A 72,089-nucleotide genomic window follows, 5' to 3' on the forward strand; every position below is an offset into this window, starting at 1 on the left:
TTAAGAATTTTGTTTTTAATCTTCCCCCCAATTATCCTGTCATTAATTCATGCAAAAAGACCAATAAGATTCAACAGCATTAAAACAGAAAGAATCTAGAATGAAAATGAACCTGAATACTCTCAAAGAATAATACAAAATTGCATTGAACAGTACTATAGAATGAAACACACTGACATCAGTCACAAAGCCACTTAAATATTCAGAAAACCCAAAGAGTGTTCAGATTTCTGAGGATGGAAGTAGAAAGATAGCACTGTGCTCCTGACACAAAAAATTCAATGGGAAGATGTGAAATGTGAAGAAGCAAAGGAGCGCCTAGCAAATCAATTTTAGTGTTACACCGAAGGTAGAGTGTGTCTGCATGCATGGATACAGTGGCTAAGCACCGAGCAACGCTATATAATGAAAAAGGGCGTGAGGAAATTTGACGAGCTGAAAAACGTACCCCCACCTGGCCAGGAGAACACAGACCTCTCAGACAACTGTTTGGAGCATCAAAACCTGCACTGTAGCAGAAGCAGAAAATAGATAATGCTTTATTTACTTTATTGAAATTTTATTCTGCTACCCTGAGTTTACCTGATAGCCTTTCCTCCAATTGTAATTTATTAAGCAGCTAAAGTACATGTTTTCTTTCAACATCAGTTCAGACATTGATATGACAACAGCATAATGATGTTATACTGATGATATAAGAATCAATATTGTTATAGATGAATTACCAGTCAATTAGTAACAAAAAAAATTTGGTGAAATTAAATATGAGGTTGACTGGCACATTTTTCAATTTGAGTGGCTAGACTGAGCAGATATTTTGATAAAGTTTTGGTCTCTTTGTGTTAGTGACAGCCCTCCCCTTCACCTGCCTCCCCCCTCCTCAGAAAAAAAGCACAAGCAGGTGATCAGTTTGAGCTGAAATAATAGCATAGGCATGACAAACAGGAGAGGCTTAGAGGTCCGGTTTTTGTTTTACATTTGAAGAGACTGTTCAAAGAGGATAAGTGACTGCTGACGACCCGGACCCTAATATGACTGGATTATTCTGGTAGTTGAGAAAAAGACCTAATTTGTTGAAAGACAAATACATGGCAGCTTGGTAGCGTCATAGACAGAGGGTATACACTACAGAGATATATAGATTCTAAAAGCTTTGAGAGTTAAGGACATGTTTAATAGCATTTTATTATAGGAAAACTTGTTTTTGAATATTTTGGCTTATTTTAGAGGAACAGAAAATAAGTGCTGTTTTTAAGAAAGATGGTTTTTCAGGCTAGGCATTCAATGCATGAGGGTTTTTATCTATCAGAGGACACTGTGCCTCTACATGTATTATTTCTTTTCTGTTTCTGTTCCTAATTTATGAACTATTATCTCTGGTTTCAGGCAGATTGTCTTTATTTTTTATTTAATTCAGAATATTCTAATTAATAAGAGGATAGATTGACCCAGTAATCCACACCCAATAAAACCAACAACAAAATTATCCAAATTAGAACAATGAAGAAGGGTTTTATATAAGTGGTCCTTTTTTATTTCTTTTCTTTTTCTTTTTCCAAGCCAGTTTGTCACTGAGTTTAGTCCACAGTCAAACTTGTGCATTTCAAAGAACAATTTGGAAAAAGGATGGCAAAATAAATTGCCATTAAAATGTAGAAGCTGAAAAATTTCTACAATAGAAATTAGAAGTGAAGGGACAAAGCAGACTCACTCTTTGAAGAATACGATATTGCATCTTTATGAGATCTATTCCCCACATATTTACTTAAGCAAGGTAGTTGATAACTATATTTCTCTGTGTTTGTCAAATCACTTTTATTCAGACAGATTACTGACATTCTGATGCTGAATATACTATAGAAGAAAAATATTATAAGCAATTTCCAAGCTGTAAAAAGTCACATTTCATTTTTTTTTCTTAGTAGTCCATTAGATAAAAACAATATTTTTATTCTATTAGTTACCAGGGAATTATGAAAGTGAAAGTGAAGTTGCTCAGTCATGTCCAACTCTTTGCGACCCCATGGATTGTAGCCTACCAGGCTCCTTTGCCCATGAGATTTTCCAAGCAAGAGTACTGGCGTTGGTTGCCATTTCCTTCTCCAGGGGATCTTCCCGACCCAAAGATGGAACCCGGGTCTCCTGCATTGCATGTAGATGCTTTACCATCTGAGTCACCAGGGAAACTCAAGGAATACAATTGATTTGAATTAGATTGGTTCAAACTTCAGTGCAACCTTAATAATTAGAAGACTTTACTTTTAATATGTTTTGAGTGAGGGGGAACAGCCTAGAATTACCTCCCTCATATGCTTTTCTCATTTCTTCCTCCTTTTTCATTATTTATCCCTCTATCTTTTAATCCTTTTTTAATCCCTTTCTGTTTCATTCTCCTCTGACATTTTAGAAAGTTATTTGCTTAACTTTGTCCCCACTTCAATTTTAAATCCTGGATGAGTTTCATGAGGTCAATGAAAACCATTTGGAAGGCAACATAATTCATTTTGGTGATTTTTAAAGGATGTACTTCTTAATTGATATATATATATATATATATATATATATATATGGGTTCCCCCCCCTTTTCAGTCTACCATGTGAATAGAACTATTCAGGTACACTCTTACAGTTTTAAACTATACATTGTAGTAATCCCTGATCGGAGATAAAAATGCTGAGAATATATGGATCAGTAGTGTGTTCCCTCCACTGAGACGGCTGGCTTTACTGCCTAGGCAGTAAGTTGGGTCTTCTTCCTGTGTGGCCAGTCAGGGTGTGGGTGCAGTTTATTAGATAAACCCAGAATAGGTTTTTGCTTTCCTTTTGGAAATTTGCATGTTTTTTTCTCTGCCCATTAAGCTTTTAACAAGTGTTTCACTTGATGGAGTGATTTATAGCTGCTTGTAAAGGTAAAATAGCACTTCACCCTGCCAGTGGAGTGACTTTTCACGAGTAAATCATGCAGAAGTTTGTGTACGAAGAGCAACAGGCAGTTGGATTTAGCTCTGACTTGGGTGAGCTTAAAAGGAGAATTTGCCTTTTCTTTCTTTAAAGGACTCTTTCTTAGTGGAAAAATTAGTTTTCTGAAGCAAATGATTCAAGCCATCTTATTGAAAGTTCTTTCAGTCTGGCAGATAACTAAAATGGTAGGGGAAACATAATGATGGAATGTCACTGGCTTTATTTTACTTTTAAAAGGAGCTACTTTATTTTCATAGGACTTTGACTTATTTATGTGGTTTCTTTTTCTTTTGAAGTATGAGTAGTTTAAAAAAAACTCTTTGTCAGTAGCCATCTGATACATCATTTCAATCGCTTTGTTTACTGCAAAGTCTTGACAAAAGTAAATAAGAATATTGAACTAGTGCAAATGCCTTGAGCAGTCAGCACAGTGAATCATGTATCAACTGTCATCATGAGCTGAAACACGTCTACATACTGAGTAGCATGTTTGGTGTGCCTAATCAGAACAGTATGTAATCTGTGAGTACATATGAGGACCTGCCAAGTCAGAATTATTTACAAGTTGCAGTTTGTGTTCTGGAAAGTTTCATAAATTAAGAAAACAATATCTTAAAAAAATAAGAAAAAAACATGTTAGCTTCAGATATACAACTTAATGAATAAAAATTTTTGAGCTTTTTATTCACTAGATGCTATCAAACAGCTGCAGTTTTATAGTTCAATTCCATTGAAACAGTTTTCATTAAAATTTCTTTTTGTATTATCTTTTATGCTGATCCTCTACTCCTGGTTCCTTGTGAATCTGACCATGGAAACTCTGCTTGGTTAGTTTTCTGTTTTCCAATTCTCAACTCAAAATGCCAAAGCTGGATTGGTTGACAGCTTAAGTCATGTAAAAGAGTATGTCTGTGGTTGTATTTTCCATATAAGTGAAGGTAAACCTTACTTGTTGCAGGTAAAATGACGTGCAATATTAAGACGGGCATAGATTAATTCTTGAAAGAGAAGGAAAGAGACAGTAAAGTTTAAGAAGAGCTTGGAATTACCAAAATTTATTCTGAAGGACCTCAGAGTCCTCTTCTATATCCTTCTTTCTGCCTCAAACCCGTAGTATTTTTATGCTTTCTTTACATAATTTTTTCTTGACCTCACTCGCTCTTTTCATCCTGCTTTTAAATCATTTTAATGACCATTAAATTGTTAAATAAAATGGGACAAAAATGTGTCTTTGATATTTTAGAAAAATTTTACCTGCTTCATGTCCCTAAATTCATATTACAAGTTATTTACCCATATATTAGTTTGCGTGAGCTCATTTTGCATATGTATGTGCGTGCGTGCTCGGTTGCTTCAGTCAAGTCTGACTCTGTGCGACCCTGTGGACACCGGGCTCCTCTGTCCATGGGGTTCTCCAGGCAAGAATACTGAGGTCGGTTGCCATGCCCTACTCCAGGGACTCTTCCCAACCCAGGGCTCAAACCCGCATCTCCCATGTCTCCTGCATTGCAGGCAGATTCTTTACCCACTGAGCCACCTGGAAAGCCCTCTTGCATACATATGTGTATTTTCACATACAGTATTAAAAGCTAGATCTCTATTTGAGTAGTTTAATTCTATGTTTATTAAATAATAAACAATTATGATAAGTTGTATGGTATTTTGGGGGCTTGGGGGGTTTTTGTTGTTTTTATAAGTAGTATGGTATTTTTAAAATACGACTTTGAAAGAAGTAGCTAATAACTGATAAAAGATAATAATTTCATAGAATTTAAGTCACTTGTTCTTCTATTACATCTGAAGGTAGCTGGCATATTAAAGATCAAAATATATTTTGATACAAATTATGTTTATTTTGAGTGTCTCTTAGAAAAGATTTTAACTTATGATAGATTTTCATTGTCTTATTTTCACCTTATTTTATCTTATCTTTCACCTCTTGTGATAAATTGTTTCACACATGAGACACAGCTAGCTAGAAGAGATAGGGATAAAGAAGGCATTTTGTGGTAAATAGGTTATCAGTAATTATATGTACATGAGGTTTTCTTTTCAGTTTAACAACAGCATGTCTAAAACTCTCTTTTTTGAAAAAGGTTTGCAATTTTATTTCTCACACTGCTTATTAGTTATCACCTAAAAATGTCAGTAAATAGGTCTATGTAACTTTAAACTTTGTCTTTCAGGTTTAACCCTTTCTTCTTTCTGTTAACCCTTTCTTACCTTCTGACATTTCAGTTTGTTAAAATCTCTTTTCTTAAATTCATGCTGCCAGATCACTGTGAGAATCATCATTAGAACTTAGCTTGAAAACATGTCATTGGTCAAACTTGATTAGAAAAGTTAGTGCTTTTTTTGCCCAGGAAAATATAAGATTCTGAAAATTGTATGTAACTTTGAAATAAAGCTTTAAAATCTGTACTTGTAGAGAAAAAAACAGAGACCAATCTCTTTCTTGTCTAGTAAGAACTTCACTTTTAGGAGTGCGGGGAACAATATTGGATAGTGACACTCTTTGTGGAATACTTACTAAGTGATTGCTGTGTCTGTATGATATTTGAAGATACTGGTAAAACAAATTGTTCTAGGTAATTAGAAATTTCAAGATGCTAATCATTGTGCCGGGAATAATGTGGATTTGGGAAAGTTTTTTATTTGTTTTTGCTTTGTCTAAATGCTTTTGTGCATTTTGTCATTGTTGCTGTCTTGTTTTGTTTTTTTTTTTTCTTGTCTTCAGACAGATACATCTTAAGTGACTAGTTTCATGTGTGCTTGCTCAGTCAGGTCCAACTCTTTGAAACAGATGGACGGTAGCCTGCCAGGCTCCTCTGTCCATGGAATTTTCAGGCAAGAATACTGGAGTGGGTTGCCATTTCCTACTCTAGGGGATCTTCCTGACCCAGGGAGCAAACCTGCATCTCTGTGTCTCCTGGATTGGCAGGCAGCCCCAGTCTTTTATAGTGAAAATGGGCAAATGTTCCCCAAAATCTTCTTATTTTTTGCCATTAAAAGTGGCAGAAAATGAAAATTTTATAATAAATGTGATGATTTAGTCACTAAGATGTGCCTGACTCTTGTGACTCCATGGACTGCAGCCTGCCAGGCTCCTCTCTCCATGGGATTTCCCCAGCAAAAATACTGGTGTGGTTGCCATTTCCTTCTCCAGAGGATCTTCCCAAACCAGGGATTGAACCTGGGTCTCCTGAATTGCAGGAGGTCTCCTGCCATTGCAGGTGGATTCTTTGCCAACTGAGCCACCAGGGAAGTCCTATAATAAATAGGGTCAATATTTAAAGGAATAAATGAAGAGTTATCGATACAAAGTTTTATATTAATATCTCACACGTTCACTCAATAGAAAGTTACTCCATCAGTCCTTGTTTTCAAGTATTCTTAATAATCCACAGCTTTGTTTAAAATAGGTTCTGATACTAGAAAACATAGAAGAAATTTTATTTTTTATTGAAAATAAATGTCCATTTTTCAAAAAATATATGAGAATACTTACGAAGTCAGAAATTGTATTACTTATTTAAAGATATAAAGAACTTAAAAGCATAAATTTGCTAATAAATTATTAAATACATACTCTCCATTGAAATAAATAAGAATAAATTAAAAATGAGTATTGTAAGATTAGTTATCCCATTTGGAGATGAGCATGTTTCTTGTAGAGGTCTGTTCCAGAAACATTTTTTTAGTGCCCACTAAGATTGTGAATCAGACCTAATTAGTGCTTTTTCTTTTTTTCTTCTTTTTCCAAACTCTAAACTTGCTTTATACTGGGGTATAGCCGATTCCTAATTAGTGCTTAATCATGTTAAAATTCTGAGGCTTTTCAAGTACTTACTCATGCTCAGTACTAAGATAGTAAAAGAATTATTTTGAATGTTATTTAAGAAAAATATTCCTTATGTAGAAAAAAAAGCAGTTACTATACTAGGATAAACAATGTGCTGTCTGTGTTTTAATGTGCCTTTAAGTGTGGAAGTGTGACAACATTCCGATGCCCTGTGTGGGGTAAGCAGAAAGCCATGCCAAGGGCCCCCTGACCTGATGCTGCCAAAGACGGAGGACTGGAGGAGAAGGGGTTGGATGGCATTACTGACTCAATGGACATGAGTTTGAGCAAACTCTGGGAGATAGTGAAGGACAAGGGAAGCCTGACATGCTGCCGTCCATGGGATCACAAACAGCCTGACACAACCGAGTTACTGAACAACGACTACAGCACTGCTCATTGGTAATGACATAATCACTAATAATTCTAATGGCTGGCAAAATAAATACAGAAAGCAAGTCAGCAGGTATAATTTTCTTCAAGAGTACATCTTGCATGAATTTTCACTTTTGAGCCCGATATTTTGGTGGTGCATAAGCACAGCCTACATGTACTTTATTAGCTATGAGCTTAACTTAGTTTATCATATATGCAAGATTTAGCCCAGATGCTTTTTATCTGCAATAAAACACAATTTCACTTGAAATATAATTCAGGTTTTTTTTTTTTAAGATTTTTCAGATAAACAATGATTTTCAAAATAATCCTGATCACGTGTATCTATAATGAGTTCCATTGTAGATATATAGAAATGAGGACTCAGAGAGATGAGATGGCTTTTCCAAGACCAGATTACTATGAAAGAAATAGAACTAGGTTTCGACACTGAGATATCTTGAACCTGTGATCTTTTCTGTTAAAAATATTGCCTCTTACATCAGAAGGTATATTTGAATTGCCTACCATAGACTTCATTTAGATATACATATATTTAAAATTAAGTCATTAAAAATAATTGAACTCTGTACTTTTAGGGAAAGAGGGAATATGAAATGTATTGGCTCTTAGCAGGTGGTAGTCCCAACTAAAAGAGCCAGGGGGCACTCTATCAGAAACTCCAAAAAGTATTTGTAAAATTGTCACAAGAAAAATCATCACTGGATTCAGATACTAATCTTCACTTCTAGTCCAAAAATTCATTCATTAAAAAACAAAATTTATATTTCTCATAGTAAAGAGAAATATAAAAGGTATCTGTTTAAAATGCTACCGGAGAGGCTGTGTTGCTCTGAAGAAATACACAGTTTATTTCTTCAGAGGGATGTTCAAAGTTTGTAAAACACATTAGTTAATAATGCAACCACGTAGACAGTTGCCTTAATGCCTATTTAGGAATATTCATTAAAGCACTTAAAATTTCTAAATTGACTTGATGAAAATCCCAAAGTATTCCTCAGAACTTTAAAAGAATGATAAAAACTAAGGAATGATAAAACTTAGGACTACAGAAACATACCTAATGATGATTGGTCTTCAACATTGTTTTTAGAGATCCCTAGTTTCTATATTACTATTTGCCTTGTCTAAAAAGATATGGTGAGGTTTGGTTTCCATGGTGACACAACTCTTTTCATACATATTTATCTTTGAAATGCCAGAAATCCACCCCCTTCTATCAAAGAATGCTACTTTGGCGCTTGATAATTGAAGTTAAAGCTGACTTATTTTTTATGTCAGAGTGTTTTAAACAGATCCCTCTATCACTGAACACTGAGGAGCATTACAGGCATTTTCTCATAAGCAGTTTATTTCATACATGACTTCTGAAAAATACTTCTGGTTTTTAAAAACTGGAGAAGACTTTGCTTCCTTTTTTCCTTCAGTCAGCACCACAGGGATTCCCAGCTAAGCTTTCAAAATGTTGCAGAACATACGTTGCATAAAGCATACAACCTTCAATTTTATTAATACAGTTTTCAAAAGGAGAACATGCACATCTTGCCTTTGTCAATGATCAGAGAGCAATGAAGTCATTACTTAGTATGAAATTAATATTTTGGAAAGCAAAATGCTTAGCTTTTACTCCTCTTACTGTCTTTTTAAAGTTGTCTAATTTACTTGAGGTCTGATGAGAGATTTCAGTTTTCCTTACACCAAGGTTCTTTTAAGAATAAACCCATAATTGTGTATATACTTACATCATCTTTACAGTTTCCCGCATTGTTTCTGTGCCATATGTGACTTCTCATTGACAGTGTTCTCATTTTGAGGTCTACGTTTCAAGGTCAGTTTATTAGTTTGCATGTTAAAACCACTCAAAAAAGATAAAAAATATAATTAAAGCAGTAAATTGTTATTAACCTGTCTTTGTTGAAACACAACGATAGTAATATATTTAAGAAATGAATGAAAATATGGTGAGTTTTAAAAAAAACGCTCATCCACTAATAAGACCTGTTTAAAAACCCTTTAGAATATATGAAAGCAATGCAAAGGTAAAAGTCTAAGGTGTCACTTAAAAAAATTAAATTAGATCTAGACAGTTAAAATACTTCTATCCCCTATTAGGGTACAGTGTTCAGTTGCACTTATTTATTCCTAGGAGAAGTGAGGGAACCTGAGTGTTGTATAACTAAATGGTTTTTTGACTTTTCTGAGCATGATTTTAGGCATTTACCTCTGAGAATGCCAGCTTAGCTCTATGATTTTTGTTTTTTTGTCTTAATTTTTTATGCTTTGATTTTTGTTTTCCAGAAATAAATCTTTATAATTAAAAATTCAAGAATAAGAAGGAAAATTATTTTGTTCATGTGTAAGGGGACTTATTCCAATTTAGTTTGTTCTCCCATTTTCACATTTTTTCTTAACAAGATGAAGCAATTTTCTTTGAGGAAAGTAAATTCTTTGGGATGATTACAAATGATGGAATTTTTGTGGTGTTCTGTGTACATTCTACTATGTCCAGAGACATTGCCGCTTTCACCAATATTCCTAAAGTTAAGTGAGTAGAATGGGCTATTCAGAGAAAACTTGAGACACTGAAAAAGAATCTACCTATTTAGAATCTGGATTTCAAAGCTCACACACTTATTATAAAATAACATATTCTTTTATAGAAATGAGAAAACATTAAAATATGAAGAAATGTGAATAAGTCTTTGAGTTGATACAAATCATAAGTAACAATGTTTGACATTGTGCTATATTTTAGTTGAGATTATCTTATTCACAAGTACAAACTAGGATGTCTTCCAAATACTGTGGTAATTTCTCACTTATTAATAAATTATATTTATACACACACACACAAAATCACGAGTAAAGGTAAATAGATAATTAAAAATGATAGTATAAATGTTTATTCTTCTTTTAAATGAATTGAAAATTATGCAAAAATAATATATATAATTTTATTAATGAGTGTAAAATACATGGAAGTGCAATGCATTTGACAATAATAGTACAAAAAAGCTTGGTGGGAACAAAGCTATATTGAAATAAGAAAGTGATACCAATTGTAACTAAATTCATAGAAACACATGAAGAGAACCAGAAAGCTAGTATGTAAAATTCTGCACGTATATGCTTGCTTTTCTTTCCTCTCTCAATTTTTAATAAACAAAAGTTTATATAGAGTAATAAATACCATGTTTGTTGTGTTTACGATATACGTAAAGATAAAATGTATATCAGGAATAACAGAAAAAGGGGAAGAGGGAATAGAGTTATAGAGGAGTAAGATTTCTATATCCACTGGAATTAATTTGGTATAAATATAAAGAGATGCTATTAAGTGTATGTTAAAATGCTACATGAGCTACTAAAAAATAAATGAAAACATACAGTTAAAAATTGCTAGAGGACCATATGTAAAGTAGATAGCCAACAGGAGTTTGCTGTATGGCTCAAGAAGCTCAAACAGAGGCTCTGCATCATCCTAGTGGGGTGGGATGGGGAGGGAGATGGGAGGGAGGTTCAAAAGGGAGGGGATATATGTATACCCATGGCTGATTCATGTTGCGATTTGACAGAAAACAACAAAATTCTGTAAAGCAATTATCCTTCAATAAAAAGTAAATTAAAAAAAATACTAGAGGAATTAAAATATTACACAAGAAAATATTCAATTAATGCAAGAGAAGATTGAAAAGGATAAAAAGAGGGACAGAATGCATGAAGCATAAAAGAAACAAATAGTAAAATGCCAGAAATAAATCCAACCATGTCAATAATAACATTAAGTGAATTGAACAATCCAGTCAAGAGGCAGAGATTGTTATACTGAATTAAAGAAAAAAAGAAGATTCAGCTACATGCTGTCTATAGGAGACATACTTTAGATTCAACCATACAAGCAAGTAGAGTAAATATAAAAGTATGGAAATATATATATATGTCATCAAGCAACAACCATAAAAGAGCTGGAGTGGCTACACCATCAGATAAATTGACTTTAAAACAAAAAAAAAATATTACTAGAGATAAAGAAAGGCATTTTATAATGAAAAAGTCTCAATCTACCAGTAAGCTCTAAAAATTATACACATATATACACCTTAAAAAACAGTTCTAAAATTCATGAAGCATAAAGAAACAGATTTGAGAGGAAAAATAAGCAATTCCATGATAGTTGTTGGAGAATTCAATATCCCACTTTTAATTACAGATTAGAGCAAAATAAGTAGATCATCAAGAATATAGAGGATATGAAGAACATTATCAACCAAAGAGACCTAATAGACTTCTATTGGACATTCTACTCAAGCACAGTAAAATATACATACACTCTTTAACCAAACACAAGACATTCTCCAGGATGGACTATATTCTAGGTCATACAGAAGTCTTAATACATCTAAAAGGATTAAAATAATAAAAATCATGTTCTCAGAACATAATGGGATTAAATTAGAAATCAATAACACATGGAAAATTTGGAATTTTACAAATATGTGGAAATTAATCACATATTCCTAAGTCATTGGTTGATCAAAGAACAAATTAAAAGGAAAATTAGAAAACACTTTGAGATTAATGAAACTAAAACACATACAAGAACTTACGGGTTACAGCTAAAGTTATGATTAGAAGGAAATTTAAAACTGGAAAAACCTATATTTATAATTTATTGTGAGTTTGTGTATTACTTATAGAGCCAACTTGTAGATGACAGTTCTACTGTTGCATTTGTAAGTTTGTAATTTTTGCTCTTGTACTTTTTTTAACTCAATTTTTTTTTTCTAACTTTGGTTTTATTTTATCTAATCCCTTGGAAAATGTTCAGTTTACTTATTTTACTTTCTTAGTAATTAATTAAAGCTTTGAAATTGATGGATTAATCTCTATACATATTTTTGGCCATATGTGTTTTAGTTTTGCAATGTTTTTGCTTCTCTTTTTGAGTATTACATAATAGCATTTTCACTTTCTCTCTTTGCACAAGGAGTTATTTAAAAGTTCCCCTCCCCCCTTTCATGTCAGTACTTAGTTTTTATTTATGGTAATGTGGTCTAATAAAGGGTGATTTGGGAACATAAAATTGAACCAAGCTTTATATATAAATATATTTTCCACTTAACTCTGTGGACACATTAACATCAAATTAAACCATGATTTTACATTATTTTCTTTACTTTTAAGTAAAGTTTTGTACAACTTTAATTTCTATTTTGTAATCTTGGTTTTTATGCTCACTACTCCATCCTTTTATTTTATACCTATCATAGTCTTCATTTTTTAACTTACTTTAGATCCTCTTGGTTGAGTGCCATAAATTATTAAATAATTGCTTTCAGGACACAGAAGAGGTCTTTGAGTGGCATACTTCTGAGTTTTTACATATCACAAGCTCCTTTTATTGATTTTACACAATTTGATTAGGTTTATAGTTCTGAGTTCATAAAAATGTTTCCATCAAAACTTTGTACACATTATTTTTTCATGTGTTGTTACTGAATATTATAGAGAAAAATAATTTTCTCTTCTTATATACACCAGGACTTATTTCTTTTCGGGTTTTTGGAAGATGGTTTTTGTTTGAGTTGGAGGTTCACAGGATATTTATTCATCTTTAAATTCAAAGATGTCATCAGGAAATTTTACCTGAGACTCTGGAGGAGACCTTGTGTTCTATTTGCTCAGGTCTTCAGTTTTCTGAACTACATTTTCCTTTTTTGTTTGCGCCCTCTTATCCCATTGGTAGCTATTACTGGCTCCCTTGAGTTATGATTTGTCTTTATATAATACTTAATATCCATATATTTAATATCTCCTGACGTCCCTGCCTACTGCATTGTTTTATTGTCTTCATATCTTGTTTTTTCTCTATTTTCAGGAGGATTTCTTAAGTTTGTGTGCTACATCTATTCACTTCTCTACAATGTCTGTTCTGATCTTTACTGCATTTAATACAAACTGAAACCTTTAAAATTTCATGTTTAGACTGGCGATCCTAATGTTCTCTCCAGGTCTTTTTTTCAGCTTGTTCTTATGTCTCCTGGTTTCTCATCTTAGCCTCTGTGGTCAAACATTTTGCCAGTTTAGGCTTCTGTCACAGAAAACAGAATTCATTTTACTTAGCTTTAGTCAAAATGGATGTATTATAGGGTGTCTGTCTTACAGACTTGCCTGAATATCTGAAGTAAATTGCAGGTTGAGATTTCAGGAGTGACTCTGTAACCACATCGCGAAGCTTGGTCACCACAGGAGACGACACTTCCTGTTTGATCTTCCGGTGTGGAACATGGCTGCCGCCCTCCAGAACTGTGCTGCCACTAAAACACCAGAAACCACTGTGATCAGTCATTAAGGCACTGCTATAAGGAAACTGTCTCACTACCAGCGCCAAACCAATGCTTTCCATGTTACAATCTGTACGGCAAAACAGATGCCATACATCGGCCTTGACATCCGTAAATCTAGCGCCAAGGCACTGGGACCTCTGCCGATGGCACAGCAGAGAATAAAGCACACGCTCTGAACATACTTGCCTGTGGAAACAGAAAAATAAAACACTTCTACCTTCCAGTTCTTGTTAGAGAATATCTAAGTAGTGGAATCATTCACATCCAGCAACTTAGCTGTTGTGGTTCAGTGGGGGAAAAAATTAAGGTTTTTAGTTTTCTAGTATCAGAAACAACCTTGAGAGGCATTTATTTGGATGTTGAATACTGAGCCACCTTATCTACCTCAGTTCACTGCTTTGAATACTCAACTTTGATCAAATCCTTCTGCTCAATCCTAACCTTTTAGATAATAGCAACAGAACAGCAAAATATGTTCTGCAATACTGCAGCTTTTAATGTACAAAAGAAAATACTTTCACCTTCTGTCTTAAAAAGGAGGCCTAAAATCCCAGTAGTCCCCACATCCAAAAACTGGTGATAGTCATTTCCCACATTCAATCATAGTTCCATCTTGATATTCTTTAAATATGGACAAAATTGCAAACTAAACTAACACCAGCTTGCCTTATATAAAATAAGAGAAAATAAAATAAATAAGGAAAATAAAATCTTTCAGCAAAAATGCTGTAGATATAAGGACACAAAGAAGATAATATGAATAGTTATTTTAGTCCTTGTTTCTGCAAACGGTCACCAGGTCTTAATTATTATTTTTAACTTTCTTCATTCCTAAACCCTTTTTCAGGTCTCTTTCTCCTTGGGCAACATAACAAGCTGAGATTTTTAATGGTGGAGTGACCCAGGCCTTCACACCTGAGGAGTCTGAGCCTTCATTGATTCTGCATGCTATTTCATTAAGTTTTATAGTTGGACTTGGTGGAACCAGAATGTGTTCTAGAGGATTTCCTGAGTTGAAGGTGTGCTTCTCCCTGCCCCTCATGATAACAGCAACCCCTTCCCCCCTTTGTAATAAGGATTAATCACCTCAGAAAACACAATAATCCCCTTTCTCTCTGTTGCTCCAATGACACGCATAGCTCAGTATTAAACTGTGAAAGTCTCAAGTTTCAATTTAAAAAAATCATTGATGTGTTCCTGGTGGGAGGATTCACCTCTTGAGTATCAAGTCCTCTAAATCATCAGAAGCAAAGCCTCAGAAATGAGGAAGAAAAATACTGGGTCATTAAACGTACTGAAGCACAAGTGCCATTAGTACTTCCAACCTTCAGTATCCAGACAAGTGTGTTCCAACTATGTAAGAAAAAGAAATGCACGTCACTTGCTGGCTGAAAGTATGTGTCATCCTGTAGGGACGCATTCTATTTTAGCAAGGTACTGACTTACAGTTTTCAGTGGTTTATTCTATCTTTGTAACAGGACCATTGCTTCTGAAAGTGAAGTCGTTCAGTCATGTCTGACTCTTTGCCACGCTATGGACTGTAGCCTACCAGGCTTCTCCGTCCATGGGATTTTCCAGAGTACTGGAGTAGGTTGCCATTTCCTTCTCCAGGGGATCTTCCTGACCCAGGGATCGAACCCTCGTCTCCCGCATTGTAGGCAGACACTTTACCCTCTGAGCGATTGTTTCTGAGTATATGCTAAAAAGAATGAATGCCTCAGGAGTCAATCAGCACACTTTCTCTCCTATTTCTTCTGTATAATGAATGTCATGACCAGTGAAGAGTTGTGTTGTGTGATGATACCATGATTTAAAAAGCAAACTATTTAGTAAGTCCAAAAATTCTGTTTACAAGGTAGGCAGTAAAGGCAGATCCATATTCCAAATCAGCCTGCACACTCACTAGTTAGTACACCCACTTCCTCTTCCATATAGGAGGAATCCAGTACAACCAACCTGTCCCGTTTACTGGCTGTAAACCCGTTTACTGCCCCACCTGGCAATGGGTTTACAGGTTACTTAGGGCCCACAACCAGCAACAAAGATTCTTGTTTTTCATTAGTGATGGTGATTATTTAGGTAACTTTTGGCCACTAATGTGTCCCCTTCTAAGGCTAACAAGATTGTTGTTGCTTTCAGTCTTACTGCTTCAGGAAACCAATCAAATAGTATAATTTTCTGAGTGTTTCTTGTACCAGCATCCATCACAGTACAGTGTGGAAAATGGAATAGCACTCCAGGTAGTTAAAGCCAAAGGGTTTTATTATAAGATCTTAAGTGGCTCATAGAACTGTTAGACATCCTGAAGACAATGAATACTCCTGCAAGTCATAGACACAAAGATAATATCAAGACACTAGGGTATCTACTAATGTTGTTAGTTTACTAATATCTACTAGTATTGTTGCCAAAAATCCAAATGTCTCTTCTACGGACTTGCTGACAATAAAATTGAGACAATTGCCAAATTTTTGCCTTTAAATCTTACTCAGGGCCATTTAACTGTTGAAGCTTAAATCAAAAGCAGAATTTAAGCTGCAAAAGAGTCTGGGGGATGTTTTCATCTTTCTAGGCACAGTAGAGGGATTTAAGATGAATATAGAAAGCCAGTGCATCCTATTTATGGCCCTCTTCTACACAGAGTTATTCCTCTTCTTTTAGGTTGGTTTATTGGTTGTTGATCAATTGGTTCATTTGTTTATTCCACAACAACCTTGACATTATATTCATTTTATTAGAATTCATTTTACCAAGATTTCTTTGATGGAAAGCCTTTGTTTCAGTTTATATCACCAGAGCATGTCACGTCGATAGTAGGAGACCAACTAATACATGTTTTCATTGAATTGTTGATAATGCAAGTAGACTGTCAAACATTACTTCTACTTTCTCTAAGATTAAAAAAAGACAAACATAGACACATCATTGGGTTTTTACTCATTCACTTATTCTTAAAAGAAGAGAGGTGAATCCAACTGGAAGTCTGCCCATAAACACAACCTCTCTTCTTGGGTACCTGTATTATTGTATTTTCTTGGTTGTTCCCAGATTTCTGCATTTAGTTGTTCACCTGGAGGACTGTAAATGCAAATTTACATTAGCAGTATAGAACCTTGCTTCCCTAGATAAGAAGTGTTAGTTGCTCAGTCATGTTCAACTCTTTGTGACTCCATGGACTGTGGCCTACAAGGCTGCTCTGTCCATAAAATTCTTCAGGCAAGAATACTGGAGTGGGTATCCATTCACTTCTCCAGGGGATCTTCCCAACCCAGGGATTGAACTTGCATGTCTCCTGCCTTGAAGGCAGATTCTTTACCCGATAAGCCACCAGGGAAACCCTTCCCTAGAAAAGCAAATGGCAATTCAAATTCAGTACTTTCCAGCAGAGAAGAAGCTTTTTGTGGAGTTTCTTTTCTACTTGGTGAAGCTGGTGCACTAGAATGAAATGTCTGGTCTTTCTGTCCACCTCCTGGCTAGGTGTATCATGTAGCTTCTGTGCTTCCTCCTGGCCTTTCAGCTTCCTTGTCATGCAAGATCCATGCCTAGGATTGACTGATAAAATATAGAATGCTCAGTTAAATTTTAATGTAAGATAAACAAGTGGCTTAGTGGTGAAGGATCTGCCTGCCAATGCAGAAGATACAGGAGACACAGGTTCAATCCCTGGGTCAGGAAGATCCCCTGGAGGAGAAAATAGCAACCCACTCCAGTATTCTTGCCTGGAGAATTCTATGGACAGAGGAGGCTGGCAGGCTACAGACTATGGGGTTGCAAAGAGTTGGATGCATACACACACAAAACAACTATGTTTTAGTATATACCCCAAAGCACTTTGGAAAATGAAATTGTAGCAAACAGTTTTACATTGTTCATCTAAAATACAAATGTTCCTGGGCGTCCTATAGTTTTTTTGTTTGCCACATCATGTGAACCTAGTCATACCATGTCCCAGCAGAATTCTCTGCGTATGATTGGAAAGTCAATATAGCTTGTGGCATTATTGACTTATTAGGAGACCATATGAAACATCTGAAAGCATCATTTTTGAGTCAGATTACCAGGGTGTACACCTTGGTTCTTTCAGTTGTTATTTTACTTTGGATAAGTTACATAAGCTTTCTATGCTTTAGTTTGCCTTTCCATGAAATTGATCTAATAAGTATACCTACCTCCAGGATCAATAGGAGCATTAATTGTGATAATTCATATTGACTTTAGAAAAGTATCGGACACATAATAAACTCTCTATAATTATTAAATATTATTATTATTTCTGTTGGGAAACAAGAACCATTCCAGGCCTCCCCAAACAACTAAATGGAAATGCTTTTCCTCTAAAACAGTAAAAATGGTCCCAAATTTAAACTCTCCATCTTCCACATAGATTCTCCTTGCCTCCAGTGTTCATGCCTCCAATTGAAGAGGTGACAGGGGTCTGCCAGCCCATCCCCTGATTGCTTCCTGAGAGTCTGAACCATTTTCTCCAGAGAGGAATTTTGAACCAGCCTTCGGTGCCTTGTCATTTCATCTGCACTAAATCTAGCAGAAAGACGCTGCTATTTCTGACAATGGAAATGATAACCCTTCTCTGGTCCTTTAACTGATGCAGATTAGTGCCTATTTTTATATTCCTTTGGTCATTTCAGAAGACATGTAGCAGGATGAAAATTAGACCCCTGGACTCGAGTCGTCAGCTATCACAGTATTCCAAAGCATAAGCAGAACCTTCATTTTGTTTTAATCACTTGACTGCATTGATACTTAATAGCTAGTATGATACTTAAAATTCAGAGAGACAAAGGTGGAGAAAAGATCTTTCAACATAAGCTTCATTGTCTGACTCATTTCTGTGTTGTTTATAAATTTTGGCTCAAATCTCCTCCCTAGTTCTCTATATGTTAATATATGAAATTCCCTCTTTCTGCAGTTAATGTAATACAGCTCTAATCCTTATGCAATGATTCTAGCATAGGCTTCTTTCCAGTCCTCTGGAGTTATTTATATGCAATTTTCAAACAGAGATGATCTTTCCTATATGCACTAATAATATTTACATTTTTAAATGGAACACAGACACAAAGTTGAGGTAAAAGGTTATGAGGTCAAAGAAACACAGAGATTAGATCTTTAATCAGGGCAGACTGTTACATACTGAAAATAGCAATATCACATTTTTGCAAATTTCATGGTCTCGTTGGAGACATAGGTGCCTACCTGAAAGAGGATTTCTTTTTTTTAAAGAACAACTATGTTCATTAATAACTGTTAAGTAACCTGGATGTAAGTCAGTGGCTATTAGGATAAAAATGCATATATCTGAACAATTCCTAACAATGAAGTCTAAAACATTACGTGAAATAGATGGAGGTGATAGAATAATATTTCAAACGAACAGTGATAGCAAAGCAATGTCAAATCACAACTAATAGAACTGGTTTTTCAAGGGGTGAAGTTACTATTTTCAAGAACTCTAAATAGTGAACTATTATTTTAATGGTATTGTATACAACTCTTGATGAATTAAAAAAATTTAAAAACTCAAGACATCGTGGATGAATGCAGAACTAAAGCAAGATATGAAAGTGAAAGCAGACTAGCTGATAAATGTCCTTACTTTTCCTTGGTTCTCTGGACTCATCCCTCCAGAGAATGAGTTTCATGAAAGAGCAGTCTTTAGACCTCCCATTAGCTTGCAGGGGTCTTTTTGCCTTTTTACATTAGAATAAGGTTCTTGGTGGAATGGCTGACACTTTGTGCTCTCAACTGTATGAAGTTAGATCTTTTGTAGAGATGATGAATAGCTCCTTCAGTGTCTAACAGAAAGTTTCCTAACGTTTATCTCAAGTGGTTGAGGTTTATACCATGGACGTGGAGCATTTGACACATAATGTTCCTTTCTTTTTCACATTGACTCTTGTTGCAGAGTCTCGTGCCTCCTAATCTGGAGATAAAATATATTTATAATTTACCCTCAGAAAGTGTGACAGCTACCACATTCAACCTCTAAATCTGAGGAATGTTGGTCTACCAATGTATGTGCTAGATCAGAGGTCAGCAAAATTTTTCTTTAAATGGACAGACAATAAATATTTTAGGATTTTCAGACCTTATGGTTTCTGTTGCAGCTACTCATTTCTACCCTTGTAAAGTGAATGCAGTCATAGAAAAGCTAAAGACAAATCCCATGGCTGTGTCCTAATAAAACTGTATTTACCAAAACAGGTAACAAGACTGTGGACTTTAGTTTTCATTCCCAGTACTAGTTAAGTCAATTTTCAGATAATGAAATAATAGTTTGACCTTTTATATTTTGTAGTAAAATGTTAAATAGGGGTGAGTTTTGTTTCTTACTTCTCTAAGCCAGATATATGATATACAACTCCTATACCTTTTTTGTTTTTATGCATGTACGTCACTTATATGCATAAAACTTAAATTATATTTAAACTTTTATAGATGATTCTTTCATAGTCAAAAGAACTATTTTATAAATATATGCTTTCTAACATCATAGCTATTTCAAGGAACTCACATCTGTATCTTTTATTTTTATTGAATTTACATAATAAACAGGACAAAGGGGAAGACAAAAATGCTTTTTTTAACCTTAAAAAGGAATGGCCCTGGATGAATATAATAGCTCATCTCAAACCAGCCTAATATGAAAAAGAAAACAAAAGTTTTGAATAAGAACTGCTTTGATCAGATTTCATCCAATACAAAGTAACAACATTTAAGTTAAAGCATTCAGACAGGCAGAAGAGTAATGAAGAATATATAACGTTTCAAAATGAGGTTAGTCCAATTCCATACATCTAAAGTATGAATAAATTCCATTTGAAACTCTCAATAGAGGTACTGTATATTAGAGAAGAAAAGAGGCAGCTTCAGGCTGTTTTTCATAATTTTTCTAATTCATTGTTTTAATGAAATAGAAGAGTTTGATGGGACTAAAAAAGAAGCAGCCCTCTCTGATGAGCTCTGCATTTGCAAATAGTACCTGCCACCTGAATGAAGTACAGTACTTTGAATGATGGTGATATTGTCAGTGATGCATTTTAAATCAATGTAGCTGTAAAAGATGGCAAGATCTTTTCTTCATTTCACATTACCGTATTTACCATTTTTTTCCTGGCCTGTTCCTAGGTAAAAAATAATAAAGGAACTTAGTAAAAAGTGACAATGAGGGAAGAATTTCTGAACTCCAGTTTTATTAATTATTATTATTATATTATTAATTGCAACAAACGACAAGAAATTGTAGCTCTCTTGTAAAGATTAAGAAACATCCTGGTTTATAGCTATAAGTAATACTTCTGAAATTGCAGCAATCCATAAAGGGAAAGAATAGGGACAAGGTGGTCCCAAGCACTGTTCCTTTTACAGATATACTGTCCCTACAGGTTTTAAAGACAGTTCCTCATTTGCAAGAAATGTGTAGTTCTGAATTGGAGAAATATATTCTACATATATTTTTATAGTGCAAAGAATGAGCTGAATCCAAGGAAGAACAGAAAAAGTTAACTGAGTTATCCAGTGGCATCTTCCATCAGAAAATACCAGATACAAGACTCTGGAGGCAAGGTAACTATCCCACATGCCTTCTAAGCCACATGATGAGGACAGTTAAGTTATGATATGGAAAAAGAGTAAGATGAGACAAATAGAGCACTTCTGTGTTGGGAAAAGGTGTATTAACAAGAAGAGTCTGAACTTGAATTGTGAGGCTCAGGAAAACGAGCAATGTTCCTGATAGTGTGGAGAGCGACGATTAGTCTTTTTCACTGCTAGGTTTGTCCTGGCCCATAGAACCCTAGTGCTGCAGCTGTGGAATGGCATCGTCAAAGCTAGGCTCTGCCTTCTAATAATTAAAAGATACCAGAGAGTACTGCTTGTCCTGTATTCACTCACTCCTCTGTTATAAACATAGAGAAATGAGCCTTTGGGGGAAGCTCAGTGTGTTTTCTGATGAACCAGAAACCACACCGGAATTTCGATACTCAATTTTAGCCCCAGGTTAAGTCAGGGAGTGCAGTGCCTCAAAATTAGAATAAAATAAAAGAACTCATTAAAGACATGTTATAACCAGGAGCATTAAGTCTTAGTTAGATAAGACTTTGAAAGAAAGTGATAATAAATAACTTTCACTGTATCAAGAAATATGTTTTTTTTTTTTTTTTTTTTTTGCCTAAGATACCATTATGTAAGTAAATCTGGTGACTGTCTATATGGGGAAATTAGTACTTTTAAAATTTATTTATCTCTGCCAAATTTAGAAAGTTTGTTTCCTTATTAGAAATTCTCTCTTTTATATTCCTGGTAGCTACAACAACGTGTGCCTTTTAGATACTAGAGACTCATGCTTGTTGAGATATTAGTTGATACATTTAGAAAATCTGTTTAGCTGCAAAAAAAAACAGGAAACCAACTGCTTAACAATAAAAAGCAATAGAAAAGAATACTAAAAGTGTATTGCTTCTTTGTATCACAGAAGTTTCTTAGTTGTAGGTGATAGAAATAAACTCTAGATGAATTAAGAGAAAAATAAATCTCAAGTATACAGCTCTCAAAATCTCTGGTATGATCAGACAAATAGATATAGGGATTACATGTAGCTAAGGACAAAACTGAAATCATCTTGCAAACCTTGTCCTGTGGAACTACCACTGTCATCGCCTTTGGGTGTGGGCAGCCTACCTTTCCCCACTGGCACCCCTACAGCTGAACTTGGGATACTGAGGCCAGTAATGCTGCCTGCTACCCCGGCAAAGTGAACATATCCACTGCTGGTTCCACTACTCACACTTGAAGTGCTGTCTTCATGGTCCATATGCTTCCATGTCCCTAGCTCCTGTTAAGATCTAGGGCAGAGTCTAGCTTGTAGCCTGATCTTCAAGGGAAAATGGGAAAGTAAGTGTGTGGTGACTTTAAAATTTTATAATGTAGGGCTGGCTCTACCTAACAAGGAGGAGGATGCCCTAGTAGAGAAAAAGGATTGAAATATTTGACAGAGACAACTGTCTACTGCTCCCATAGAATCAGAAGTCCAATGGATGAAGAGTTTTAGGTTGATAATTTCTTAACTCAGCACTCTCAGTAAGAACCTAGATTATTCCCATCTCTTCCTTCTGCGGTCCTCAATAAGTTGGCCTCTAGTTTTTGCTTTTTTTCTCTTTTTTTCCTTAATTGTCTTTCTTCACCTACCCATATGTTTTCTTAGCACCTGCAGGATTTCTTCTAAATCAGTCTGTATTCGAGGCCCAGGGAATATACCGAGGGAGAAAACTCTCTGGGCTAAAAACATGAAGTTTTCTGGATGGCTAGCCTATAGCATCAAGAGAGACATTTGATATACTTTAAAGATATTCACTTAAAAGTGTCAGCCCTGGGAATGAGTGAGCAAGATGTAAAATCACCAAGGATAAAATTGTTCTTCTTTCATTACTGCTTGAATCCCAGGGGAACAATGACAAAAAGCCTGCGGAAGCCCCAAGGCCTACTTATTGATATGAAGAAATTCTTGAAAAGGGTTCTAAGCAAAAGGAAGATGGAGAAAGGGAGGAATAATGTCATTATCTATTATTACTACCGCTACAATCATCTTGTAGGACTCCAACATCTACCCCACTGAAACTATCAAAACCAACTATTAACATACTAATATTATGTAATAACTTTATCCTTTTGAGTCTTAAAGAATATTCTATTAACATAAAACCTTTGCAGTTGTAAGTGAAAGATAACTTAATCCAACTGGCTTAAGCCAAAGGAGGACTTATTGGATCATACTATGGAAATGTCTATAGGAGACAGTAAGCACAGTTTGAGACAGGGGCTTAGATGATACCACCAGGGCCCTGCTTATCTATTTCTACTTCTGTGTTAGCTCCAGCCTCAGAAAAGCACCTGTTTGATGGTTACACAGGGCACAGCAGCTCCTGATTTTATGTTCTTACAACTTAAAGGCCAATAAAAGAAAAATATCAAACTGATTTGTTTCCAGATATTCCAGCAATATCTCATTGGCTTTGATTACCTCAAATACCCATCCCTGAACCTTCCATTGACTTGGGTAATGTATCTGCCCTGAGAGGTCACAAAGTCATCCCTGGACCCTGGTGAGTGGTCAATCCAACTGAAAAAGCCCAGAAACTGAGAGAAAGTGAGAAGATATTTTCTCAGAAGGAAGTCTGACCAAGGTTTCAAAAACAAAAAGCAAAACAACAGAAAAGGCAAATGATTGCTGAGAATAAAAATAAAGATGTCCCCTAATAATTTATCAACAATTATCTAAACTCTAAAAGGCAAAGATTAGAAAGAAGGTAAATATTTAGGGGAGAAAAGAGTGCATAAAAGAAGTGGATAGTGGTTGGAGATGGTTAAGAGCATAAAAGACAAAACCTAATTTACAAATTGGATGTCCATAGTGAGCACTGGCGGCTCAGATGCTAAAGAATCTGCCTGAAGATTCTTTATGCAGGAGACCCAGGTTCGATCCATGGGTCAGAAAGATCCCCTGAAGAAGGAAATGACAACCCCCTCCAGTAGTCTTGTCTGGAAAATCCCATGGGACAGAGGAGCCTGGCGGGCTACAGTCCATGGTGTCCCAAAGAGTTGGACACGACTGAGTGACTTATCATGGTTACAGTAACACAGCACGCACTGAAAGGAGAGAAGCCTGTGGACTTATCTGTAGGACTCCAAACCTATAGAAATAAAAAGTCATTTTAAATCTAGATCTAAAACTATTTTTCTTTAAGTCTGAAGGGTGGAATTGTTTCTGAAATTCGAGGCAATTATTATTTTCATTTGTTAACATTCAGTATTTATTAAGAACTCACTGTGTGCTAGTTTCTATCCTAAATGTCTACATGTGTCTAGTAATAATAGGAGGACAGGCCCTGAGATGAGACTGCTTGTATTTTAATACTCACTTGACAATTTATGAGCTTATGACTTTGGGCAGATAGCCTTAAACTCTCTATGGTTACCATTTCCTTACCAATAAAATGGAGAGAGAAAGAATATGTCATTCATAGGGTTGTTGGGAGGATTAAATAACTTAAAATGTTTAGAAATTTACTTACACAAAGTAATTGATAAGTAAATAATTATAAGCATTAAGTATTGCTGTTATTAAGTATTTATTTTAAGTTTCAAAACCTATGTTGTTGTTTAGTCACTCAGTCATGTCCAACTCTTTGTAACCCCATGGACCGTAGCCTCCCAGACTCCTCTGTCCATGGGATTCTCTAGGCAAGAATACTGGAGTGTGTTGCCATTTCCTCCTCCAGGCGATCTTCCCTACCCAGGGATCGAACCTGCATCTCCTGCATTGGCAGGCAGGTTCTTACTGCATATGAGCCATCATACACACATCTGTGCTCTTTCCAAATCCAAGGCCAGCAGCCATACAGTTGATGCTATTATTGTATACAAGGAAACTACAGAAAAAGAGATTAAATAATCTTTCAAGTTGCATACACAGCAAATTTAATTGATTTGAGTTGGCATCAGAATCCAGGTGTCTCTATTATGTAACCTTTGTTGTAAATCATGAATTAAACAGCTTTAGGATAGGTCTTCTGCCAGAATTCAGGACTGCACACAGAGAGGACATAGAAGGGAAAACACAGCTGGGCTCTCTACCTTCTTTTTTTTTCCAGTATATTTCATGATTCATGATCTTCAGAAGCAATATAGATCATTGTACATTAAATAATATAGATTGTGGTCTGGGGAACACTTAGTCTCATGTAGGCAAGAAACAATCCATGTTCTCATTTCAAATTCAAATTTGGCCATAGCCTGAAAATAATAGTAACTTCAAGTTCCACTCAAAAATGTAATAATAGATCAATCAACCAGGTAGCCTGCATACCATTAAAGACTTAATTTGCTGGGACCAGAAGTCCACCTTTTTCAGTTAAAATAAGACTAATGCTTGGCATATCAATATTTAAGCTGAATCTATTTTTATTAATTAGGATTTGAAGGTTGTCAGAAACACACTGCAAATCGTCAATTACCTTGTACCTGGGATGTCCCTTATAGGAGTATCACATTATACAGACATAAAAAATTTAAAAATAAAGTGGTCTGTGCAGGAAAATCTTCATTTAAAATTGAAAGAATGAAAATTAACCCTATTCTTTAAGAGGCCTTATATTTAACTTTGTGTCTATCTAGGTTTTAAAACTATTAAAGAATATCATACATACCAGTTCTTTTTGTTCTACCTAATCCAATTGAATCTACTTTAAATAGCCATAATTGGTGATTTTCCAGATCAAAGGCCTTCCTCAAATCAATGAGCAGAGCTTGTCTATATTGATTACTAGCCATGCCTATGAAAATATCATTCGTTATCTCGGGAATGATAGTGGAATGAAGAGGCTAACACCAAATTGGAAGAAAATCAATGAGTTTCATGTAGATAAAAATAAGCATGTTACCTGAGAAGAGAACATCAATTTTTTATGGACCCTGGACCAAACAGTAAAGGAAAAAAATATCTAGTAGTTCACTCCTCTGAACACTCAGAATGTCTTCTTATTCACAGTGGAACTTCTAACCTAGCAGAATTTCATCAAAGAGATAAGCAATGAAAAGGGTTGAGAATTCTTAATTTCTATTGATTATTATAAAAATATTTCTACATTTTGTTTTTTAAAGTCTTAGACTCACTTTCTCCACATATTTAGAAAAAAACAATAAAAATATTTGATTTTTCTGCAGAACCTAGTCTTACATAACTGTTCTTTATCCTGAAAGCTATGGCTTCTGCTGTGTTAAAATAATACTGACTAAAGTGAAAAATCCTATTCGCTCAGTCACTCAACTCTTTGCAACCCTATGGACTGTAGCCTGCCAGGCTCCTCTGTCCATGGAATTCTCTAGGCAAGAATACTGGACTAGGTTCTTAGGCCCATTTTTTGATTGGGTCATTTATTTTTCTGGAATTGAGCTGCAGGAGTTGCTTGTATATTTTTGAGATTAATCCTCTGTCTGTTTCTTCATTTTCTATTATTTTCTCCCACTCTGAGGGCTGTCTTTTCACCTTGCTTATAGTTTCCTTTGTTGTGCAAAAGCTTGTAAGTTTCATTAGGTCCCATTTGTTTATTTTTGCTTTTATTTCCAATATTCTGGGAGGTGGGTCATAGAGGATCCTGCTGTGATTTATGTCGGAGAGTGTTTTGTCTATGTTCTCCTCTAAGAGTTTTATAGTTTCTGGTCTTACATTTAGATCTTTAATCCATTATGAGTTTATTTTTGTGTATGGTGTTAGAAAGTGTGAGAGAACAACATCGAAATATGTATACTATCAAGGGTGAAACAGATCACCAGCCCAGGTTGGATGCATGAGACAAGTGCTCGGGCCTGGTGCACTGGGAGGACCCAGAGGGATCGGGTGGAGAGGGAGGTGGGAGGGGGGATCGGGATGGGGAATACGTGTAAATCCATGGCTGCTTCATGTCAATGTATGGCAAAAAGCACTACAATATTGTAAAGTAATTAGCCTCCAACTAATAAAAATAAATGGAAAAAAAAAGAATACTGGAGTGGGTTTCCATTCCCTTCTCAAGGGGATCTTCCTGACCCAGGTATCAAGCCCAGGTATCCTGAATTGCAGACATATTCTTTACCTCGTCTGAGGCACTAGGGAAGCCCAGGTTGATAAATACAATTATTAATTTGAAAAAAAAAAAAGAACTAAAAAATCATCTGAACAAAATACCAGTTTAAAAAAAAACTAAGTTGACAAACTTTTATTTTTCCTTGAATATTCTTTTTGCCATTAGTAGGTTAAATTTCCTCCAAATATAGAGAGCCAGGACTATTAATATATCCCTCCTGTTACTTTGCCAACAAAAGGCTGTCTAGTCAAAGTTATGGTTTTTCCAGTAGTCATGTATGGACGTAAGAGTTGGACCATAGAGAAGGCTGAGCACTGAAGAATTGATACTTTTGAACTCTGGTGCTGGAGAAGACTCTTCAGAGTCCCTTGGACTGCAAGGAGATCAAACAAGTCAATCCTAAAGGAAATCAATCCTGAATATTCATTGGAAGGGTTGAGGCTGAAGTTGAAGCTCTAATACTTTAGTCACCTGGTGCAAAGAGCTGACTTGTTAGAAAAGACCCTGATGCTGGGAAAGATTGAGGGCAGGAGGAGAAGTGGATGACAGAGGATGAGATGGTTGGATGGTGTCACTGACTCAATGGACATAAGTTTGAGCAAGCTCCAGGAGATGGTGAAGGACAGGGAAGCCTGGAGTGCTGCAGTCCATGGGATCACAAAGGGTTTGACAGGACTGAAATCCTAACAACAAAAATTCTAAATGTTCGGAAAGTTTTGGCCAAGTCAGAATTAATGTGAGGGGCATAGCCAAGGTCTGTTCTAGGTGTTAAATTTATAAGATCAGAAGCAGTGAGACTAGGTTGAAAGACAGGCAACCAGAGGTGGAAACTACAATTTCAGTTTGTATGGCTAGACAGAGGCTACTTACAAAAGAAAAGTAATAAGCAGAACTTACACAAAGAGATGAAATAGAAAAAAGAGATAGAACAAAGAGAGGAGGGATGCTGGTCTGACTGAGAATTGACTGATTGATTGAAAGTTATTCAGTTGTGTCCGACTCTTTGTGACCCCATGAACTATACAGTCCATGGAATTCTCCAGGCCAGAATACTGGAGTGGGTAGCCTTTCCCTTCTCCAGGGGATCTTCCCAACCCAGGGATCGAACCCAGGTCTCTCGCATTGCAGGCAGATTCTTTACCAGCTGAGCCACAAGGAGTGAGAATGGTAATAAGTAAAAAAAAATAAAGGCAGTAAAGGTGAAGGATCAGACTTCCCAATGGGCTAAATAAACTAACAGAGACTTTATGCCTAATGTTATCTTTAGCAAGATAGTTGAGGAAGTCAAGGAATGTAAGACAGTTAGCAGTCCTATAACTGTCATCTCGTTTTTGTCCATTCTGATTTTACAGAAGTCTGTGATGTGAATTCTTCAGCCCAAAATTTTATGCCCCTATCTCCCGAGGTCATCATACTGCTTCCATTACAAACCAGAACTTTCCTGGGGGCTGAATAATGCTTTATCAAAGTCTCTGATAAGTGCCATGAAACTTCCAACTCATCATCTTCCACTACCACCTGCCGTGGCTCTGCCTTAGCTTTCAGCAACAAAGATTTGCTACCTAAAAGCTCAAACTGTGCCCTTTCTCTTCCAGGTACACCTTATCAACCTGTAGCTCCTTCCCACTAGTAAGAGAGATATGAACTTGTGTCTGTATTTCCTTACATATTTCCTTCCAGTTCAGGATTATTGGAGGCTGGTCCTTTTGACATAGTCTCTGGTTCTGACTCTATGCTAATTGTTTGGGCTGAAGCTCCTTCATCTGACCCTTGGATGACCTTTTTTGTTCTGTGACTTGTTTACTAACCTAATGTTGTGGCATCTTACCACTGCTTAGAAATCACATTGCCATGCCCCATCAACTAATTTTAGGTTGACAAGATTCTTTGATACAAAGGCTACATTGAACTTTAATTTTTCTGCCTTAATTTTGACTTGCGATTTTAACTTTTTATATCTTTTGTGTATGCTGGGTTTCTCCAATGCCTACTCTTAAGAGCCTAAGCAACTTCCTCCTGAATGAGAGATTTTTAAGAAGCCTGGGGGCCATGGTAGCAAAAAATATGGTGGTCTCTGCCTAAATACCTACAGGCCATAGACTTCCACACTGATCAGCCATGGACTACAATCTTAGAAATTAAACATTGCATGCATGCATGCCAGTTAATCTGTTTATTTTAATGCTGCAAGCCAATAACTGCAATTTTGGTGTTACTGTAGAGGATTCTTATATGGCATAAATTTCCCACTTTCTGGAGCTATACCCAAAGGGCAATTCCAGAGTTTGAGAATTTAGCCCCTAGGAGAATTCCGGTTTGCAGCAGAAGTGGTATGATGACCTCTGGAGATAGGGGCATAAAACTTCTAAACTGAAGAATGCACATCACAGACCTCTGTAAGATCAGAACAAATAAATGTGGGAGGACAGTTAAGGGACTGCTTAAAGAATTCCTCAAATAATGCTAAAGATAACAGGCAAAAGCCTGCACTATCTCCTGAAGTTTGCTCAAGTTCATGTCCATTAAGTCAGTGATGCTGTCTAACCATCTCCTTTGCTAGCCACTGTGTCTCCACTGCTGCTCTGCAAATAAATTCCTCAGTACCACCTTTCTAGATTCCAGATATGTGCGTAATATACAACATTTGATTTTCTGACATCATTCTGTATAGTAGGCTCTATTACTATTTTAATAAGATCTGATTTCAAATTGCAATGTTTCAAAATAGTTTCTTTTTAACTCTAGTTGGATAAAGGATGAATACATCAGTTAGCTGATTATTTCCTCTTCATGGAAATAGCAAAATTCTTCCCTTTTTTTTTTCACTTTCTCCAAACATATAGACCATTTTGACTACAGAAACATTCTGGAGTAAACCGTTATAAACTGTTTGTGTATGATGACAGACCTAACTGATTAGCTGCTAGCTTAAATTTATTCACTGATGCAACAAGTATGAATAAGATGTGTGCATAAATGTTATTGTTCATCATGTGGGTAATGTAGTATTCACAGTAGGAGAATTTTTAGAAAATTAATTGCTTAGAATTTATATTTTGGGGGAAAGAAGGTAAAACCACAAGTAGCTATAAGTTTCTGTAACTTGATTGCAGTTATCTGTATAAAATAATGTATGAGCTGTGAGAAGAGCCAGCTCATTGGAAAAGACTCTGATGCTGGGAAAGATTGAGGGGAGGAAGAGAAGGTAGCAATACAGGATCAAATGGTTGGTCAGCATCACCGGCTCAATGGACATGAGTTTGAGTAATCTCTGGGAGACAGTGAAGGACAGGGAAGCCTGGTGTGCTGCAGACCATGGGTCACAAAGAGTCAGACACAACTTAATTGAGTAAGCAACAACAATAATGAGCTATGCTGTTAAATTATAATATTAAGAAGAATCAAAACACTTGTAGAAATTTCAAAGATTACCTTTTGCAGTGAGAGTTATAACAGTGAAACTAATGTAAACTGTATTCGGATTAATGATGTTTCCAAATATTTCATGCTATTAGACAATTTGAATCTTTAGTCACATAGATGTTGGTTCGGTAAGCCTTAAGAAATCATATCAATGAACCATGGTGCTACCTATGTGAAAACTCTAAATTTATTCTGAGTGATTAAATGAGATTTGAACTTTCGACAGTGCTGTTTATCTAGCCTGATACTTCATTCACTTTCTGACTCATGTTTTCCAAGTGTTATTTCTCCCTGTAGTAAACTATTGACCAAAAACCTATTGGACAATGCTCATTGCACCTCTGGATTATCTCACTGTTGCCTTATAAGTTCAAGTTATTTTTTAGTTATTAAATATTCAAAGAAGTGTTTTTTCCCCAGATATCACACTCCAATTTCACCTCTGTGATTCATTTATGATTAATTTAATTTTTCTTCTAGTTTTATTATGATATAATTGACATACAGCATTGTGTAAGTTTAAGAACAACATAATGATTTTACTTACACACAGCATGAAATTATTGCCCAACTAAGTTTACTGAACATCCATTATCTCCTATAGATACAAAATTAAATAGAAAATTTTTTTCCTTGTGATGAGAACTCTTTGGATTTACTCTGTTAGCAACTTTCATATATAAAATATGGCAATGTTAATTTCATTTATCATGCAAATTACATTCTTCATAATTATTTATCTTCTCTTTGACTGTCTTCATCGAATTCCCCCTTCCTCCGCCATCCCACACCTGGTAACACAAATCTCATCTCTTTTTCTTTGAGTTTGTTTTTGAAGAATAATTGACCTACAACACTATGGTAATTCCTGTTATACAACACAGTGATTTTATATTTCTGTACACTTAAAAATGGTCACCACAATAAGTCTAGTTATGATGTGTTACATTACATAGTTATTGACTATATTTCTCACAGTATACATTTCATATCCATGACTCATTTATTTTACAACTGAAGTTTGTACCTCTTAATCTTCCTCACTTATTTCTTTCCTTCCCCTGACCTGGCAACCACCTATTTGTTCTGCGTACTTAAAACTCTGTTTCTATTTGTTGTGTTTGATTATTTGATAATTTGTTCTTTTTTTTGTTTTGTTTTTAGATTCCACATATAAGTAAAATCATGCAGCATTTGTCTTTGTCTAATTTATTTCACTTATCACAATATTCTATAGACTTATCCGTTTTGTCCAAAAAGAAAGAGTCCATTTTTTTATGGCTGAGTAATGTTCCATTGTATATATGTACCTCTTCTTTATCCCTTCATCTATTGATGGGCACTTAATGCAGCTGCTACCACTTAGTCCTTTAAAAAAATGTTTAACTACACCATGGGCAGGGAAAAGATACTAAAATTGTTGATGAGAATATTTATTGGAAAAAATCTTAATTGGAAATGCATTATGGCAATTTCTGTCAAATATTCAAATGTTCTTACCTTCCAACACAGAATTTCTACCTCCAAGAATTTACACTACAGATACATACACTTACCTGCAAACAACATGTATAAAAGATTATTGTCTCTTATTTTTAGTTGTAGCATTGTTTTTAAGAGCAAGGTATTAGAAATAGCTATAGCATGAAATTATTTCCAAAATATGATGATGAATAAAAGGGTAAAGTATAACCTAACATTTATAAACTGTGATCATTGGTATTTAAAAGGACAGAAGATAATATACATACATATCAGTTCAGATACACATAAAATATCTTTGGAATAATACAAAAAGATTCATAACATTGGCTGCTTTCAGGGCAGAGCACTAGATGGGGCAGATGGACTGAGAGGGAGGCTTTTTGTCATATACCTTCAAATACTTGTTGAGTATTAAATATGAGAATGTGTTGACTGTTTGATAAATAGATACATACTTAAACAAGATTTCAAGTAATTCATCTTGGCAGTAATTAGGAAACTAAAATAATTGAATAATTTTGAGGAAGAATGCACTGTGTATGCCTGAAAATAAGAAGAAATTCCCAACTTGTTATCTCTTTAAAGGAGAAAACTACTTGATATACATGTAAGCATTTATAAAATATAGAATATCCTATATCTTTCCTGGTTATCTTATTTTGAACATCAGCATCCTCTTTGCCAAGTAACTTTATTTTTCTTTTTTAAGATCGATGCTATCTTTGCATGACCTCAGAGGTTAGCTGATGGGATTGTTATAAACAAAGAAACAGAAATTTAATAAAGATTTTTTTCTCAATAGCTGTTGAATCTGATTTACAAATGCTGTACTTTATGGTTTGGAGATCAAAACAACAATGAGAAACATGTTTTAATGTTAAGCTCAGGGGTTCTTTATCTTTTGCAATTTACTTTTCAGGGACAATTCACACAAGAATGAAAAAATGTGTTATATTACAAACAATCATAGGTGAATCTAAAAATAATATTCTTTGGAAAATTTTTGTTTAAAAACTTTAAAACTTTCTCTAGTGATGACTAAGAGACTGAGGTAAAAAATACAGTGAAGAATTTTTAAAAACAATCATGAAATTAGAGTGAATAAAACAATATTAATAATTACTTTATTATTTTCCATGTTTTAAATATGCATAAATAGTACAATTAGTTTAATATTATAAGTAGACATTTGGCTGCCTCTCTTGCATCCGTAAGTATTTATCTGTTCAAATAGACTGAAAAAATATTTCATGATCACCTTATATTTGGTAGGGTAAGATACCTTGAACTTTCCCAAATAAATTTATTTTCAACATTTTCCGAATCTCAAAGTGAGATTGATTCCTTTTGCTTTGTGCTTTTCTAACCATACATCTTTTAATGGACTGTTTCAGATTCGGACAACTTTTATTCCACGATATTGTAAAGGATCTTGTACCTGCATAGATGGCATAAAAACAGGTAAAATTGCCTTTGAATCACATTATGTTAGATGCATTACAACCCAAGGAGTAGACATAATCCAACACTAAAATCATTTTAATAAAAGCTTAGGTCTCTTTGAGATTTTATTTCCTGCAGTGTCAGGGAGACTACAGAATAAAAGCCTTTCTGTTTCATTAGTAAAGACCACTGTATTATCACAGAGTTTGCAAATTATCCACAGCTACTTCAAATAAATACTTCTCTACAGTGCAGCGCTCTTAAAATATTTTGGGTAGTTGAAACAAATCAAATGAACTCATGCACCCATTGAAAAAAGTATGCATGAAAGTTGAAAACACAAACACTACTGTGGCTTATGGAATTTGTAGTTTAATGTAAACAGGGTGGCTGAAATGCTAATCTTTTATTTATTTAAAACAACGAGAGGAAGGTCATGAAAATAATTCACCATAGTGATTCTGGCATGTAAGGGAAAAGTGAAGACCCTGTCAGTAAAGAAAGGAATGTAAAGACAAAATTAGTTTGCTGGACTCAGCTTGTGTTGTTTACTGTCGTTTTGAAGGTGAGATGGCTCTTTTTCATGAAAGCTAAAATGCTGTTTGTACACTTTGTTTTATAAGTGATGCTTATATAGAGGATAAGGACTTAATATAATCTTAAGCCTAAAAATATTCATGATGGGTTAAAACCATACATCTTATGGTGTTTTTAAAGGACACATTTTCTTATATATTGTAAGATCATCATTTACATGTAAATAAAAATTAAATCAAGTCATTCATTAATTTGATTAGGAATTTCCAACAAAATTTCCTTATTACTTTGGTGGAATTCTTGTACTTAAGGCTTTCAAGTGAAGGTCACATGGGCAAATCTTGTTTTGTCAGGTGGATGGTCTACGATATACAGAGCCTTGATAGAAACCAGCTGCAATGAGCTGACACTGGTTCAGGCGGAAAACTCAGACAGTGCAAACAAATACTATATCTTGGCTCAAAATACTTGCCACATCTGCCAACAATTAGTTCTGTATCAGCCCTAGAAAGGGGCAATGAAATACAGGATCGGATTTCAGAGAAAGCAAATAAACAAGGGGCCCTGCATCATTAGTCATCAAATGGCTGTAGGTACCCAGTACCTAGACTAAAGCCCGGGCTGTCAGTCCTAGAGTGTGGCAGCTTGTGTTAAGAGAGTTGCAGGGACGTGGCAAATTGATAGCCTAATCAGACCATTGACTTATGGGTGCCACCCAACAACTGTTTATTATTCTATTAATAGATAGCAGAGACCATCCAGAGAGGTTAGAGCACTAACCTTCAGAAATGGAAGATTTAAAAAGCATTCGGATGTCATCTACTGAAATTTCTGGTCAAGATATATGACACGGTTCAAGATGGCAATAGATAAGAAGAAAAAAAAAAAGATTTTTTCTGCTGTACTACTTTCTCCCAGAAATTCACTTTTCTAGTTCTCCTTTTAGCCTTCCTTCGATTCTTCTAAGACAATGGGTCTATTCAGGGTTTTTAACTTTTTTGACTCTAAAATGTGACTTTCTAGACATTTTATTCCTGGTATCATGGTTCAATTTTTGGCTTTTTGTGCTTACTTTCTAACCCAAGAATTGTTAGTTTCCCCTATATCATACCATGGCTTCTTGGTCTCCCAGTCTGCTGGGGTGGTCATAATAAAGTGATCTGAGTTAGAAATACAGAGATACTCTATGCCCCTTTAAGTTGGCTATCACTATTGGCTCTGCATGCCTTAGCACATTGACGGTCAGATACTCTCCTTCCAACCAGAACTGGTGACTTGCTCCTCTTCTTCCCTAAGATGGTGCACATCCGTCTTAGAGAAATGAACTGCTGGATGAAATGGTTCTGTCCAGGGCAATGGGTTTTTCCCACAGAATTTCTCCCATCACTCTGTTCTTTCCAGTAAACATTTCTCTCCCTCTTTCCCTGACTTTTGGTCCCTCAGTTTTTCTGAAGAGTTAATCAGCAGATGCACTACTAAGTCTATTCTCTCTCTCAGTTCTTTTTTTCTTTAGCTATGTGTCAGATATGTCAGAAATTGAAGGACAAGATACAGGAGATAGAGAGAGTATGTAAAGAGAGAGTCATATGTTGCAGTATGTTATCTGCATAATGTAGGTAATTGAATTGAGTGGGGGAAAAGATTTATTAAACAAATACTTCTTTTAGATCCAATCAACGTTTATACAAGAACATTATTTTAAATATTCATTAGTAATAAAGCATAAAAGTTTGGCTATAGAGTCTCCTCAATATAAAAAGAAGATGGACTTTTCTATTCCTATATTCCACTTGAAAGAATAATTTAATTAAAAGGAAAAGCCGGCAGGAACTTTATAATCTGCATGCAATGCAGGATATTATATAATGACCTTCATTTAAAACCCAAATCATTAAAACTAGTAAGTCTAACTGGTGACAAGGGAGATTTCAACATCAGGCCCAACAGCTTAAAAATATGAATAAAAATCATAGCTTAAATGAATCAGTCCATTGAGAACTTATCGCAAAGTAAAATGAGAGAAGAAAAAAGTTACCTAGGCAATGAATCCTTCTGCTGCACTATTTTATCTTTTGACATGTGCTTCTCGTTTCTTCTTCTTTTTTTTTCCCCAGAATTTCCTCCTCTGTATAAAATAAACCCAAATCTATTTCCTAGGAAAAAATTATTTTAGACAATTTGGATGCACCAGAGAAAATAATCTTTAGAGGTGGCTAAATCACTTCTTATCCACCCCAGTCCCATTTGTCACATAATCTCCAGAGAAGTGAGCATTTGAAATAAAGTGGAGGAGCTGCAGCCCCATAGAGGAGCAGAGAGAATTGACAACTCACTAATAACAATTTCTGGACATTTTAAAGGAATAAAACAATAGTTAGAAGCTATGAGTTTCTTTTCTGTAACACATATCTTTGTTTTGGCATTGACTTCCTCATATGATATGATGGTTTAACACAGATAGAATTAGGTCAACTTTAAATGGAAACAAAAATAGCTTTTTATTGTTGAAATTGTTTCTAAACCTTGGAGCAAACAAGGTAACTAAGTGAAATTTTTTTTGCAATTATATAATAGTGATACTTCACGTTCACCAAATTCTCTTTTCTTACTTTTTTTGCACAATTATTGTATCTGTTCTTTGTCTGTTTACTGTCTCATGTGAGCCATTAACCCAATTTCCCTCTGTCTCCTCCAGTCCTGAGTTCCCAGGTGGCAAACAATACCAACTTTTCTTCCTCATGATGATTTCCAGAAGTGAACTAAGGAAATCCAGAACATACTGCCTTCTTAGGAAACATGATGCCAGAGTTACTAGGAAAAAGATGAAAAGCAAGTCAAAGTGATTATTTGATGTCATGTAAAAAAAGTTGTCTTCAGTTTATTACAACCTTTAACAATTGAATATGGCCTCACTCAAAAGCTGAATCTGCTAAATCAATAGAAGGAAGAATAAAATATGTCCTCAACCACTGAATGTATTTATAAGCAATAACCAGTTTGATTAGATTTTAGCATAGATTTACTAACTGCTCTTGTTACCTAGTAATTTAGTCATGTAATTAGTCAAGTTAATTGTTCAAACAGTTTTGACTAAATAAATCAATTTATAGATATACTGGATATGTGAAAGTAATGTAGTCAAGGCTAGTGAGTAACCTTAGAAAGAAAAGCAAGACAATAGATCCCTTATCTAGGATAGAATGAGTTGACTTAATCAGATCATTGTTCTGTCAGTTCATTACTGAAAATAGATTTAGTTATAATAGAAAAATAGTTATGAGGTTAGAAGTCTACAGACCGAGCTGTGTCCTTGGTCATCCTCTTGACTTGGCCATGTTAGATGAAGGATGTGTGTCGTTTCTGGTCCTCATCTTCTCTGTTGTAAAAGCATTATGCTTGTTAGATCATCTTATTTTCACTATATTTGGATATGATGCTAGGTCTGGAATATGTGTCCCAAAGGACAATACAAATATGAAGCTAGATTTTAAGTCACTAAATTTCAATGAATATGTATTATTAATTAATGGTATTGTTATTAGCATTTCATAATGCAGCTAAAAATGGAATATGATTATAACTAAGTGAAATCTGAAGTGATTACCAAACACACATTTGCTACTACACAGTACATTAATGGAGTGTCTCTTGTTAAAACTAATCCCCATAAAGTATTTTTAATAATGGCCTGGATTTTCAATGACCCTGTTTTACAGCAAAATAATTAAAATTTAAATTAAGCTTATAACAATAATCTTAGGAGATATATATAACAACAATCTATATATCTTTGTTTTACTTGGCATTAATTTTAAAATTAAGCTTTTTTTTAAAAAAAATTAAGTTTCATAGTATATTAAAACATATACAAAGGAAACTTTGTTACTTAAGAAATGGGGTGAAATACGTTGTTTAGTAGGTAAGTTTAAGATACTTTTTGGAAACTAGTTTTTCGAATATTGTGTATTTAATTTGGCAGAATAAAAGATAATGAATTTAGTTAGATGTAGTGATGAATAAAGGCTAAAATATCTCAAATGTTTAAAGAGTTCTATAGTGCAGACTATTCTGATAGTTAACTATGTGAAGATTGGCAAAAATTTATCAGACATCTTATACTGATTTATTGCATCATTCACAAATTCAACAAATATTTACTGACAAAACTGTAAGGTGTATATATTAGATAAAGCTTGGAGCTTGGAGATTAATATTCTTTTTATCATTTATTTTATCATTTATTAATATATTTTTAATCATTTTATCATTTATTAATTTAACCCAGTAATTTCACTGACCTCATTTTTCTCTACCTTAATTAATAATCTGTACCTCATATGGTGGCTGCAGGGATTAAGAGGAGTAACACATTAAATCAGGAAAAAATAAAGTTTTTGAAGTAAATTATCATTTCCTCTATCCTATCATACAACAGGTACTGTTTTAGGGTGTGAAATATCATCCCTGCCCTTAAATCTCAAAAGGAGTGCATGGGATTATTTATTTTGAGTGTGGAAGAGAAGAGGAGCAGTATAATGATGTCAATAAAGTGAAAATTACTTTGAGAATCCATATTAATTGTGGAGATGAAGAATTCTCTAGATTGAGGTACGTTTTGACCTAGATTTTAAAGTAGAAATGAAATTATTCATATCAGAGGGCAGAGAGAGAAATATTACCAGGAAAGAGAAACAGCATGTGAAAGGTACAAAGTTGGGAAAATGGCTGAAATAACCAGGAAGAAGTGAAAATTTAGTTTAGCACAGTATATTTTAGTGGAATGATACAGATAGCACAGAAAATGAGTGTGTACCTATTATAAGATCTTTGTATGGTGATATAAAGAATTTAAAATTTATCCTTTAGGTTAGCCAAAAACTAAAAGAGATGCTTTTGGCAGGACTAGTTTTGCCTTAAGGAATATTATTTAGGCAATAGAGTGGAGGATGAAAGGATAGGAGTGAGACTCATAACCAAAATATGAAAAAGGAAATTGATGTACAGACAAGGAGACATTAGCATAGTGGAAGTAGTTTAGAATCCATGAGGATGTCTGGGATAATCTTCGAAGAATAAGTAGAATGGGAGTAGAAAAGGAGTAAAGACAGAATCCTATGGATGAACAATATTTTAGGAATTCAAGGATGTGACAGATGAAATGAGATAGATTGTCTGGGAAGAAAAATTTGGAAAGAGTCAAGGCGGATGGGAATTAAACATCTCCATCCTCTGCGACAGGCACAGAGAAGGTAAGTGGTCCCACGGAGGAAAGCAATTTCTTTACTATTCACCATGCTTATTTACTGATTATTAATTCACAGATCTGATTTAATTATTGCCACATCAAGAGTGAGGCACAAGGTCTTCAATGATCTAAAGAGAAATTAGAAGCTAAGAAAGCTTCAAAGGTTTGCCTAAGATCACACAGCTGCATGAGGAAAGTAGAGCGGCAGGAGGACAGTAAGTTAAGTGAGTTCTTCCATGAGTTTTATTTTCTCTGTAAAGATAGGAACCTGGAAAAAGAGAATTCAAGAATAGGATATATGTTGGGAATAGGCTATCTAGAAAGTGTGAAAGGGACTTTTCCAGAGAAAGTGAAATTGTTGCTGGATCCTGTGGAGGTGGGAAGCTCTGACCTCAAAAGTAGTTCCAATTTTCCTAACTGTGGTTTTCTGCAGTAGTTTGCATGCTGAGAGCAAGAACAGAGAATACACTCATGAACTTTGTATTTTATCAGTTTTGCTCTGATGGGGGATTTTCATGGACTCTTTAGATCAAGGTCACAACGTGAAAAACTTATAGGAATTTGCTAGGCAACCAAAATTTGAGGCATTTGGCCATTGGCCCCCTGGGAAAGATGGAATTGTGAAGAATTGGAAATTTAAATAACCCTGCAAGTTATTGCTGTGAGAAAACCTGGGTCACAAGATATAAGATCTTCAAAATTTGCAAAAGAGTACAAAAACGCACATTTTAACAAAAAGGCTTATTTTAAAGTATTGGCTCTTTTAAAAAAAAGTGTGCTTCATAAATAACCTCCAGTCCTGGTTTGTGACTTGTAGTTGAAGTGATGCTCCTTGTGAACTTAAAAAAAGCTAATCACATATAAAATTCAAGAAATGTTTTCAGTTTCACATAGTACATTCATATGTTAGTCCTACCAGAATAAAGTTTTGCCCAAGATTTGGACACCATTCAGAAAATATTTAAAGAAGTTTACTTCATGACTTGACTGTAACCAAACCTGAATCCAGAGACCATTTGGGAGTTGGGATGTCATCATAGTTTCTGTTATGTTTCCTGTATTCTGGTAAATCACATTGAAATGAGAAGACGTAACTAGTCAAAATTTTCCCATACTCTGCACAGTGACAGTCTTCTGGGACGCCTAGGGAAAAACATATTTTAAAACAACTGAAATTTTAGCTTGACATTTCTCAAAACTTTTTTCCTATATGAGTCATAAAAAGCTGAATATATTATACAAGATAACACTGAGAGAAGATTAATAAAAATGTTTTTCTCATCTTCTACATGCATGCCCCTTGTGCTATATACTGGAAACACAGAGGTTCAAATCATCTTTCCCTGGGACTTAAAATAGTAGAAAAAGCACAGATCAGAACTGAACATTCTCCAAGTCTTGTCACTTGCATACAAATGTATTCAGATGACATAGGACTACTTAGAGTAAATCTAGAGCAGAAATAACTCTGGCTTCTGACTGATTTCAGTTTCACTCGTTCCTGGTTTAGAGATAATAGATTAGTATTAAATGGAAATAAGTCAAGGTCATGGTTTTTTGGTCATAAGTGAAATTCATCAGCCTCAGCCTTTTTTCCTATATCTCCTCTGACTTCTGCTGAAACTTTTTCTATTCAGATGACTTATGTGGAGAATTTGAGTAGTATTTCTGTAGTAGGCTTCAATATGATATTCACGGTCCTTAGTAAGAAAATTACACTACCTGTCAAATTGATGTTCAAATGCTACCATGCCTTTATGGGGCAGCTTTCCTCTCCTTTGATATTATATGTTTCCAATAGAGCAGACAGATTTGTTTCAAGTTGAGATGAGACATTCATTATTAACTCTAAACGGTTTCATTGGCTGATTAGTTTGCTCTCCAGTCAAGTTCTGAACACTCACATTTCTTTTAACTGTTTTTGATCCACTAATAATTTCTTTTCTAATAGCTTCAATTTTTCCATCTTCCTATGTCTGAAAAGCATTTTTTATTTCCTTATTTAGCAGAGAGAAAATGGCACTTCCTGACTTCATCTTCCCTTTATCTATGAGGGGATAACAATTATAGACTGAGGAGTTTTGTTTTGTTTTGTTTTGTTTTCTAAGACACATAGGTTTTTGACCAAAAACAACATATGTGCTTGCCATAAAACATGACTAAAAATCCCTTTTATGTAACCTGGAGAAAGACAGTGACATAGATGGTAGGAAAGGGGTGTTCTTAAAAGCTTTTTGGGCAACACAATGTCATGCTGTCAGGAAGGGTTGTTCAGGCATCCTCAGGCTGGTGGCAGTGTGGTGATAACTCATGTATGGCAGACAGATCTATGACCATCTAAATTGACCGAGGTTTGAGCTATGGTAGAGGTAAAGCCCAGGACAGAAGAAGTCAATTTGATGTAAATAGATGTCAGGCATGACTAGCACAGTGAGCGATGAATTCTGTTTGGCAGGGTTCTTTTTAGTACCCCTCGATGGCTGTGTGAACTTGGGAATGTTATTAACATTCTGTGACTCAATATTCTAATTTGCATAATGATAATATTTGTCACAAAAAAATCCTTAGAAGTGTAATGGTGAGAAACAAAATGTCCTTTAAAGTCACAAATATTTATAGACGCTGCTATCTTCTAAGGGCATACACTTTTTTTCCCTTAAAAAATTTCTCCTTTTGCCATTTGGTTGGGAAAAAAAAATTGAGCATGAGGGTGTGTGGGAAATCCAGGATTCTATAGTAAGGCCGTAAATGCTAAACTGCTTCATATGATAAAGTAAACATTTGAAATTTCTGGAAGGAAGTGAGGGACCTGGGAGAACCTGAATCATGAAGAATCCAGAAACTGACATGTAGGAGGAGTGTAGAAGCTGTGGTCAATGAAAACAAATGAGAGCCAAAAATATGTGCTCAGATTCAGATTTTGACTCCAGGATGCCCCCTTTTTACTTTTTATCAGCTCTGTGAACTTTGAGCAAGTTTATTAGGTTTTCTGTACCTCAGTTTCCTCACCCATAAAATGAGAATTATAATAAAATCTACTCTATAGAATTGCTGTGAAAATTAAATAAATTGATATGGAAAGAGTGGAGATCCATGCTTGGAACATAGTGTTAGATGTGTGCATAATTTATTTTCCCAAAGTCTAAATTATTAAAGTTAGAATGATATCATGGTGATTGGGAGTGGGGAAGGGGATGGTGGTAAGATAAGATGTGAAGGATGGTTTCAACAAGATGGTTCAGAGGAGGTGAACCCTCCTGACCTGGGTAAACTCAAAATCCTGTGTTATTTCTAATCTTTCGTCAGATAATGGTTGCACCAAATCATTGAGACACATATGTCAATGGCAAAGAATAATCATCAGAAACAATGCAACCTGAATCTAGATCTGCACTGACCAACAGAACATAATCTGAACCACAAATACAATTTTAATTTTTGAGAGCCACATTTCAAAAAGTAAAAAGACAAATGACTTTAAATAAATATTTATATAACACCACATACAAAAATTTATGATTTCAATACATGATCAATATAAAAGTTATTAAAAGTATAATTTATACTCTTTTCTATGTGCCAGGTCTTCCAAATCTGGTGTGTGTTTAAATTTATAGCACATTCTCAATTCAGCCTAGGCATATTTTTAGTGTTAGATAGCCACAAGTGGCTATTGGCTGTAATACTGGACAGCACAGAGCTCAATTAAGGAAGAGAAATACACAGATGTCATTAAGTACATAAAAGATCTATTGCTAAATTCTCTCCAGTCAACAGAGCTTTCAGCCCCTACGCACTCATCATTTGGGTTTAAAAGGATACAGTAGACACATTAAGACTACTTTTCTCATCCTTAGAACAGATAAATTCTGAGGTAAGCACCCCATTCTATGTTTTCTTCCAGTTACATTTATATACAACTGAGTTGAATTCACTTCAAGCATCAAGGAATGCACATGTTAGTACAATAAAGATCTGATAACATTTAAATATGCCTTCACAAATCCAAAGTTGTGAACAACAGCACTTAAATAAAATCTTTGTAAATCTGCTTCCCTAAACTTGGGATACTGTGAGAAACTATTAGAAAATTGCAACCTTATCCTCAGAAATTGTACATGTTAAAAGAATGAATATTCAACAAAAGTCTGTCAAGGACCATAAGTACAAAGTAAACACTAAAGAATTTTTAAACCAAGTAGTAATAAATATTCTTGTGAAAAAAATCTAGGTTTGCCAAAGACTATTTCTTGTTAAAGAAAGATACTTTATAACATGCCCGATTATTTGTTATATGATTTCTGTGCAAATCTTTATAATTGTACAAAGCCCCTTGTCCTTCACTATCTCCTGGAGTTTGCTCCATTGTGGACATGAGATTGAGAAAACTCCAGAAGATAGTGAAGAAAAGGGAAGCCTGGTATGCTACAGTCCACGCGGTCACAAAGAACTGGACACAATTTAGTGACTGAACAACAACCACCAGTCCTAGAATGTGCCTGTCTAAACTTATCCAAAATCAATCAGAAGAAACCATTTGAATTTGTTGTTCTACCGAAATAACATTAGATTTTATATCTAAATACCAATAGTTCTCAATACACATGTGACGATATGTGTACATACAAATTAGTTACAGGAAACTTTTAAAAATATTTAACTGAGCTCCTTTTAGGCAGAAATTATGTTTCAAGAGAATATTGAAGTGCAAGCATAGGTTATTCTATATAAGATTAGCACCCCAGCTAATCAATCAAAATGAGAAATAGGAATAGGTAGTGAGCCACATTATCTGAAAACTACAAGAGTCCTTTCAGGACAGCCGACCTAAATCCAAAGATTAAGTAACTGATTAAAATCTTACAATTATTATCAGAATCAAGAATAAGCCTATATTTCTTACCTAGTCTCCATAGTGATTTTCCAAGTACGTTATTACTACTCAGTAGAGTGACTAATTTTGAGCAAAGGAATTGATCATCTGGAAAGTTAAGGAGAAACAGTCGTAAACAGTCTCTGTTCAAAACAAATGCAACTGTTTGGTCATTGTTTCTGTTTATTTCTATTTTTATGGAAATGCCTGTTAAATAAGATAACATATATAAAGCCCTTAGCAAAATGCCTGGTCCATAGTTCACACTTGATAAACTATTATTTTCATCATTGTCAGCCTTGCATTGGACTTTTCTACATCAGAGATGTATGAATGATAATACTCACATGCACAGATCTTCAATCCTGAAGGACAATGCATATCTATTTGTGAAATAATCTAAAGCCCTGTAATGGGTGTCATTAAATCTTGTCTACCTGAGGCAGTATAAATCATTCGGGTAAATGAACCAATTAAAAACCAATTACCAACACTGTCTGACGATGGAAGGTTGAGGAATGGAGGGAAAGGCTGATATGGCCTCCCTGAAGCTGGTAGGAAGACTCTACCCCTGAGGTTCCAGGGAATGGATTTGACAAGATGGTTAGATTGTGGCTGTTCTTCTCAGAGGCATTAACTCCTGCATTTCTTTTAAAAACAAATGCATGCTGACTAGCTCCAAAAATGAACTGCATTGAGCAAGTGATCCTGTACTTGATGGCTCTCTATTTGATATTTTATTCATTTGGTTTGAAATTTACTTGGAGAAAATAACTATCCTTTGAAAATTGTCTGAATTTGGGTCTCTGATTTAAGATTCTTCAAATCAGTTTAAGCCATATAATTATGACTTCTTTTTCAAGGTGAGAACATTTGTTTAAATCAGATGGGCAGTCTTAATGGAAGCTGAAATCACCATTTCAGTGGCAAATTTATTTGATACAGTTGAGGGAAAATTGAACAGACATTCTGGGGTGGTTATTTTACAATAGGCCAATAATTTATTGCTTCAAATAGATTTTTAATTTTTCATGCATATTTTCAATGGCACAAAACACATTCGTATACTAGCTATAAATAAGTGTAGAAATCATTTTTGTTTTCATATGTAAGAAAATCAGGTCAATGTTTTCCCTTCATGTATATAAAAAAGAAAACTTTAATCTGCTTTATTATTGATATGCACTGCTAAGGTCCTATGCTTTTATCTGTAATTTCTCCATTTCCAGTCATTGTAACATATTGGCAATAGAAAACACTGCCTGGGTTTGTCTCCTACATTGGGTTTTTCTTCACTTTATACAATTGGATCCTTAATGTGTATGTATTGCCTCTCAACACTGCATTTTATTAGCATCCTAATAATGAAAACAATTCCTCTAAGGCAGTGGCTCTTAATCTTTAACCCACATTGGAATCATCTAGGGTGCTGTTTTAAGGATGTCTCTTTCACTCAGCAGAGGTTTTGATGAGTCCAGGCTGGAGCCCAGGAATGCGCACATTAGCAGTTAGTCATGCTAAGTGTATATGATGCAGATGTCTGATGATTGTGCTGTGCTGAGCTTAGTCATGTCTGACTCTTTGCATCCTATGGACTGTATAGCCTGCCAGGATCCTCCATCCATGGGGATTCTTCAGACAAGAATACTGGAGTGGGTTTTCATTCCCTTCTCCAGGGGATCTTCCCGAGCCAGGTGTTGAGCCCAGGTATCCTGCATTGCAGACATATTCTTTACCATTAGAATCACCAGGGAAGCCCAAGAATACTGGAGTGGGTAGTCTATCCCTTCTCCAGTGGGACTTCCTAACCTAGGAATTGAATCAGGGTCTCCTGCATTGCTGGTGGATTCTTTACCAACTGAGCCATCAGGGAAGCCCTGTCTGATGGTTATGTATAGAAAAATATTGTCCCTAAACAAGTCCATTCTGGCGTAAAGTAGCAAATCTACTTGGTATTTGTTACCCTCTCTGACCACACAGTTTAGATTATCATTCTTGTCTAAATTGGCCATGCCAATCATCCATTTTTCTGTGGAATTGGTCTGGTTGTTGAAAACATGCAGTTTACTCTTACACTGTTTTCACCAGAATTCTCAGTTGCAAGTATAAGAAACCTATTTGAATGAGCTTAAATGCAGAAAGAAATTTATTTGAAAGTTACCAAGATATCTTATATAACCAAATTCAAGAAACTTCAGGACTAATCTCCAGGACGACGGGTCTATCATTGTCTTGCTTTCCTCTTTTTGTTGGCCTTACCTTCTTTTGATTCAGACTGACATGGCAGAGTTTGGGAACATGGTAATGAGCCACTCCAGGTTTATATTTCTTATACATCTAGAAAGTACTAGGTAACATGACCTATGGTCCAAAGTAAAAACCTCCAGAGAAGGGCTCTGACTGGCCTAGTCTGAGTCAGGTGTTCATTTTAGCTTTGAGGTATAAGGCCAGTAAGGCCATATTGTTTCCCATTCAAAACACAACCTTGGACTCGGGGAGGGCTCAGGTGTTTTCACAAAAAAACGAATAATTCTTCCCTCAGAGAAGAAGTGGATCCTGAGTAGAAATAGATGATCACTGTATTTTTTGCTACATAGGTATTATGAAAGAGTCCACTGTTTAATAGGTCCCTATTCTTATTGCCTGGATAAAAGAACGAACATGCAGAGAATGGCCCAAGAAAGACATCTTTCTCCATGTTTTCGTACTTCAAAATTCTCTATTCTGCTGTCCATTTCTAACTCACTCACACTTGCACACACTATACACACACACTTATGCAGTAATAAATTCAACGATGAATTCTAAAGTTTTCAGTATTCTAAATCCTTATCTGTCTACCTTATTTCTGTCTACCTTATTTCACTTATGTTTTAATTAAAGGTATTGATTAATTTAATTTAACACTCTCTGTCAAAGTTAACTACAAATTTTGACAGAGAATGCTTCTCATTTTCTGTTTAAAAAGTATCTTGAGAAGGATAGTTTTTATAAGCTTCCATCTTTTTATTCTTGTTGAGGTGTAATTGATACATAACATGGCATAAGTTTAAAATGTACAATGTTGTATACATATATAGTAAAATGATTACCACAGTTATGTTACTTAACACATCCATCAACTCATACAGTTATCATTATTTTGCGTATTTGATGAGGACTTTTGGGACTATCCTGTTAGCTACTTTCAAGCATACAATAGAGCATTGTTAACTATAGTCACCATGATATGCATTACATCCCCAGAACTTTTTCGTTTATAACTGGAAGTCTGTACACTTAGACCAGCCTCACACATTTTTCCCACTCCACCTCTGCCGTTGGCAATCAACAATCTACTTTCTGTTCTATGGGTTTGGATTTTTTTTTTTTTTGTAGATTTCACATATAAGGGAGATCATACATTGTATAGTCTTGTCTCCTTTGTCATAGATTGGTTGCCCATGTGTGTGAGTTTATTTCCAAGCTTTTGATTCTGTTTCATTGTTCTATGTGCCATTAAAAATTTTTTATTTATTTATTTATTTTTGGTTGTGGTGGATGGATCTTCATTACTGGGTGGGCTCTGGTTGCAACAAGCAGAGGCTACTATTGAGTTGTGGTGTGTGGACTTAACATTGAAGTGATGTCTCTTCTTGCAGTGCACAGGCTTTAGGGCACATGGGCTTCAGTAGTTGAGGCACTTGGACTTAGCAGTTGTGGCTCCCAGGCTCTAGAGTACATCAGTAGTTGTGGTGCATAGGCTTAGTTGCTCTGTGGCATGTGGGGTCATCCTGGATCAGGGATGGAACCCATATCTTCTGCATTGGAAGGCAGATTCTTTACCACGGAGATACCAGAGCCCCTGTTATGTGTCTTTTTAAATGCCAGTACCATACTCTTTCAGTTACTATAGCTTTGTAGTATATTTGAAGTCAAGAAGCGTAATGACTCCATCTTTGATCTTCTTTTTCAATATTACTTTGGCTATTTAGGGTCTTTTATGGTTCCATATTGGAGAAGGCAATGGCAACCCTCTCCGGCACTCTTGCCTGGAGAATCCCATGGGTGGAGGAGCCTGGTGGGCTGCAGTCCATGGGGCCGCTACAAGTCAGACACGACTGAGCGACTTCACTTTCACTTTTCACTTTCACACCTTGGAGAAGGAAATGGCAACACACTCCAGTCTTCTTGTCTGGAGAATCCCAGGGATGGGGGGGCCTGGTGGGCTGCCGTCTACTGGGTCGCACAGAGTCGGACACAACTGAAGTCACTTAGCAGTAGCAGCAGCATGGTTTCATATGAATTTTAGGATTTTTTTTTCTATTTTTATAAAAAATAATCTTTGGACTCTTGTTAAGGATTGCATTGAATCTATAAATGGCTTGGAGTAGTATGGACATTTCAATAATATATATTCTTTCAAACCATGAACACAAGATATCTTTCTATTTATCTGTGTCCTCTGTCTTCTTCAATTTCTTTCATCAATGTCTTAGCATTTGCAGTGTAGAGATCTTTCACCTCTGTGGTGAAATTTATTTTTAATTATTTTTATCATTTTTGCTTTTACTATAAATGAAATTACTTTCTTCTTTCTCTAGTTCATTATTAGTGTATATAAATACAATAGAATTTTGTATGTTGATTTTGTATTCTGCCACTTTACTAAATTCCTTTATCAGTTATAACAATTAATTGGCAGAGTCTTTAGGGTTTTCTATTTATAAAGTCATATCATTTGGAAATATAGATATTTTTACTTCTTCCTTTCTGATTTGGATTTTTTATTTTCCTTTTTCTTTCCTGATTTCTCTGGCTAGGACTTCCAGGATTGTGTTGAAAAGAGTGCTGAGAATAATCATACTGGTCTTTTTCCTTATCTTAGAGGAAAATCTTTCAAGTTTTCACCATTGGATGTGATATTAGACCGAGAAATACTGTTTTAGAAGAATGAGTTGCATTGGAAAGTGCTAGACAAATGCTATTTTATGCAAGAAGTCTCTTCGAAGATGATCAGATGGAAACTCAGAGGTAAGAGGAAAAAGAAAACACACTTTTCAGTGTGCTGCTTCTGAATCTCTTGTGAGATTTTTCTTGAATAATACATAATTTAAACTGTAATTTGAATGTTTTTGGAATTTCATAGTTAATTCAATTAAATATATTAAGCCCAAGACGGTGCTCATATGTTTGACTGTGTATCCATCATACAGTTTTCTTTTTAAGAATCTCATAATCCTACTTAAGATCTTCTGAATCACTATTCACTATTTTACAATATATTCCACATTTTCCCTCCCAACATTTTTATTAACAATTTTCATTGTCTTCATTAGTTCCCCTTTATTTAAACTTTTGTCTTCATTCTTTTTAAAGACATTTTAAAATGAGCTCAATATATCAGCCTCCTTAGTGTAATAATTAATTCTTTGCTTCCTCTCATTTATTAGTTGTCCTATTTTCTCTTCTGTTTCTGTCTTGCCCTGATATATCTGTTACACACTTTTTAATTCTTTTTCTTCTCATAATGTAGCAAGTCAATATTTTTATTTGCTTATTTCTATTTGATTTGTTTTGCTCTTCTATTTATAAACATCTAAGAGAAGGGGAAAACAGAGGATGAGATGACTGGATGGCATCACCGACTCGATGGACATGAGTTTGAGTAAACTCTGGGAGTTGGTGATGGACAGGGAGGCCTGGCGTGCTGCGATTCATGGGGTCACAGAGTCGGACATGACTGAGCGACTGAACTGACTGACTGACTGATCCTTTTGTTGGAAGGGAGTGAATGAAAATATATGGTAAAACTTACTATGATATTCTAATTTCGCTTGGTTTCTCTGTATTTTTTTCACAGTGTTTAATTTCTCCTATTATAAAGTGATGCTTTGATCTTTTTATTTTGTGGTTTTTCTCGTTGACCCTAAGTTGCCTCAGGATGCCAGTTAACCCTATCTATAACTACAGAACTCATTGCTATGTACAAGACTGATTGATTGATATACTAAGAAAGATTGAGTTTTAATTAAAGATAATATTGCTGGATTGTTTTTGGGTTTTTTTTGCTTTTTTTCCCTAAATGAGTCTGTCCCCTTTCCCGCTCCAATACACAACTTTGTTCTTAACTTGTTGGGGTCTTAATTTAATATCAGAAGATTTATTTTAGATTATAAGACATATATTCAAATATTCACAGTAATTCTAATAAATGGCAAAGTACTGTGAAAAGGAGTTTTATATTAGATCTTCTGTGGATCATTTTAATTTAGCTCATGCATTCTAGGGTTTGCAAATCTTTACACTAATGGAAATTTGTTCTTGTGAAGGAAATCATGAGTTCTTATGAAAATCTAGATGACACTAGGGGGCAGCATGATATCTAGAAAGGGAATGGAGTGTGGCTTTAAGGAGCCTGGGTTCTAATCTCAAATTATCGACAACAGAGAATAACCTCTAAACTTTTTTTTCTTTTTTTTTCTCCACCTATAAAATTAGAAGTATTGACCACACAATCCAAAGGCGCCTTTCAAACTTTCATCATCTCTGTTTAATTTGCCGTTTTTATAGTTCATGCCAGGGTAAGAATTAAAGCCAAGCCAAATTCACATTAGTTGGATTTACATTAAACCAGTGTGTTCCTTCCATCACTAGTTTTCATCCTTTATAATTCATATGTTGGGAGGGAACTCCATACCGCAAAATCCTCCCCTTTAAAAGTAATATTGTACTTATGGATAGTAAGCTGACTGTGAAGCAAGGAGGATTCAGAGAAATGGCCCAGTTCCAACTGCAATACTAGGTGGCTACATAGAATAACCTTGAAAAGGCTGTACTTCAGCATTGCCTCAGCTGTGAACTGCGCTGAGAGAGCCATTGTGCACTCTTCATTCTCCAAGGGGTTTGCAAGCTGTTGGCAAGGTACACAGGGCGCCGGCAAAAAGAGAAACCCGTGGGAGACCCTATCATTGTTAGCACAGTCAACAGAAGCAGCTGATGGTGCTGAAAGCATTAAAGCCCTGTTGGGAACCCACTGACTGGAACTTCTTCGGGGAACTCTCTTTAATCAGGATTTTTGGACTGAGTGTTGTACCGGGGAGGACCTTTCAAAGTCTCTGGTCTGCTCCACCATTCAAATATCTCCCTTTCATGTGGACAGTACTTTGCTGAGAAGAGCAACTCTATTTGATTTCCAACACAGAGGTGGTGACTATATTCTCTATCTTGTGGACTCATAAGCACTGATTAGAAGTGATTGAATCAGGGATTGACCGTTAAGTCAATGAGAGTCAATCTTTAAGAATGGCCAGGAGGAGGCTTGAAATTTAGTCATCTTCAAGAAGAGGTATTATTAATTGGCCAATCAAAGTCTATTTCTTTGTAATTTGAACTAGAGATATGGGGAAAACATCAACATGTTAGTAGCAGAAACAGGAGCTAAAAGACCTATAAAAGAAAAGGCAACATGCTTTTTCTGTTGGAAAAAGAGTCCCCCGCCCCCCCCAAAAAAAGATGCTGGAAGGTAGAAGAGCTATATAGGATATATAGCTATATATAGGATATATCCTTAAGCTATACTTAAGGATAATTTCCCAAGTAGGATATTATGTAAAGTTAGAAAATGAGTAAAAACAAAATATTTGGTTGGCCAAAGTAGTATATTATGTTAAGTTAGAAAAATGAGTAAAAGCGAAGTATTTTGTTGGTAGGTGCAGAAGAAAGAGAGAGATCACCTGGGAAACTACACTGTGAATCAATCCCACCATTGGGAAGCCAGTGCAGTAACACTGTTATTAGCTCAACACTGGATTCTTCTACTCTTGAAAATATGTTCCGATTTCAGAGATAACCAGCTACATAACTTTTTCCTACATTCTTATGAAGACTGATCACATGGCTAAGATTCTTAATTCATTACTAAGTCTCATGTACTTCCTTGATATAAATTTCCTATTAATTGAGGTAACAATACTATACTATGCAGCATGACTATAAGCTGATCTCTTAAGGTGCAAAAAGCCAGTTATAAAAAGTTATATGAGGTAATCAGAATTCAATCAGATTACATTTTAAATGTAGTTGGAATTATACGATGCTGATAATTTGAAATTGTGTAGAATTCTGTCAAATTTGAAAAGGCTTTAAGCTTTTAGATACAAGGAGAAAAATAGATGCAGAATCCAATAAACTATTTAACCTGGTGTGCCAATAATCAATTATTTTCTTTCAGCTCCAATGCATCTCTTTCCCATGGTTTGTGATAATAAAACTGAACCCTGTTAACATATTTACTTTCAGTTCAGCTGCTCAATTGTGTCCGACTCTTTGCGACCCCATGAATCGCAGCACGCCAGGCCTCCCTGTCCATCACCAAATCCCGGAGTTTATACAAACTCATGTCCATCGAGTCGGGGACGTCATCCAGCCATCTCATTTTCTGTTGTCCCCTTCTCCTCCTGCCCCCAATCCCTCCCAGCATCAGGGTCTTTTCCAACGAGTCAACTCTTTGCATGAAGTGGCCAAAGTATTGAAGTTTCAGCTTCAGCATCAGTCCTTCCAATGAACACCCAGGACCTATCTCCTTCAGGATGGACTGGTTGGATCTCCTTGCAGTCCAAGGAACTATCAAGAGTCTTCTCCAACACCACAATTCAAAAGCATCAATTTTTCGGTGCTCGGCTTTCTTCACAGTCCAACTCTCAAATCCATACATGACCACTGGAAAAACCATAGCCTTGACCAGACAGACCTTTGTTGGCAAAGTAATGTCTCTGCTTTTTAATATGCTATCTAGGCTGGTCATAACTTTCCTTCCAAGGAGAATAAGCGTCTTTTAATTTCATGGCTGCAGTCACCATCTGCAGTGATTTTGGAGCCCAAAAAATAAAGTCTGACACTGTTTCCACTGTCTCCCCATCTATTTCCCATGAGGTGATGGGACCAGATGCCATGATCTTAGTTTTCTGAATGTTAAACTTTAAGCCAACTTTTTCACTCTCCTCTTTCACTTTCATCAAGAGGCTTTTTGGTTCCTCTTCACTTTGTGCCATAAGGGTGAGGTCATCTGCATATCTGAGGTTATTGATATTTCTCCCGGCAATCTTGATTCCAGCTTGTGCTTCTTCCAGCCCAGGGTTTCTCATGATGTACTCTGCATATAAGTTAAATAAGCAGGGTGACAATATACAGCCTTGACGTACTCCTTTTCCTATTTGAAACCAGACTGTTGTTCCATGTCCAGTTCTAACTGTTGCTTCCTGACCTGCTTTAGCACCTGGCAAAATGTTAGTCATCATCAGTAGAAGGCGCTGGAGAGATGCTGCTGCTGCTGCAGCTAAGTCAGTTCAGTCGTGTCTGACTCTGTGCGACCCCTGAGACGGCAGCCCACCAGGCTCCCCCGTCCCTGGGATTCTCCAGGCAAGAACACGAGTTGGTTGCCATTTCCTTTTCCAATGCATGAAAGTGAAAAGTGAAAGTGAAAAGTGAATGTGAAGTTGCTCAGTCGTGGCCGACTCTTCGCGACCCCATGGATTGCAGCCTAGCAGGCTCCTCCGTCCAAGGGATTTTCCAGCCAGGAGTACTGGAGTGGGTTGCCATTGCCTTTTCTATGGAGCGATGCTACAAACCTGTAACAGAGGAAGATAATTTCCATCTGGTGTTCTGGTCGTGCATTATTATTCTTCAATGAGAGAGCCCAGAAGCCTCCAGCTATGCTCTTCGGTTATGACCTCCTACCAGTGGTCACTCCTGATCTGCTCTGTCCTGGTCACACCCTTTGGTAACTGCAGACCACTTCTACAGACTGGGCTTCCCTGGTGGCTCAGATGGTCAAGGGTCTGCCTGCAGTGCCGGAGACCTGTGTTCCATCCCTGGAACGGGAAGATCCCCTGGAGAAGGAAATGGCAACCCGCTCCAGTATTCTTGTCTGGAAAATCTCAAGGATGAAGGAGTCTGGTCAGCTACAGTCCATGGGGTCGCAAAGAGTCGGACACGACTGAGCGACTCTTCTTTCTTTCTACAGGCTAGCCCCCATTCCCATCCTTAAGGAAGTTTCTTTGCCACGGGCAGTCTCTGTTCACCTTGTGGAAAAAGGTCTGGTTCTCAGCCTTGAGGTCAGGGCTCTCCTAGTCTTTTACATTTCTGTTTGTTATTGTTTTAGTTTTATTGCCCACAGTCCGTCAGCTTAGAGGTAATAGTTGTTCTTTTGTATCTGTTACTTCTGAGTCTTCTTTTTCCCATTACACCCATCTTCTATTAGTTACCAATTATTTTTATTAAATTCAATAACCACTATGGTTACTTTCTCCTGGTTGGCTCCTGAATGATGAACCTGCATATATTTTGCAGACTTCTATTAGCACTGAATCAAAGGATTTGGACTACATGGTCATTTCCTTCTGGTAATGAAATTATTGACACAACAAATATAAATAGAGTTCTATATGTCATATCAGGATGGCCAACAAGAATCCAGTTAGCCTCCCATTTAAAAGCGTAGATAGTTGTCTTCAATAGTGAGAGTGCATCTTTTAACTCTGGGAAGATATTAAATTAATATGGAAAAACATCTTAGATTGGATTCCAGAGAAACAGAGAGTCTGAGATGGAGCTTTGTGTACAGGAACACAAATTTGTGTATAGGAATTTTAGGGAATGCTTTCATGATCAACATCTGTGGCGGGGTGGGGGGGGGGGGCAGTGAAGAAAGTAGCATTAGGAAAAGAGGGGAGTTGATGTGTGATATATCCCAAAGAAGGTCCGCGTGATCTCATATTGCTCGGGCAATTCAAACTCTTCCACCTTCATGGTGTTTGGCACAATAAGATGTTAGCACCCCTACATCAACACATCATTTGGTGTAAGCTGACTCCAAGAGGGAAAATTATTCAGGATGCTGTAGGGCAAATCTCTTTAGCTAAGGGCTGTTTTCAGAGAGTGACTCGGCTGAAAACCTTTTCATCAGCTGCCCACACTCTCACCAGCTGGGGAAAACAGGTACCACAGTCTAAAGCAGGGTTTTTGAGCAACTGTATTCGTTATCTACTGCTGCTTAACAAACCTCCCTCCTGTTTTAGTGGCTTAAAACAGTGACAAGTAGTATGCTTGCAGATTTGCAATTTAGGCAAAGTTCAGTGAAGATAACTCTTTTCTGCTCTGCTCAACATCAACTGCAAAAGCTTGAAGGCTAGGGACTGAGATCATCCGAAGACTAGCTCATTTGCATGTGTGGTGGTTTTTGCTGGCTGTCTGGTAAGATCTGAGCTTGGGCTGTCAGCCTCTCTGTGGCCTGGGCTTCCTCATAACATGGTGGTAGCATTGCTTTTCCTGCATTCTATTTTTCACAGTAGAAAAAACCTTGCTCAGATTTAGAAGATAAGGAAATAGACTCTGCCTCTTGATAGCAAGTGAGGTATGACCAGAAATTTTTCTGTGACCATTTTTGGAAAATATAATCTGCCACAGTAACATGTAACTAAAGCTACTATAAAAGGAAATGAAAAACATTGTATAAATATTTTGTTAGGAAAAAATGTGTGCATGATTGATGTTTTATTTACTCTGATATTTAAGAGAATCTTGGCATTTAAAGTAAAGCCTTATAACTCTAAAGTGTATAATTGAGCAATTTATTTAGATTTTAAGTTGAAATCATACTGTGCTTCTTTACAGAGGAAGAACTTTCAAGAATGTAAAGCATACAACATTTTTATGTTTAATTTTTAGATTAATAAAATCATATTTAGTATTTGGCAAGGTCTGATTTATCAATTGGGTTAAAATGTAAAATTTAAAATAATGTATATATTTACTAATACTCTTTGAAATACATCAAAATCTCTGTGTTACACATATATATGTGTGTGTGTAATATATATGTGTAAATAAGACCAAATGTTATTCAAAATCATCTTCAAAAAGTTTACTAAGATTTGCAGTATCATAAATACAATATTAAAATTTGCAACTTGAACTTAATTATTAGGGGAAAGAAGGAGTCTTGAATGTGCAACTTTGTTAAGTTGAATAACAGCCCTTAGTTCCCAAAATGAAATTCTGAGTAGTCTTTGGCACATACAAAACCCACCTATGAATGCTCTTTTATTCCTTCACTAAAAATTCTCATCGATAAATTCAAGAGGGTTAACTAGCATAGAGACATTAATTATAAATCTCAAATCTTTAATATAGGTTTTTAACCTTGGAGAATAGGTTTGTAGAAATTTACATTAGCACTAATCAACTCAGCTATGTGTATAGTACAGCAGACTTAAGACGATGGTACACAAGCTACTCCTTTGCTCCCCGAGATTATCTTCCAAATGTACTCTTTTTAGGAGTCTACAATATGAAGTAGGCAAAAACAGAGTTGTTTTGTTGATAGAGACTAGATAAAGCTGTAGTTGAATTTGGCTGTAAATAAGGTACTTTCACCTTCTCTTTATGGCATGTTTTGAAAACCATTGGTTGGTCTAATAGAAATCCAATGTTAGGGCTCAAGGTATCCTTAGCAGTTTTACTCTTGGTAATCTACTGATTAACTGGAAGTGAAATGTTTTTCTTTTATCCTGAACTTAAAGATTCACAGGGCCAGCTCTATAGATAACTCGCGCAAAATTCTTTCTTTTGGAAACTTTTGATTTTAAATTGTGTCTTGCAGTTATATTTTCTAGTGATATTATAATTAAACTTTCAATGACTGTCTTTTATTCTGTAAATATTTCTTTTGTGTCACGTGAATTTTACAGCAAAATAATATTGTGTTAAATACACTGACTTAAGACATAATTATAGATTATAGTTTTCCATCCAAAAGAAACATGAAAATGTCAAGTTGTGGGTTCAGCTTCTAGAACTCTCTTTTTTCAATTCCTGAATAGACAGATTCTATATTTGAGGTTATGTGATTTAAAAATGGAAAGGTTGATATAATCACAAATCTGCATGCTGGCATATTTATTTCTCAGCAATCAATGCAATAAAGTATCTGACTCTTGTAGTTCTAAACTGAGTACACCCAAGCTATTTATTACAGTTCACCATTATCATTCATCAGATTAAGCTATCTGTTCATACCCCTAAAATACTACATATTAATGAAGTCTCAGTGATGTAATATTTCTGATAAAGTATAGCAAGTTAACACTATCAGGGTTAGGCTGCGTTATATTCAGTTTATATTTGATTTAGCAAGTTCTTTCAACTTCTTGTCTAGTTTCTATGTAAAGAAAATAGTTTTGTTGTAGCATAGCTGTTTTTTAAAACTTCCTCAAAAGGTGAAAGACATTAGATACCATTTGGGCTCTTTAGGAAGCAGCCTCTGAAATGAGGATTACGGACTGACTTTAGGTGTATCTGTTGTTGAAAAGAAGCCATGTGGAGTTTATAGCAAACCCCACAAGAATAATCATAATTTAAGCCCATTGACTGCTCGAGCAAAATCTTCAGCAGAAAATTTTATTCCACTGAAAAAATAGCAGCTGGGAGTTTGCTCGTGGCCTAGTGGTTAGGATTTGGGCTTTCATTGCCAGGGTTTGGGTTCAATATCTGGTCAGGGAACTGAGAATTCACAAGCTGTGTGGCACAGTTGGAAAAAAAAAAAAAAAGCAACTGATACTCTTGAGTTCTAAGAGTAAATGAGCATCTGATCATGGAACATGAACTAACCACATGGCCAGAGCTATCATGAGTTGGGCTCTGTTGCACTTTTCAAAACATAAGGTACAGAGGGCCCAGCAATTTATTGTAAGACAGAAGTGGTCCATGTGGCATCAGGCGAGCAGAGCCACACTTCTCCCAATAGCTAGGACTTTGGGGATGATGTATCTGGTTATCCACTTTGTCTGGGAAATGATGTGATATAAATGAGAGTGTATATATAGACTCACAGGCTGTGGTGACTGTTTTGGCTGGTTGTTCAGGGATCCAGAATGAGATGGATTAAAGGATTAGAAACAAAGGAATCTGGGGAAAAGGGATATAGATAAACCTGTGAGATGTGAAGATCTTTCCAATAAAGCTCATAAGAGTTACGTATACCTTGTGTCTCGATTTCTTCATTTCCCTTGTTCTTCACTCGGTCTTTCAACCTCATCACTTTACTACTGAGGTCACTAATGGTCTCTGTCTGGCCAAATCCAAGGTCTGTTCTTCACTTTTATTTACTTGATCTCAACAGCATTTGACATTAATGGTCACCTTCTTTGTTCTTGAATTAAACTTTTTCACATGTTTTCTAGGATATCTAACTCCAAGAGAGTTAACTCTTTTGCTATAATGAATATTAGTTTTCAGTTATTTTTGTTCAGGTTTCTCATTATCCTTCTGTCCCTTAAATGTTGTTGTCTAATGTTGAAACCTTTGCCTTCTTCTCTTATCTATGTATGTTTATCCATTAGCTGATATTACATAATCCTACAGCTTGGGATGTCATTTACGGCTCTCAGTCCTCCCTGAGCTCCAGATCGATCAGAATATCCAACTGCCTGCATGCTACCTACACTTGTATGAATAATTTGTTGTTGTTGTGCAGTCGCTAAGTCTTGTCCGACTCTTTGCAACCCCATGAACTGCAGCACACTGTTTCCCTGTCCTTCGCTGTCTCCCTGAGCTTGCTCAAACACATGTCCATTGAGTCAGTGATGCCATCCAACCATCCCATTCTCTGTTGCCCTCTTCCCCTTTTGCCCTCAATCTTTCCAGCATCAGGGTCTTTTCCATTGAGTTGGTTCTTTGCATCAGGTGGCCAAACTATTGGAGCTTCTGCTTCAACACCAGGGCTTCCAACGAATGAATACTGCTGCTGCTGCTAAGTCGCTTCAATCATGTCCGACTCTGTGCGACCCCATAGACGGCAGCCCACCAGCCTCTGCCTTCCCTGGGATTCTCCAGGCAAGAACACTGGAGTGGGTTGCCATTTCCTTCTCCGTGAATGAATAATGGGTATGCCTAAATTAAAACGTCTAAACTGGAACTGTGACTTCCCTGGTGGCTCAGATGGTAAAGCGTCTGCCTACAATGCGGGAGACCTCAGTTCGATCCTCAGGTCGGGAAGATCCCTTGGAGAAGGAAATAGCAACCCACTCCAGTACTCTTGCCTGGAAAATCCCATGGACGGAGGAGCCTGGTAGGCTACAGCCCATGGGGTTGCAAACAGTCGGACATGACTGAGCAACTTCACTTTCACTTTCAAATTGGAACTGTGGATTTCCCTTTGGAAACTATTTCTCCATGGAGTCTTCATTGAATCTTCTCCATCATACATCACATGTGTCCCATCAACATCAGATCTCACATTTACACTCAAGATGCACCATAAGCTCAACCCCTTCCCACAATCTGTCAACTTCCCCAGGCTAAGCCTATTAAACTCCACTGAAAGCTAATGTACTGACACCCCACAGTTCATTTCTTGCTCTGCTACAGTCAGTTCTCAACAGAGGCACCACAATGACCTTTTTAAAAAAAGGAAATGAAGTCATGTCACAGCTCAAAGCCCACCAGTGACTTCCATTATATTCTGAATAAAATCCAAACTCCTTGCCATAGACAAACAAGGTCTACCTGATTTAATTCCTGCCTGTATCTCGGACTCCTTTCCTAGTCCAGTCCTCCCTTCTTGATTCATTCCATCCCCTCTTGCAGAAATTCTTCTTCCTCAGATCTTTATGTGGTTCTCTCCACTATTTGGGGGTTTCCCAAGTGCTCAGTGGTAAAAAATGCACCTGCCAGTGCAGGAGACACAGAAGACTCAGGTTCAATCCTTGGGTTGGGAAGATCCCCCTGGAGGAGGAAATGGCAATCCACTGTAGTATCCTTGCCTGGAAAATCCCACAGACAGAGGGCTACAGTCCATGGGCTTGCAAAGAGTTGGGAATGACTGAGCGACTAAGCACTCCCTTATTTGATTCAAGTCTCTGGTCAAATGCTACCTTCTTGAAGAGTTTTTACTTGAGTTCCTTACTCAAAATGCACAACTATCTTCCCTATTGCTCTGTTTTTCTTCAAAGCACTTACCATTATCTAAAATGTTATAATCTGTTCAATTGTTTATTTTCTCCCTTTTCTATAGAACATAAACTCATGAAGGCAGACATTGATTGTTTGGTTTACTGCTTATATTCCTACCTAAAACTGTGCCTGAAATACTAAGCAGCATAGTGAACATTTGTTGAATTAAAAATTAACTTTGTGTTTCATTGTCTCATCAACATTTGAAGACATACAAGATATACAATATTTAAGCCATTTTGCATTGAGGAACATAAGGTAGGAAGATTAAATCACTTGATAAAAATCACATACTTATATTATTCAATGTTCATATATAATGGCTTAAATAGAAAAGTTATTTTAAATTTTAGCACCAGGAGAAAAATGTCTGGGAAATTTAATGAAAATGATTTTTGTTTTTAAGTTTTTGTCTCCTTCTTGAACTTTTGCTTTAGAAATTTATAGCCACATTCCCACTTAATCACTGCAGTTTTTGGTTGTTGTTTATTCTAATCCTTTATTTTATTTCACAGCTTTAAACTTCACTCATTTAAAAAGTTTTACCTCTTTTGGTTACAATCAAAATGTGCTTTATTTTAAGGTTTAAAATTCAAGTGAATAAATTTGGAAAATTAGGCCAGCATCAAACTAGAATAACTAAGAACAAATTGAATTTTTTCTAGTTTTAGGTAAAAGGGTTAGCAAGGTAAGGTTAGAACAAAATGGTTTCTAACAGTCTTTCGGAAGCTTTACAGATTAATCAGAGAAGGAAGAGCTCAGGAAAAAAAACCAAATAATAAATGAGGGTTACGTATTATTAATAATTCTGCTAAAAAGGCTGATATATTGAGTTCATTTTAAACATCTCTCTTTAACAAGAAAAATGAAGAAGGTAATGTGGGCAATTAGCTACTGACATGGCCACTGCTTATCTAGGTAATGATCAAAAGTGTGTGGGTGGTATGACCATCCCAGCCTCTCAAAAGGGGATGCGCTTTCTAATATGAGGCATAGAGTCTGGGCATTATTAACTATTTAAGTTCACAGGAAATACAGGTAAATTATTAATTTGTTTTATAATTTTGACACTTATTTTCCGCTTAGTTGTTTCATTTTATAGCACTCTAACATGCTTTAAGTTTACTGTGAACTAGTTTAAGCAATTCAACATAAGTAAGGTTTATTAATGTCAGTTTTTTTAAAGGGAAGTAAAACAGAATCAGCGATGACAGGAATTTTTTTTTTTTTTGCCTTGAATAGTATCTTTTCTATTTAAAAAATAGTCTCCCTGACATTCTTAGGTGCAAAATGGATCCAAAGGCACATTTAAGTATCATACTACCTGATAACATGATTTGTTATGGTCATTGCATCACATCATGCCATATCTCTTATCATACCATATTGTATTATAAACTTATTTTTTGTCTATATTCCAAGAAAAGAATATAAGTTCTGTGGCGCTGGGGGTTGTATTCCTTTTCTTAATAGTTATGTGTCTGAAACATAATAGATCCTCAACAAATATTTACTGAAGAATAGTTCATCTGACCTGACTGGATTTGAAGGCACAAGGGTCTAGTTACAAGTAGAACATTGAACACCAGTAGTCTTTGTCAACCAAGTGGCAAACCAGTTCCTTAAGAAGAAATGCCTGGCTAGAATAAAGTGTCTGTTAAAGATATACCTTTGGCAGATCACATGGTAACTGTCATATCATAGAATGATAAGCATGAAGAATACAAAAATTTTAGCTGGCCTTACTGTGTTTAGCTGCACTTGGGAGTCAAAGGAAGAACATGACAGGCTCAGTCAGGACTCTATTGGTCTCAGCTCAAGGCAGTGTCAGAGCAAAAGAACATTTCTTCTTTTATACCTCAAATTTACATAGAGAATCTGATTCTACAAGTTGGAATTTACAATATAGAGTGAATTATAGCTACATTTTTATGTGAGGTTAAGGGTTGCAAATTGAAAAATGAGGCTCTGAGAATTAAAACAGCAACATTTGGAAGGATTTAGATGACCCTGAGTGCCCAAACTCCAAACTGCATTGAGCAAAAGTAGCTTCATTTTCCAGTCTAAAGAGGGGCTGTTTTACCTTGTTTGTAAAGCTTAGGCTAACTTTAGTAAGGATTATTGCTAGCTCTCCTTAGGCTCTACCATGCCCGTGCCTCACAACCTGCAATCTTCCAGCCAGAGTTAAATCTCAGCATGCTCAAGGAAGACAGTCACCAATAAAGCCAAGAATGGTAAACTTATATGACAACAGAATTCAAATCTGAGATTAAAAAGAATTAAAAACCTGGGGAATATATAGGTGAATTCTTCAGGGATAGATGGACCATGCAGAAAGCAACAGATTTTTAGAGAGGGCAAAATATGTTAACATGAAGGCATTTATCCAATGTGCTGCACTCAATGTTCTAGCTTAAGTAATTAGCATTTTCTTAGCTGGTTAACTAAAAGCAGAATTCAGCTGTGGTCTGCACTGAATGAAATGAATGCTCCTTGATGTGATAGACTTTATTTTGGGGGGTCTCCAAAATCACTGCAGGTGGTGACTGCAGCCATGAAATTAAAAGATGCTTGCTCCTTAGAAGAAAAGTTATGATCAACCTAGACAGCATATTAAAAAGCAGAGACATTACTTTGCCAACAAAGGTCCATCTACTCAAAGCTATGATTTTTCCAGTAGTCATGTATGGTTGTGAGAGTTGGACTGTCAAGAAAGCTGAGCACTGAAAAATTGATTCTTTTGAACTGTGGTGTTGGAGAAGACTCTTGAGAATCTTTTGGACTGCAAGGAGATCCAACCAGTCCATCCTAATGGAAATCAGTCCTGAATATTCATTGGAAGGACTGATGTTGAAGCTGAAACTCCAATACTTCGGCCACCTGATGCGAAGAGATGACTCATTTGAAAAAACCCTGTTGCTGGGAAAGATTGAAGGTGGGAGGAGAAGGGGACGATAGAGGATGAGATGGTTTGACGGCATCACTGACTCAATGGACATGAGTTTGAGTAAACTCTGGGAGTTGGTGATGGACAGGGAGGCCTGGCGTGCTGCCTTCCATGGGGTTGTAAAGAGTCGGACATGACTGAGCAACTGAACTGAACTGAACTGATGTGATATTCAAGAAGGGAGCCAAATACAATGGTGGCTAGGAGTGTATACTGTAAAGTCCACTCACCCATCCTCTAATGGTTCTTACTTCCTTAATTTCAATGGGAGTTATGGAATCCTGGTGTTTTACTGTCCAAGACAAGGAAGGCAGAGTTACTATGATAGCCATAATATGGGAGCAAGAGAGAGAGAATTGCTTCATCCAAGAGGATATTTGCTATGGGCTAATGGATCATGGGGTCTCTAAGATGAAATAGATGAAAAGAACACTAAGGCACTCTTTGGTCTCCTCTGTGAATACAGCTTTAGGTTGATGTAAAAAACCTTGATCTAAGTTTCATCAAAGAATTATATTCCTCATGCAGTTCTCAGAACTGAACCACTGGGAAAGTGGTTATTGTTAGGAGAAGAGTGTTATTTTGTATCATCTTCCTTCAGCAGCAAGTGACTGAGCACTGGCTATATAGGAAAATACCCAGACCTTTTAGGATTATGGGACATGGGCTCTTGTCCAGCACTAGTCCTTGAAGACAGAAAACATCACTACTCAGAATGAGCGTTTAAGGGGCCAAAGGAAAAATGGAATTTTGCACTGTTTATTTTGCAGTTGTCTCAGTGGACTTGTCACACTCTGTAGACTATTGCAGCTCCGAATGTAAGATTGATAAAACGTACAGTTAGAAATTAGCAGAAGCTCTACTCTGACTCTTTGACCCATGGAGTCAGAACCATCATCGTAGGAAGTAGAAGCTGATCTGTGGTGATGAAATAGTAAACCAAAACAATACCATTCTTGGACAAATCAGAGATATTAATATTGCCCTCAAAAACTTGGAAAGTACAAAGGCAGTAATTCCTCCCATCTTATTTAGTTCTTCTGGATGTGCCATAGAGAATGAGAGTAGATAATTGTAGTCTTAATCAGATGGTAATTCCCAATGAAGCTGCTGTTTCATACATGGGTTCTTTACTGTAGAGAATCATTATTGCCCTTTGTCACTGGTGCACATCTAGTAATTTTGACAGATAATGCATCTTTATTTCTATTGATGAGCACATATGATCAGAAACAGTTTGCATTTACCTGATGGAAACTGAAGTACATCTTATCTGTCTTCCTGTTGGGCTGGTCTAGCTCTTCAGCTCTTTTATAAGTTAATACACAGGCTCCATGACCTTTCACTTTACCACAAGGTGGTATGCTGCTCAGTGATGCCATGGAAGTTCTACAGGCTCAAGGAAAATACCAACAGACAGAAAGGAATAAAAGTACCAAAAATATGTGAGTGTATATGAATTTTTTTTCTTAGTTTCTTTAAAAGATTATTAACGTCTCCAAAATCACTGCAGATGGTGACTGCAGCCATGAAATTTAAAGATGTTTGCTCCTTGAAAGAAAAGTTATAACCATCCTAGGCAACATATTAAAAAGCAGAGACATTACTTTGCCAACAAAGGTCCATCTAATCGAGGCTATGGTTTTTCCAGTAGTCATTTATGGACATGAGAGTTGGACTGTCAAGAAAGCTGAGCACTGAAAACTGATGCTTTTGAACTGTGGTGTTGGAGAAGACTCTTGAGAGTCCCTTGGACTGCAAGGAGATCCAACCAGTCCATCCTAATGGAAATCAGTCCTGAATATTCATTGGAAGGACTGATGCTGAAGCTGAAACTCCAATCTTTGGCCACTTGATATGAAGAACTGACTCATTTGTAAAGACCATGATGCTGGGAAAGATTCAAGGTGGGAGGAGAAGGGGACAACAGAGGATGAGATGGTCGAATAGCATCACCAACTCGATGGACATGAGTTTGAATAAACTCTGGCAGTTGGTGATGAACAGGGAGGCCCGGCATGCTGCAGTCCGTGGGGTCACAAAGAGTCAGACACAACTGAGTGACTGAACTGAGTCGAAAGTAAAGTTAGCAATGTGTGGTGGGTTTGTAAGATACAGAGTTATAAATACATGACGAGAGTAGCAAAAATGGCAATGGATATTGTAAAGTCTCTTATATGTGAGTTAGTATAAAATTAATTAAACAACTTTTAAAAAGTAGAGAAAGAAATAATAGAAGAAATCAATGAAACAAAAATATATATAATAAATAAATAAAATTGAAAACTGCTTCTTTGAAAAGATTTTTTTAATTGATAAAACTGTAAAAAGGGGAATGTTGAAGAGTTACAGACAATAAAAGAATAATAAAGAGAAATTATGAACAACTTTATCCTATACTCCATTTATATGAATGTTAAGAATATGAAAAACATGATATTACAAGTTAGAATATTCATTTCCTCTGTGTGGAGGGATTAACTGCAAAAAAGCATTAGAAAACTTTTGAAGGTGGTTGGAAGGGTCTCTTTCTTGATTTGAATGGTGGTTACATGATATTTACATAAAACTTCATATTAACTGTAATCATAACATTTAGAGTGCTTTAAGAGACATTACTTTGTCAACAATGGTCCATCTTGTCAAGGCTATGGTTTTTCCAGTAGTCGTATATGGATGTGAGAGTTGGACTATAAAGAAGGCTGAGCACAGAATTGTTGGTTTTGAACTGTGGTGTTGGAGAAGACTCTTGAAAGTCTCTTGGACTGCAAGGAGATCCAACAAGTCCATCCTAAAGATCAGTCCTAGGTGTTCATTGGAAGGACTGATGCTGAAGCTGAAACTCCAATACTTTGGCCACCTGATGCAAAGAGCTGACTCATTTGAAAAGCCCCTGATGCTGGGAGGGATTGAGGGCAGCAGGAGAAGGGGACGACAGAGGATGAGATGTTGGATGGCATCACCGACTCAATAGACATTAATTTGATTAAACTCCAGGAGTTGGTGATGGACAGGGAGGCCTGGGGTGCTGCGGTTCATGGAGTCGTAAAGCCTTGCACACAACTGAGTGACTGAACTGAACTGAAGCATATTGTGTGTGCATACCTCAAACAAGAACAACAATAATCATGACGCAGATGTATGAGTCTTGTTTGTAAGACTACTTAAAAAATAGTTAAATCTTATAATGAGTGTCTTTACTGAATTCCTATACTTTTGCTATGACGTCATTTATATAGTTTCAGTGAGACTCTATTCTTCACCCCCCACCTCCCAAAGAGTTAAAATTTACAACCCTAATTTAAAGATCTTTTAAAATTACATATGACAATCTCACTGTAAGAAGTGAGAGCTATGTATAGTATATTAAAATTCTATCTATAATGTTCTCTCAGGAAAACGTCTTAAAGTTCTTTCTTTGCTACACATACAATCCCATATTCACAGATAGTCAAGAATGTTAGTTTTTGATGGATAGGTCAGATACATTCCCAAACTTGGGACTTTCTGAGAAAGAATTGATCATAGGTTTTTCAGATTGTAGATTTTATACATAAAAATTGGTAAATATAATTTGATGATTCATGAATCCTGATCCCAATAGATAAGCTTATAAAGATGAAAAGTATTTCTGATACATACCATTAAATTACAGTCCTGGAGATTTTATAAATCTTCCACATGGATAGTTTTTTACTCATAAGCTTTAAAATCTTGTGGTTCTGTTTTTAAAGCTAGATATTAAAGAGGCTTGTTCTATTAATTAATATCTATCAAGTCCCGTAAGTAAAACTGATCAAGTAAAATGCTATATTAGTAATACTAATTTCTTTAATGAAAATGAAAGTCACTCAGTAGTGTCTGACTCTTTGTGACCCCGTGGACTATTCAGTCCATGAAATTCTCCAGGCCAGAATACTGGAGGGGTAGCCTTTCCCTTCTTCAGGGGATCTTCCCAACCCAGAGATCAAACCCAGGTCTCCCACATTGCAGGTGGATTCTTTACCAACTGACCACAAGGGAAACCCAAGAATACTGGAATGTGTATACTATCCCTTCTCCAGGGGATCTTCGTGACCCAGGAATAGAACTGGGGTCTCCTGCATTTCAGGCGGATTCTTTACCAACTGAGCTATCATGTGTGAGGTCAAATTCATGCTTTAGGGACAGAGATCTGTCTACAGTGAGAGACTTTGAAAGAAGACTGTCCCTTGGTCCTGTCGAAGTAGGCACGGAAACACACAGTATGTGCAAGAGTCAGAAAAAAAAACACACACACACTTTGCACCTTTAGGCAACAAAAAATAAACGGGTTGCCCTATATAGTTCTAGTTCCCAAATTAAGCGAAACCTTAAGCATTTCTTGCAAATTACTGCTTCCATAATAAAAAAAATCATCCTTGACTTTTACAATGACATTGTCAGAGGATATGCCATTATTTTTGTATACATGATAATGAAAAAATATATGGCCATTTGGCACCATGAACAAATGAAGGTAAACTTGCTAGCCTTACTTTTTGTTTCCTTTGAAAAACCTCTTTAGTGTTTTATTTGGCAAATTGGACCTTCTCACATCTGTTCAAATTGATTTCTTATCTACTTGATATTGTTTCTGAATATTCCTTTCACAAAAGTGAAGTATTCAAATCATTATTAGTGTCTTGGTTGCCTTCAAACTACTAAAGGGAGAAAATTTTGAAGGCAGTTGTGATTCACGTACAACAGAGAAAACGGGTTAGTGTAAATATATTCACAGAACAGCTGATGTCTTTCAATGCCGATAGTTAACCACATTAGTTTCAGTACAAAATTATTCTAAAAAGCAGAAAGGCAACTTTCACAGTCATGACTGTATTTTAGTAAATAATTTTCTAACGATGACCATAATTTAGCCATTATAATATATTCAATAAATGACAATATAGTTTGACTTGATTCTTTGTCACTAGAATCTACAGTTGAATCATATATTCTCATCACTGTACTTTTGTAAAACTACGTGAATTTTAGACATGAATGCCTGCTTGAGTAGATCTTGACAAAACCTCACAATGTCTGCAGTGAGTATAGTCATTTAGGAATTAGATAATATTTAAAGACTCCTGGGAAATAATGTACTCTTTAACAAACAAAATCAAAGCAGTAGAGATTTATAGAATCCCAAAATCACAAATTTAAATCTCTTAACTAAAGGAGAAAAAGTATAAACCATTAAACAATTTTACTGAAAGATTTGAAACAGTGCAATTGTCCTAATTGGTGTGGTCTGATAGAAATAGAAATGTGCCAATTAAAAAATAATAATGCTAATTGGTGGCTCAGGAAAATGTATAGTTCTTCAATAATCTCACTTTTATTACACTATTTTATTTGGGAGAAAATGCATTTAAAAATTTCCAACATTTTAAGATGTAGAACAAAAAAGGAAGACATGGCCCCAAAGAAAGTAGCTGAAACCAAGAGTAGCTGGCTGGGCTGAGGAGTAAAAGACTTTCTAATTAGCCCTCTGATGTATCTACAATCATCCTTTTTTATGGTTCAGGCGGCAAGATCTAGCCTACACTGCTGTCAGGGTTTATGTGTAATCTTCAGGTGTCATTGAACATAAATCTCAGTGAAAATCATGGTGATAGTCAAGAAATGAGCCCTTTCTTCAATTCTGAGCAATATACTGAAAAAACATCATAAGAGTTTGAAAAGGAGAGAGTTTTTTCGTCTCGGCTAGATGGAGAGTCGTTTTTTTCCCTTTCTTCGTACCAAACTGACAATGATATAAAATTTTTTTAACTTAAAAGATTTTGCTTTCATTTTTAGCCAGCTTACTTGATCCGGGGGTTAAGAATAGCTTCCTCTAATGGTGTCAATCTGGAAAAAGAGAGAGACTTTCTCAGAGGAAGTAGCTAGTCAGTTGCTGTCTGGGCAAAGTGTAAAGTAAAGAGAGTGGGATCATCCAGAACCCTCCTCCTCTGTCTCCTGCTCCTTCCATCACGTCCAGCTGCTTTTTCCTCAAACTATGGCTTGAGACTGAGAAAAAAATAAATGGGTCTGGCAGAAGCATGCGACAAAAACTCTATGGAAAAGTACCTTTACTATTGCAACACTGACTCGGTAGCTCACAGCTAATTAATCCCACAATAGAATGTGAGTTGGCTAGTTGTATTTTGAATGTTCTCATGTGGCCTCTCTTGACGGGACTTGCCACCAAGGGTTTTAAGCTTTCACCCTATTTAATATTCATGTCTAAAGAAGCAAGGTGCCTTGGGATATTAAGAATTTTTAAAAAATTGGTCCTTTAGGTTTAGATTATAATGGAAAATTCAACAGCTATAGCTGCTGGAGACAAAAGGTGAACAATTCACATTCTGAAAGTAAACTATCAACTATATGCTGAATAGGAAAAGCCATAATTATTGGACAGTGCAGTGACAGGCTTTGCAATTGAGTGGTTTAGTAAATTATACCCACCAGAAGTTAATATGCCACATGATATGATTCCTGAGAGCAAAGTTCCTTACAGTAGGAACATATTTCAGTGAGAGATTAGTTTGGATAGAGGGAGTGAAATCACATATCAAAAATATATTGTTCAAATGTACAGTACTCTTTTTAATGAAGCGCCAATCCCTACGTATAAAACGCATTGTCTATTAGTCATTCAGGCATTTGACATCTATTGTGACTTGAACCATGCAGATTTGAAGTTTACTAAGAATTTCCCTCCCTGAAATTCCAATTTGTTGCCAATACTGCTCTTGTCTGTTAATGTGTGCATACAGCATGGAACAGATACAACGGAAGACAGATGTATTGCAGCAACTCTTGAGTTAATAATACTCTTGATGTCTGCCAGGGCTGTTCCAGGCTAGGGTGTACATTTTGGAAAAACTCCCAAGTGATGCTGAGGGGCACCTTTGATTATGAACCATAGAAATGAGAAGTTAGATTGAGAACGGGGATTCTTCCCTACTCTTTTAGGGAAAGTAAATTTGGAAAATAGTTTCATTTTACTCTGCTATGATTTTTTTTTTTTTTTTTTGGTCTTTTTAAAAAATCATACTCTATGTTTTTATCTCCAAATTTCTCCCACTTAGTAATATCTGCTAACTACTCCCATGGGTTTTTGTGTGATGTGCCCAATTATCATATTTGATTCATATAATATTTCAAATATTATTCCTTTCTAAACTTTTCTTATGAGAGAAGTAAGAGAGAAAAGTAAAAACAAATAAGATTTAAGGCACATCGATGTTGTTCAGTCACTAAGTTGTGTCTGACTTTGTGACCCCAGGGACAGCAGTCTGCCTGGCTTCCCTGTCTTTCACTATCTCCTGGAGTTTGCCCAAACTCATGTCTATTGGGTCAGTGATGCTATCCAACCATTTCATCCTCTGTTGCCTGCTTTTACTCCTGCCCTCAGTCTTCCCCAGCATTAGGGTCTTTTCCAGTGAGTTGGTTCTTTGTATCAGATGGTCAAAGTACTGGGACTTCAGCTTCAGCATCAGTCCTTCCAATGAATATTCAGGGTTGATTTCCTGTAGGATTGATAGGTTTGATCTCTTTGCTGTCCAAGGGAATCTCAAGAGTCTTCTCCAGCACCACAGTTGGGAAGCATCAATTCTTTGGCATTCAGCCTACTTTATGGTCCAACCTTCAATATGGTCTTTATATAATATCTGTACATCACTACTGGAGAAACCATAGCTTTAACTATATGAATCTTTGTTGGCAAAGTGATGTCTGCTTTTTAGTATGCTGTCTGGGTTTGTGGTAGTTTTCTTCCAAGGAGCAAGCAACTTTTAATTTAAGGAATACAGTCACTATCTGCAGTGATTTTGGAGCCTAAGAAAATAAAATCTGTCACTGCTTCCACTTTTCCTTAGTCTATTTGCCATGAAGTGATGAGACCTGATGGCATGATCTTAGTTTTTTGAATGTTGAGTTTTAAGCCAGCCTTTTCACTTTCCTCTTTCACCTTCATCTAGAGGCTTTTTAGTTCTTCTTTGCTTTCTGCCATAAAGGTGGTGTCATCTGCATATCTGAGGTTATTGATATTTCTCCCGTCAATCTTGATTCTGGCTTGTGCTTCCTCCAGCCTGGTATTTCTCATGATGTACTCTGCATGTAAGTTAAATAAGCAGGGTGACAATATACAGCCTTCATGTACTCCTTTATCAATCCTTTATCACTGTATTTTTTCACCCTCCTCAAGAGACTCTATATTTCCTCTTCACTTTCTACCATTAGAGTGGTATCATCTGCATACCTGAGGTTGTTGATATTTCTCCTGGAAATCTTGATTTCAATTCTTGATTCATCCAGCTCAGCATTTCGCATGGTATACTCTGCATATAACTTAAATAAGCAGGATGATAATATATAGCCTTGACGTACTCCTTTACCAGTTTTGAACCAGTCTGTTTTTCCTTGTCAGTTCTAGCTCTTATTTCTTGACATGCATACAAATTTCTCAGGATACTGATAGTGAATTGCATTTATTGAGGTTTTTTTTTTTTAAATTCTATGATTTTTCTACTATAGTACATTTTCTGGATTTATTGTTCCCTCTAATTAAATACAATTCATTCTGCCTCTTAAAAGGAATTCAACTCCCAGCCAAGTTTACTTAGTGGGAGAATCATCATCTCATGATAAGTCAATCATGGGTATAAAGATAGCTGTCTATATATTATAAAGTCCAAACATATCTTTTCTTTACCTTATCGGAATTTTCACAGTTTCCCTTAAATTCAGATAGATGGTCATAATGGATAAAATGACTCATATTCCTTTGGATTTAAAAAGTGTGTTTCCAAGAATCCACTATTAAAATAAAAATTCCTCTGGGAAGTACAATATATAAATCCCATATAGGTATTAAAACTTGCAGCTGGGCTAATATTCCTCATAATTTTTCATCACTTTGTCAAACTGAAGACAAACTATTCTGTGTATAGGAAAAT

The sequence above is a fragment of the Muntiacus reevesi genome, chromosome 6, assembly GCF_963930625.1.
Source record: "Muntiacus reevesi chromosome 6, mMunRee1.1, whole genome shotgun sequence".
Lineage (NCBI taxonomy): Eukaryota > Metazoa > Chordata > Mammalia > Artiodactyla > Cervidae > Muntiacus > Muntiacus reevesi.